Below are 72,089 nucleotides of genomic sequence, written 5' to 3' on the forward strand. Positions count from 1 at the left end.
GTGGTTATCGGTTAGTTTACAATGGGCCTTTGACTATGAATTTTATAATTTCAGTGAATTACTCAGAGTGGAATAATTGTCCTGTGTAATAACTAGGGCTGAAAAAAGTATTGGTTATAGGCTAAGCTGCATCGTACGTAGAGCTCTGTGTTTACAAAATGCTTGTGTGCACGCTCGACTCGTTACAGTAGCGGTTGTTTGTACAGTCCGCTCCGTATGAATGAACTCATAATAAAATTTACATTTACAGCATTTCTTGTGTTTCAAATTAATTAAGTCGGAACAAACATTGTATTTAAAAAAGATATATTATTCTCATAATTAGGTCAAACACATTTTCCCCATGTTATGAATTCATTCGTCTTATCTGTTCTTTGTTGGATTTTTGTTTCGGTATTCTGATAAAACCTCACGTCATTTAAGCAGGTCTGCTATTGAGGAGTATCGAATGTCCACTCTCTCTGCTCCTTACAGACAGTAGAGATACCCGACAACGGGAAGCATTTTGTAAACGATGTATATAGGAATTATTTACTATCCTGATATCAATAACTTTCATTAGTCCTAGTAATAGCTTTCAATGTTGGCCTAAAAGCAGCAACTCGAGAGCCACTAGTGATACGCTGAGCACAATTTCAGGGACATTCACTTAGCTTGTGCCTCAGTGACCATAGGAGAGTATTCCTGTAGCTTTGTGGTGTCAGATGGTACATTATTTTCTCACCTTATCCGCTCTTGACTCTGAGTGCAATCGCAATGAAATATGGGAACTGTGAGCAGAAATATTCCAAAGGTAGCCGACTTGATCGCGCGTTCTTGCAAGGGAATTTGGGGCAGTGAGAAAAAATTATATGAGCTCCAAGCCTATTGGCCATTTATCTCAGTTTTTCACATTCCGTCGAAGGAACTTATGAGAATTTTGAAGGGGAGATGTTTAAAATAAACGAAATATAAAAGTAAGCACAACTCTGAATCCACCACAGCAGGATAGGGCAAAACTGGACCCCGGGGCCAGATACGTCATAGCGTGATGTGTTTTGTTTCTCCCTCCACCACGATCCAGTAGTGGATAATCAACAGAAGTAGATAGCTATAGTGGCGGAATTTCAGTGACCTTGTGCACCACTGCAGTACGATGGAAAGAAAAAAAAGCAAGGATATATATTGAATTGGGTGTGAATTATTTTGTTGCAAAGAAACACAAGAGTATGTACTGCGTAATATGCAACATTGTCTTCCATAAAGGTATATAACGATTGAATGCATTTTACTAAAAATATTAGTTTATAACAATGAAAGGTAAATGTATTATTATATGAATATTGTTAGTATTATTATGTTTTCTTACAACTTATTTACTTAAAATGACTTTTAAGGAACCCGGAGGTTCAATGCCTCCCTCACATAAGCCCCCCCCATCGGTCTCTATCCTGAGCAACATTAAATCCACTCTTTACAATCATACCCCACCTCTCTCAAATCCATTTTAATATTATTCTCCCATCTACGTCTCGGTTTCCCCAAAGGCCTTTTTCCCCTCCGGTCCCCCAACTAACACCCTATATGCATTTCTGGATTTCCCCATTCTTGCTTCATGTCCTGTCCACCTCAAACGTCTGGATTTAATGTTACTAATTATGCCGGGTAAAGAATACAATGCGTGGAGTTCAGCGTTGCGTGATTTTCTCCATTCCCCTGTAACTTAACCCCTCTTAGCCCCAAATATTTTTCTAAGCACCTTATTTTTAAACACCCTTAAGCTCTGTACCTCTCTCAAAGTGAAAGTCCAAGTTTCACAACCATACAGAACCGGTAATATAACAGTTTTATAAATTGTAACTTTCAGCTTTTTTATAGCAGACTGAATGTCAAATGCTTTTCAACCGAATAATAATAGGCATTTCCCATATTTATTCTGCGTTTAATTTCCTCCCAAATGTCATTTATATTTGTTACTGTTGCTCCAAGATATTTGAATTTTTCTTCCTCTTCGAAGGAAAAATTTCCAATTTTTATATTTCTATTTCGTACAATATTCCTGTATTATTATGTTTACTACTAAATATTATTACGATTATCATTGTAATTACTATTAATTATAACAAATTACCAAGTTTAATTTTGAGAAATTATTGTGCTTTGTATTGGGAATGAAGATAAAAGACACTACTTTATTTTGTCAATTCAGTTTGTATACAGTGTTCTATTGTACCTTCTTTTAAATTTCTTCTTTTTGCAATTAATTTAAAATTCATGCGATTTTAGCTATAAATAAATTGATTGCAACTATCTCGTTTTTCAAACATATTATTCTTAACTGTATCACTTTCAGAAAAATTAATTAAGACGAAGACGCTATTCAGCCTAACTAAAGAAACAAAAACTATGAGATGTCCTAGTTCGCAAATTCGCCAATTGCTGAGTAACTTGGGTTATTGTTGCATCTGCATGTTGAGTCGACTTATGTCTCTAACACCCTTTCTGCATTTGCCTCCCCTGCTTCCCTGAATTGCAGCATTGTAGATTTGTATGCTTTCTCTATTTTGGCTACTTATTGCATTTCGTATATCCACTACAAAGTGGTTAATACACTACTCAGGTGTATTCGACTCATTAAACATTTTCACACATGATGCAGTAATATTCATCAATCAGAATTCAGACACTTCTGATTTGGAACTCACTGATTTGTGTATATTTTGGTGTTACGTAGAGCAAAACTTAATAGAACATTAATACGATCGATAACAAGTTGGCAAGTCTCTCGGTAGATGATATTGCCTAGCACTTTCTCGTCGTATATAGCAGCCACTTTTTTTTCTTCCCTGATAGCTGTTACTTTTAATACCATTAACTTTAGATATGTGAATTCGTTTGCCAGCCACGTAACCAGTGTTGTGTAAGTAATTTTGCTTATTTTGTCTTCGCATATTTCATTATATGACCTACCTTTCTCTCTCTCTCTCTCTCTCCCTCTCTCTCTCTCTCTCTCTCTCTCTCTCACGCTCTTTTTCTTGTTTTAGTAGCTGTCGTTACAATTCGTTATCTTGTTTGCTGGTTACATTTTATGAATTCAACAAAAAGAAGTCTGAGAGAAATGGATGCAGATGTTCACATAGAAATTTACTACCCTGTGATTGTAGTGTTGTGAGGACTTACAGTGGAAGTTGTGTAAGTTATTTCATTCTCAATCTTCAACTGTTAGCAAATCATATGGACGAGATATTTCTTATGCACCGAGAGAATCTGTTGGAGGAATTTTGGTCAACAAGGTTCTACGCAATCTCACGAGGCAGTGGAAAACGTGTTACAGAGTAGAGTATTTATGATGAAATTAGAGTAGAGATGGGAATACCTTGAAAAATCTTCCTCAAAATCGTTTTTACTCGCCGAAAATTACAAAAGAAATATCCAGAATTTTAATCTGGGTAATCCAGGCTGAAAACTAACGCTACAAGGCGTTTTATCGTGTACTCAACATCCCATTTCTCAACATGCATTAGGACTTCCCTGAAACAGAATTTGGAGTTTGGCGTGGAAAGAGGTGTTCAGTTGTTTACATAATTGAAGGGTTCAGAGCCATAATGGGCCAAGCGCCATTTATTAAAAATGAAGAAAGCAAGGGTTAAAGTTAAGTGAATGCCATAGTTTAATGAAGATTGACATATCATTTAGTTTTAATGTGTATACTTTATATTACTTGCTATATGTTTCCTTTGAATTATGCTAATAACTTCATTCTAACCCCTGTTTTCTATAATTTTAATAAATGGCGCTTGGCCCATAATGGTTCCGAACTCTTTAATTGCTCTTTCATCAACAATCGTTTTGTCCACCATAATTTCACTAGGTAACTCCATAATTTAAATCTGTTGGGGATTGAACGTTGAAAATCGACATTATAGCCATTCTAAAAAGTGTACAGTGCATAATTTATTCAAAATCGTTTCTGAATACCATAAATTCCATTACGACCCGCCAGCGTTGAATCTAGCTTTTACATGTGGAAAACTCACTCGCAAAGAGTTGTTTCTAATGTTACTTTCCAACAGCATTTAAAAATAATTGAGAAATTAATTTCGCATCACTACTTTTGTGATGCCTATAAAGGCCGTCATTTATGGATGCTTATTTATGAATTTCCAGACAACACTCAATACGTTACTGAAAGATTAAGTAATAGGAGAGAACTATATACAATTTTTAAACCAACCTGAGTCCATCATTCGACTGGTCTGAAAGTGGGCAGAAGATAAGCACGTCACATTGAATAAACAGAAGTTGAATAAAATATGTTTAACGTTTTAAAGTTTGTTGATAAATTGGTATTACTCTACCGAGGCCAGTGGAGTCCCGCAGTCCGGAGCGCCACTTGTACTGCTCCTGCGTTCGTATTGTGTCATAGCGATAGTTCACATTACGCCCGCGGGTCCACTCGCTTCGGTCGAATGTACGTTTCAACACTGTAAAGAAGAAATATACGGAGGGCTAATTTTTACAAAGCACGCGACGTGACTGATTCTGCAAGAGGTGCAGAAAATAAAAATACAGAGCATGTCTAAACTAAGTTGACCTAACCACTATTCACTTAGACCAGCGGTCATCAAAACACTGCACGCTCGGGCTAGCGTTCCTTACCCGCGGACAAGACACAGTCCTAGCGTGGAATTGTCGCTGCTGGCGGGTATGCTGTCTCTCTATTCCTCGTGCACGACGGAGCAGAGTTCCTTACCCTCCATGCACTCTACCCATTTCAGCGAGTGCTGACGACTACTGATCTAGACTATACTAGGATTATTCCATAATAGTGATGATAACACCATAATAATAAAACAATTTGGAACCAGATCAACTCAAAAAGAAGAAAATTAAGCTACAAATTTAATTTCATATCCTGGAAAGTAGACCCTACACATAGCTCTCAAATTAGTAAAAGGTTATATCTCCATATCTCCACTTTTGCTATATATATAGCATATATATTTTTTATTTTAGTTGGTTATTTAACGACGATGTATAAACTACTGTTATTTAGGCGTCGATGAGATTGGTGATAGCGAGATGGTATTTCGCGAGATGAGACCGAGGATTAGCCATAGATTACCTGGCATTCACCTTACGGTTGGGGAAAACCTCGAAAAAATCCAACCTGGTAATCAGCCCAAGCGGGAATCGAACCCGCGCCCGAACGCAACTTCAGACCGGCAGGCAAGCGCCTTAACCATATGTGTGTGTGTCTATATATATATATATATATTGAGTTTCAGTTGTCTGCAAAAATATAAAATCTGATAATTCCATTTCTGTACCAAACATTTTAACTTCTTGTGCAATGTAGCAATCAGGTACAATATTACTTAGTTCTGTATCTATTTTTCAAGAACGTTGAGCCGTTCAGAGCAGAAGTGGTGTAAGTCAAAATTGGGTAATGAGGTTTAAAGTAAACATGCTGTAAAATACAGGGCAAGGTAGCAATTAATATGTCCTTCCTGCTATCCACTGACTACTAATAGTTTAAATAAATTGAATATTAATTGCTACTTTGCGCTGTATTTTACAGAATGTTTACTTTAACCCTCTTTACCCATTTTTGACTTACACCACTTCTGCTCTGAACGGCTCACATGATTCTATTTCAACTAGATAATCAAATCAGAAATATGTTGCCATTACGTAATCAAAACATTATTTGTAGTATCATAGCAACTGTGAATGAGAGCAGAAATTGACACCAGTCAGAAAAAAATCTACACTTTCCATTAAAAATATAAGAAACTTATTTTTTAGTCTATCAAGATCGCCAGGAAAGGAAGGCACACTAAATGTAACACTGATGAAATTAAATTACAAGGGATCAGAACTCATGTAAACTCATTTCCTCGGGTAGAATTACATTATTGCCGTACTCACACATGAAAAGAATATTTCGAAGCTGAGTTGACACTACAAAAATGAACGAGTCGTATACGGTGAAAGTTGGAAAGTCACTACCCATTCATACCTGACGCTTTGTTTTCACAATGAATTCAATATTTGTTATCACGAACAAATAAAGGATGGATGCGGTTTGTTTGAAGTATTAAAAATACAAATGTACACGATGAAGATAACGCAAACAATATGAAGAGCATGTACAGCAGAAGGTAGCCACAAAGGAATAGCGAGTTAGGGATAGAATTAAATACAAGATACCTGAAAATGGTACTGGGGTCATATGTTCTGATGTATTTTCTCTGCCAAAAGCGAACGTTCAGAATTCCTCTTATAAAAGGGAATTCAATATACTGTATGCAACATAACTCATTGTTCACTCAGTAACATTTCATATTGCGTAATTTTGAATGAAATAATTTCAGAAAGAAGTGGCGATGATATTGCTATTGCTTTGTATGTGATTCTGACTGACATTGTTAGTTTATATAAACAACTTGAAAATTAATTCTACGGTCTGACTCTTGCATACCACAAAATAAAAATTATTTTGTAACATGTTCTAAAGCGTTTTCTGGAAGCTTGCAAAAGAAGTGATGCTCTAAAACTTATGGAAATGTAATAAACATTTTATAAATCTGGTCATAGTTTAATACAAGAAAATAAGTTGATAGTGTACACAGCCCAATAGAAAGGACTTTAAGGGAAGTCTGTACTTCCAAGTCTTACAAGTTAAATTCCTCAAATTTGGGTACACTTTTCTCAGAAGTTATAAAAGAAACAAATGTAGAAAAAATAGGGCATATGTAAATTATCTTCATGTATAAAAAAGGTTAAATAAATTTAAAATTTTACTCAGCGTTTGGCAAAAAATATCATTGATAACATTTTTGCATTAAGAATGACTTCAAATTATTTTTATTTTTGCAGAAGGTAGAAATAAACTTACTTTTTTAACCGACTGTGTAAAATATCATATTGATATTGTATATTAATTTCAGCCTTCTGAATGCAATACCTTTGAGAAAAGTGTACCAATGTCACAAAAAATAAGAAAGTGCAGAATAACGATGTCAAAGTTTTCATACCTTGCAATGTTAATTAAATTCCCAATTTTGGGTGCACTTTTTTCAGAAATGATGAAAGATACAAATGTAGAAAAATTAGGGCATGTGTAACATACTTTTATGTATACAACCGGCTAAATAAACTTAAAATTCCACTGAGCGGTTGTGAAGAAAAACATTTTTAATTGGTAACATTTTTTGCATTAAGAATTACTATAGTATTTTTTGCTGAAGATAGAGCTAAAAGCTGGCAATTAGAAGAAATAAAACCACATTATCATTTTACACATATTAAACTACTGAAAAAAATAAAAATCATAATTTCATTTTTTGTCAAGATTCGGTGTACAGACTCCCATTAAGGAACGAACACAGAGTCTCCTTAGAAATCTGAAGGCAATAGGAGGAAGAACCAAAAGGAGCATTAAAATACATGAAACGGGAAGAGATCATTTGTTCAACTTTAGGGCAGCAGCAAATCATCTCAATTTTAATGTGGTTAGTTACACCGAGGTAAAAAAAAGAAAGGAATATTGTCCATGTGGATGAAAAAAAAATGTTATGGTTTATTTAACGACGCTCGCAACTGCAGAGGTTATATCAGCGCCGCCGGATGTGCCGGAATTTTGTCCCGCAGGAGTTCTTTTACATGCCAGTAAATCTACTGACATGAGCCTGTCGCATTTAAGCACACTTAAATGCCATCGACCTGGCCCGGGATCGAACCCGCAACCTTGGGCATAGAAGGCCAGCGCTATACCAACTTGCCAACCAGGTCGACTTGTGGATGAAACTTTACATTTTCATTTCAGGTGTAATTTCACAGAAAATGTTTCCACTGTTTCAGTTACACATTAGTCCAAACGCAGGGTAATGAATTATTATAAGCAAGGTGACACCATGGTGATAACATCTTCAGTGAGTCCTGAAGTTTTACCTTCTGTTCGAGTACTGTCTGAACAAAAATAAATTCCTAAAGATATAAAGAATGTCATTGCGAATATGCCTCATGTCAATTAGTATTTTCGCAAAACAGTTTTTTTGGAAGTATGATTGCTTGTTATATTAATCCCATCAACAGATTTTTAATGTAGGTAATTGTATTTTACATCATTAGAATAATTATTGTCATCAGAATAATTGCCAGTCTGATGCAGTATTTCTTTATATATTATCCGTACCCCTCCTTACGCAGCACTTGTTCAGTCTAGGATAATAGAGCTTGGTAACGGATCAAATTTCCAGATTCCCCTTTCCGTGCCTTCCCTGATAAGGTCATTTAAATCCGAAACGTAGGATAGTTTTCGTCTATGATACAGTGAAAAAGTTTGAAAACTCGCGTGAAGTTCAACATCGCGAGAATCTCAAATCGTAATTTGTCTACTTTAAATTGATTAAATAATAATATAATAATAATTATAATTATTATTGGGTAAATCACAATATAGCGAACGTAGAAGCTCCGCCCACGACCCCTTCCACTTTTCCCCTACTAGCTCATCAGACACTCTACGTGATAGGCGAGTGTTGTGTCGAATGAACATTTCATGTGGGTGGGGATAACTTCCCCTGCTGGCGTTCGCTATATTGCGATTTATTATTATTATTATTATTATTATTATTATTATTATTATTAGGCTAATACCTTACCATGCAGCCTATGGTCTCGTTAAGTTCCGAACTCACGACCTTTGAGGTTGGTCTGGATTAAATTGCCTGCAAATAAATCGTGTTATACCAAAAAAAATAATAAGTGCTGGAAATACCAAACTACTTTCGTTCAAGTTGAGTTTTATATTGCCATTTGTCCGTTCCATTCTTCCACGCAGTTTCCCGAACAAGCGATTATGTGTTTCACTCCCCTCTCTGATCGTATGATGTAATTGCCCTGCTGATACTTTAGCTGAAGGACCCCTCTAACTTTACCTCCGGGACTGCGGTCAAAGGAGGTTTCATCGTCTACGAAGAAGGGGACAATTTTGTCCAAAACAGAGACAGCGTAAGAGACCCGAAACCATTAAGTATTTCTGCACACCGTGCACTTCATCTTAGTTTATGGCTCTATTAGATTAACTACAGATAGGCTATATCTGCATAGACTTAGCAATATTTGAAGTTCTTGTTTTGTACTGGAAAATGCAGATAACGGAGATCACAAGATGAAGATCCCTAATATATAAGGATTGTCATTTAAATTTACGAGAATATAAATAGCTTAATGCTACCGCAACGGAATACTTCAATGTGCCTAACTTTGCCATCGAGCGATATGAACATTATCGGGAAAAAGCTGGGATTATAGGATCTGACAAGCGTCTTTAATTGAGAATATATTCTGAACAATAGAGAAATGACAAAAAAGAAACAAATAGCAAGTGGTGGATATGTTCTAGCAAACGTAAAGATTCGGAATTTAAGGAGCAGAGAATAGATTCATTGACAAGAGCGATTAGATTGAAAGTCACGGCGTAGCTCAGGCGTTAGTTGCCTTTTCCTACTGAACTGTGTGTCGGCTGAATTTTGATTGGTTTATTTTACGACTCTTTATCAACTGCGATGTTTATCTAGCGTCCAAGTCAAATAACTGTGATAATGCCAGCTAAATGAGTCTGGGGTCCAGCGCCGAAAGTTACGAAGCATAATATGCTTTTAATGGGTTGAGGGGAAAACCCGGAAAAATCTCAACCAAGTAGCTTGTCCCAACCAGGGTTTGAACCCGGTCCCTCTCGATTCACAGTCAGACATGCTAAACTTAATTCGGCAGTGGTGCACACTTGTGGGGAGATAAATTGGTTTGATATTTTCCTAATATTTTCTTCAAATATAACCTAACAGTAATGTCAGATAATTTCATGGTGAATTCTCGAACATTTCTCGAAAAATATTGTCACTATCTCCAATTCCATTGCCACCAAATTTAATATCCTATTGGTCGACACAGCTTCGTTTTATAACAAACTAAAAATAAAGTCAATCATATTTAAGCAGGGCGATTAAAAAGGAATAGTAAATATTTTTTGGGTGGTAATATGGACTACTTTGCGTAAAATAATTACATAAGGTAGACAGTATGTGTGTAATTTTAAATTGTTGTGGAGACAACTGTTAGAATAGTACAAGGGTTACAAGTGGCAAGAAGCAAAGACAAATTATTAATATTTAAATTAAATTTGTTCTTTATATACAAGATTCAGTGCAATTTGCACTCTGTTCACGACAGCAAGTGTGGCTGTTCCGAGGTCGTATTGTCCTTTTATGAGGGCGGTACAATTCACAGTGGGAGCTACTAGTTCGTCCCTTGTCTTTACTCGTTTTTGTGCACTTCGACATTCATCGGTCCCCACAGACAAAAATCGGCAGGAATAAAGTCTGGAGACATTGGTGGCCAATGTATGTGACCATCGCGGCCAATTCATCGTTCGAGGAACGTGAGATTTAGATGGTGTCACCTGGCGACTAAAATTTACAGGGGCTCAAATTTTCGCGCAATGAATCTGTAGAGGCTAACTGCAAACAGGTGTTTTTCACACCCATTATGAATACTGCTGTTCTCAGAATTCGACACATGTTTATATGAAATTTTTACCTCAAGTTCCATACTACCACCTCTAAAATAGTTAATATTCCTCTTTATTCACCCTCTGCAATTACCCGTTATTGTCATTTATAAGATTATTTGTACAGAATAGATTTCTACTGCCATGTTGTATTCGAATCAGAATTGTAATTTAACTAAAATTTGCGGCGACCTAGAAATATGATAAAAAATTTCGTGTATGTATATTATTCTATGTAACGGTCCTTCAAATATTTAACAGGGAAGGATGAAAGTTTTTGTGTACTTGATAACTTCATGTAGGCAAGAAATTGTGTAACCCTTGACTTGACATCTTAAAGCTTCATTGCTTATGTACGATCTAAGGAATACAACAAATGAAATGAAAATAAAAATGAGGCTGAAGAGATAGATTTAAATACCGTAGCATTAACCATTTCAGGTTCCAGTAGTTCTATATTGTGTGTAATATCTGTACCTCAAAGCGAATTGGATGGAAGTCACAAAAATACAACTTTTCAGGAAAGCAAAAAAGCCCCAAAGCAAGTATATGAAGAACAATGGTCCTTCCATCCTTTGACATCTGAATTTAAAGATAATACGGATTTTGTGTAGGCCTACTTCTGTCTTTTTCCAGCTGATAGAGGAAGAAATTCTGACCAAAATGATGTGCTTATCTCAAAATCAGTAAAATTGAACTTCCATCCTTTTCGCTCTGAGGTACAGACATACTGTACAAAGATGAACAAGAATCCTATATGGAGAAAATTGTCGTTACCGTACCGCTTAATTGTTGTAAGTTGTTCAAATTCTCTTTGTAGTTATTGTGTACAACCCTTGTGTAGTGTCTGAACTACTGAAATAGGCTAGTGTTAGTAGCATCTGTCGTTGACGGCTGTTACTTCATTAAACGTGTGAGGCAGAATATTAAGGTTGTTAGCTGAAGGGCTCTCAAAACTTGTCTTCTCGCAGATGGCAGCATTAGAAAACTTCGTTAGTCATGTGGAATTTTACTCTTAGCTATGGTAAAAGTTCAAGATGGGGAAAAATTACTCAGAGTATTGTACAACAACATAAATTTCAAATAGCTTAAAAGAGGTTTGTCGCGCGTTACAAAAATATATGACTATTTCTTACAAAATTCGTAGATTTAAATTTCAGTTCTACAATAAGATGCAGCTACTTTTTGTTAGAGTTAATACTAAAAGTGATTGTTGTCTCCGGTTGAAATCCAAGCTAGTGAAAGACGTTAGGATAAGTTCTTTCCGGTTACTGTAGTTTCCTCTGTCGTAATTCGACTATTTTTAGATTGACTTCCGGCCATATACAGAGCGGTTAAACAGAGTTCGGAGACATCAGAGAAGATTTCTTACTTAGGCAACTATAAAAACCCCAATTACAAAGAAATGGTTGAAACTGTGTTGGATAACTTCAGAACCTTCGCTACAATATGAGTGTTAAAGTTCATTTTCCACATTCGCACGTCAATTATTTTCTCTAGAACTTAGGCGCTTTTAGTGAGGAACATAATGAAATATTTCATCAGGACATCAAAGACATGGAAACTAGATACCAAGGAAAGTGGAGTGTGAGCATGATGGCTGATTACTGCTGGATGCTTAAGAGAGACAATTCTTCAGAAATGCCTACCAGGAAGTCAAGAAAACGGAAATTTCAAGTGGAGTGAGATGCACATATGGGTCGGTCTCGGTAGCGTAGTTGGTATAGCGCTGGAATTCTGTGCTCGAGGTTGCAGGTTCAGTCCCGGCCCAGGTCGATGGCATTTAAGTGTGTTTAAATGCGACAGGCTTATGTCAGTAGATTTACTGGCATGTAAAAGAATTTCTGTGGGACAAAATTCTGGCACATCGGCGATGCTGATAAAACCTCTGAAGTTGCGATAATATTGAAATAGCATTCTCAAGAACTGTAAATAAACCATAATTTATTTATTTATTTTTTTGCAAATATGGTCAAGATTAGCTTACATGAGTGTAAATATTATGTTACTAGTTTTGTTATTCAGTTCTAATTTTGTCACAAACTGTGATTACCACGTATTTAACAAACATGAACGCGATATATTTGCCTGTAAATATATTGTTTACATATATATATATATATATATATATATATATATATATTGTGTTTTGTGAAAAATTCTGATGTGATGGGCCTATTAGGAGGTCAGTTCTGAATTAAGCACATAAAACTGTAAAAAATCAGTTATCAAATCAAAATCATCGGAAAAAAGTATTAAAATACAGTACGGTGTAATTAATGATAATCTTTAAGTGATTAAAAATTAAGAGCTCTTTCTTCCAGACTCGGTAACTTTTTGATAGAACGTTTTCTCGTTTCATACGCAAAACCTTGGCTTTCGTATTCTTCGTAAATAAAGCTCCCAGAACATTATTCACTCTCGTTTACTATTTTTCTTTTAAATCTTACTGTTTATTAAGAGTAATAGTATATAGGCCTATTCCAAATTTATAAACCCTACTTTACATGTACAGTATATTAAGGTTATAGTTTAAACTAATCGTAACAACAAATAAATTCTTGTAGACTAATCATAACAACAAGTAAATACTTGTAGATTAATCATAACAAGTAAATTCTTGCAGACTAATCATAACAACAAATATACACTTATAGACTAGCCATAACAAAAGACACACACATGTATATATATATATATATATATATATATATATATATATATATATATATATATATACAGCAAATTGAAGGCTTGAATATGGGAGGTTTGTGAACTTGATGAAGCATTTGTAGCAAAAGTTCCTTTGAAAAAACAGTGCATATATATTGTTTTACAATGTACAACATGCGCAGTAAGGTATTATCTTTGCATATATAATACAGGACAGTCAAACAGTAAATATTCAACTGACTGAATATCTCCACACAAACACATCGAACCTTCTCCAGTCTTAATTTTGAATCGTCCAAAGTTAACTCCAAACTTGCCATGACCAGATAGAAATTGCTTACTAATAAAGCTTGGAGAGTATATTTTGCATTTCACTCGATCATACACTTGAGAAAATAATACATTTTTGATAATTGAACTTTTATCACTTGGAGTCCAATGTGAATTCCAAATAATTTTAAATGTAACATATGAGATGGGACACTTTGTGTATGAATAAGGTATACTGTATCTGCGGAAGCAACTTCTTTTGCCAGTTCATCTTCCCGTTCATTACCTACAATGCCTGTGTTAGTAATATTAGAAATAATTCCAAATTGATATTTATTTTAATTTATCACATAGAATTGATGATAAAATGTATCCAAAATTTATTTCAGTTATTAATAAGAGTCCATTGTAATTAAAGGAAATTTTTATGTGCATAGATTGATTTCACAAGATGTGCGTCTCAGAATGACAGTCACATACGCTGTAACCCCAGAGAGACAGACATTTTCAACCCTACCTTTTCACATTCCTACAGTAAACCTGAATACCAGAAAAAGCGTCTATGTAAAATCAGCTTTGGTATCCGAAGAAGAAATAAACATAAATTGAGTTGATAAAGCAAAAGCGATGCCGACGTAAACTCGACTTGATACAAAACAAAATGAAGTCTATGGAAAATTGAGTTCCATGGATGCATCCAATATTCCATGGGCAGTAGGAGTTAGAATGAAGATGTCATTCTGTCCATGATTTTCACCCTCTGTTGCTCACCCTCGCTGGCCATCAAGAGCAGCTCCTCCCTCTTCAATCCCCCGAGCGATGGGGTCCCTCACAAATCACTTCTTCAAAGAGCCGCAGTGTCTCCAGTAAGGTGGCCCTTCCCATCCAGGTCTGGGGACGGCAGTAAATTGGATCAAGGTTCCTCATTGCTCACTGGTACGGCTACTGCAGTGGCGTGTCCTTTCTACTCCACATATGACAACAATAAAAATTTCTTGGGAGACTTTACGCCGTGTGTGTGGGAAGCCTTGCATTTGGTGGAGTTCCAAACAAATTTCAGACGGATGGTACCAAAAGAAGGAAAATCTTGGAGGGAAAATTAATCATTACTTTATTTAATTAGTACCCTTCTCAGCTTAGAGGTTATTTGAAGACGTTACGATGGTAATGGAGCAATGGCGGTAAATAAATAACACAGGAAGTCTTAATATGCCATAGAACATTTCAACAGTTGTTTTGTTTCTCAGCACCGCCTCCGTTTGATGAGAAGTTATGAGATTAGCTACGTCTGGGACATTTTCGCAAACGGTGGAAAGAAAATTGTGTTAAAATAACTCCATAGGTGGGGAAGTGAAGATTAAATCGGATTAACGAATAAAAAAATTCACACGAAATAAACAGAATTAAAAATGTGTGAGAAAGAGAAGAATCCGGAGGAGGAGGAGGAGGAAACTGAAGAAAAAGGAAATATTTGAAACGATATAAGAACGGAAATTATGACTTAGGAATCGTGATGATCAAAATTGTATTATGCAATAATTTGGACTGCTACCTTTTCGGAAGAATTTCGGATACCAAACAACTATCTAATAATCCATATCAGTTGAAGACCTCCCTCAAAGAACGTTGCATATCATATGCAAAAGCCGTTGATATACAACGTTCTTTGAGGGAGGTCTTGAGTTGATAAATAAATAAATGGGGAAAAGACTGAGACGTATCAACGATTTGACCATCAAAATGAAATACTACTTGTCTATATTTTAATTGTCACAATCAGTCATTTCTGTAATTGAGATATGTGAATGGGAATAAAATGAGCTGAAAAACAATGAAGAATTTGTTTGAAAGGAAATAATAAATTTTTTAGGAGATTAAGCAATCAATGAAAACAGTAATAATGACATATTGAAATGGCACGAAAGATTAGTTATTATTATTATTATTATTATTATTATTATTATTATTATCTTTACTTTTTAACTTCGCTCTAGAATATGCCATTAGGAAAGTTCAGGATAACAGGCAGGGTTTGGAATTGAACGGGTTACATCAGCTTCTTGTCTATGAGGATGACGTGAATATGTTAGGAGAAAATACACAAACGATTAGGGAAAACACGGAAATTTTACTTGAAGCAAGTAGAGCGATCGGTTTGGAAGTAAATCCCGAAAAGACAGAGTATATGATTATGTCTCGTGACCAGAATATTGTACGAAATGGAAATATAAAAATTGGAGATTTATCCTTCGAAGAGGTGGAAAAATTCAAATATCTTGGAGCAGCAGTAACAAATATAAATGACACTCGGGAGGAAATTAAACGCAGAATAAATATGGGAAATGCGTGTTATTATTCGGTTGAGAAGCTCTTATCATCCAGTCTGCTGTCCAAAAATCTGAAAGTTAGAATTTATAAAACAGTTATATTACCGGTTGTTCTGTATGGTTGTGAAACTTGGACTCTCACTCTGAGAGAGGAACATAGGTTCAGGGTGTTTGAGAATAAGGTGCTAAGGAAAATATTTGGGGCTAAGCGGGATGAAGTTACAGGAGAATGGAGAAAGTTACACAACACAGAACTGCACGCATTGTATTCTTCACCTGACATAATTAGGAACATTAAATCCAGACGTTTGAGATGGGCAGGGCATGTAGCACGTATGGGCGAATCCAGAAATGCATATAGAGTGTTAGTTGGAAGACCGGAGGGAAAAAGACCTTTAGGGAGGCCGAGACTTAGATGGGAGGATAATATTAAAATGGATTTGAGGGAGGTGGGGTATGATGATAGAGACTGGATTAATCTTGCACAGGATAGGGACCGCTGGCGGGCTTATGTGAGGGCGGCAATGAACCTTCGGTTTCCTTAAAAGCCATTTGTAAGTAAGTATTATTGTTATTATTATTATTATTATTATTATTATTATCATATCATCATCATAATCATCAACTTTGTGAATTATGTTACTGGTGAACGATGTTTGCAGTGGAGGGGGAAAGGAAATGATCACGCTATATCATTATCTCCTGGCTTAGTTGCCTCACGATTGATGTCTTATTTGTGTCACTTCTGATTTTCAACCGGTGTTCGGACTGTTTATTTAATATATTCCATTCATTCATTCATTCATTCATTCATTCATTCATTCATTCATTCATTCATTCATTCATTCATTCATTCAGTGTTCTGCCCAAGGGCAGTTCCTCCACTGCAGACTCAGCATTCTCCAATCTTTCCTATTTTCTGCCTTCGTCTTTGTCTCCTCATATGATTCAAATATCTTAATGTCGTCTAGCATTTGATATCTACTTCTGCCACGAATTCTTCTCCCGTTCACCATTCCTTCCAGTACATCCTTCAATAGGCAGTTTGTTCTCAGCCGGTGACCCAACAGATTCCTTTTCCTCTTACTGGTCTGTTTATTATTATTATTATTATTATTATTATTATTATTATTATTATTATTATTATTATTATTATATTGCCTAATAAATTTCCATCTCCCGCCTTTCATTTTTCGTTGATTGGCTGTTCTGATGTTACATGCTATTGCCAATAATAACATAATAGGTTTAGTTCAGTAGTACGCCGATTTTCTACATTTTTCGTGATGAATTCAATTGATGAATGGACGTAGATATATTTATAATAAACAGTCCTTTAAATACTACATGTATAAAACAGCGTTCTAGCGGAATAAAGTTAACAGTGAACAAGCTTAATGTTTAAATAAAATACTTTTAATTTTTAGAGTTCTGTGTCCAGAGATTTATAATTGCATAATTATTATTAGTAAAGATATAGTCCAGGGAATTTAAAATCTTTCTGTTTTCATAACTGCACTTTAGAAAAATTAATTTCATTTCATCAATGGAGTTCATGCATCAATAAATGAATTTGTTTGACATCCTTATTTGAAAGTTAGATACACCTAAAGTTTGAAATTGTACCATTAACATAAATATAATATAATATCATATCAATTCTTCGTTCTCACACTTTTAACACTTCTAGATTTTATAATATAATTGAAATTTTGGAATATAATTTATGATATAATGTTATGAAGAACAACGTTAAATCTTTAAGCATGTGCGAAAGATGACGAAATGATTCAAATTTTTAAACCCGTGTCTACTAAAATGAAAATTACTATGGGCCGTATTCATAGACATTTTAGCGCGGGTTTCCGGTGGATGATCAGCGTTTTTCGTATTCATAAACCAGTGTTAGCGATAGGATATGATTTGAATTCTGTACAAGTAACCAGTCGATAGCCGGGGCTAGCTTAGTACTCTCGTAGCGCGTGCTGCGAAATGTCTATGAATAGCACCCTATATGACTCACCATTACGTTACACCGTCCACCGCTTTGGAATATCGGTTAGCATGTCTGACCGTGAAACAGGTGGGCCCAGGTGTAAATTCTGTTTCGAGAATAGTTATCTGGTATAGGTTTTACCTTAACCAATTGAAGCAGAATTGTAGGGTAACATTCATCGTTGGATCTCGGACTCATTTCGTCATAAAAATTAAACTTCCACTCTTTCATCACCATCTCCTTTTTTTCACATATTTCGGGCTTGCTCCGGTGTAGAGTTGGCTGCGGGACGTCATCGAACTTGGACTCCGTGGTATGTGATCATTAGTTGCTGGTGGTAGTGCTAGGTATCGTGGATTCTCCCCTGGTCTCATGGTAGCTTGTGGGATCGGGGTTGATGGACCGCGGTGATGCCTATGCTAAAGGTAAAAGCATTCTATAGGCTGTAAGGGAGTCGGTGGCGGCCCGGAGGGGAATTTGTAGCGTGGAAGGCCTTAGGGCATGTACATAATTTTCTTACATTTCGTACAATGGGATCATCCAAGCGGCCTACGTATGAGGCCAGTCCCTAGTCCGTGCCCCTCCCTCAAGGGGGAGCTAATAGATAGCTTTAGACAGATCCCTTTATTTATACGAATCGAAGCGAATTACGACAAAGTGGACCAATAAGATAACTTAAAAATCATCTTAGATTTGATGTCGTGACAGTATTAAACCTTCTGTATGAGTAGGAATGTTTGACATGACTCAATTGCTGGGAATGAGTAGAGGCAGGAAATATACTTAGAGCGGTGGCTTGATGCATTTTATATATTGGACCACAAAATAGTTAAGAAGAACTGTACCTTGAAATTAAAGATAATATAGCGATTAAAGTATAGTTTGTGAAAAAATAAAAAATAATACATTTTCAAAAAACGCATCCCTTATCCTCAGAGATGGAAGATATCGAGGAGAGCGATGTAGAATGTTGAACATCAACTCGTAACTGTTAAAATATGACGACATACCAAGAAGTCTGATGTTTAATTTGGCTTAACAAATGTTAAATTAACAGCTGGTTTATTTTTAACGTTTTGTTAAGATGTTTTCCATTTTTCCAACATAATTTTGTTTAAAATAACCAACACTTAACTTTAACTGTCGTTAATACTATTCTAACTACTCAACAGCAGTTGGTAATGATTTTGCATATATAAGACAACTTCTTATTGGCTGATATTATTATTTAAATTCTGTACTATGGAGTAAGTCATGAAACATGTTTAAAATCGTAACCTATTACAGTAGCCATGATTCATACAGTACAGAGAATTGATAAATGAAAGTTGCATTGACTGCTATTGAATAATAATAATGATTATGTATGGTTACATTTTATAATGCTAAATATGAATTTCTGTTTAGAAAAATCTCAGCATTATGACCACTAGGTGACAATAATTACACGAATGTGTGTGTAGTCAACTGTACAGAAAACCCCGAGGAGAATTCCGTATCATATAAAATTCTCTAATTTAGGTTCATGTATAAATTATATGTAATTTCGTCCTAAAAAAGCAATTGCTGCTGAAACATTTTATTATTTACTCACTGCGTATTTTGAAGCACTATTGACATCGGCTATAGTTGAAGAGCTAGTAACATAGAATCTAGAGTTAATAGTAGCTAGTGAATTGGAACAAGTGGCCTATTTCAACTAGGTAACATACAACTGAGTTTTATTTTAAGACATGAAAGTGATTATTATAACTACATACCGGTACCTAAGAAATATTAGTAAATTAATACATAATGTGCATTCAAACATAACAAAACTTAATTGGTATATTAGGTTTCATTTATTAGAATTATATTATAGCTAGCGATAAGATATGTTTGCACTGGCTTTAAAACAGAAGCGAAAGAGCTGGATTCTTGGAATTTATAATCGTTTTCTTTCCGATGGAAATTTAATTTTCCAGCAGGATAATCACACACCGCTATAAACGTTCAAAGACGGTTCACGGAAAAGTATGAAAAAGAGGATTGACAAATATCGAGACATCCCACCTCAAAATCCAGATCAGTTCTGGGATCAAGTTCTGGTTACCTGGAAAGATTTCACTAAGGACCAGAACTATTTCCGCGATCTGGTGGACTCAATGCCCCGAAAATGCCAGGCAGTGATAGACGCCGATGGCATGTGGACAATGTATTAGATCCACATGTGTATTTCTTTTATTTTTCTTTAATTTGTTTGTTTATCTTTGTTTTATTTCGGGAAGAAAATTGATCTCCCAAGAGTTTTTTTTAAATTCTCCTAGTGGAGCCAGAGTTGCGAAATAATAAGTTCCACTACACAAAATTATAAAAATGAAGAAAGGTAACATGTATAAAAATTAGTTACGTTAAAAAAAGTTATCGCCGAGAATCGAACACGGGCCCCTGATATGGCAGGCCAACTCGCTACTGACTGCTCCAACGGAGATATATGACGTAACCACCGCGACGAGGCACATATAGCTGCTCGGCTTGAACTCTACGGAGACAACTCGCATACGAACGTACTCGTGTAAATATTTTAATGTTCAGTACTAGTTAATGTTTCATTTGGATAGATTTACCGAAGCTTGGTGAAACCGGCCCTTACTCTAAACATTCCTTAAAGAGAAACATTACATGTTATTTTCACAACTTTTGTCTGAACAGCTGTGGTGTTATTCGCCATGTTTAACTATTTGTTAAATGAGTTAACGGCCTGAAATCCTACATTTAAAATTAACAAAGGGTTAAGAATCTGTTAAGCCAAACTGGTTTTGAACAAATGAAAAACTGTATTTAACAAACTGTTGACGGTTTAACAGTCGTTAAGTGTTCTAACAGTACTTGGACAAACCGGCCATGAGTCTTATAATTGTTTATGGTTAACATAATATGCTATGGTAAAGCTAGGGCTTCGTTAATGAAAACTAACTGAAATTTATATTTCCTGAAGTTTCATCATTTATATGTGTGTACGCTTCCCGTCAGTTCTAGAGGAGAATGTCTCTTGTGTTCGAATATTTTTCAAACTCATCTTTAAACACGTGTAAAATAATCAAGACCTCTCCAAATGTCTGAATGAATTGTAACATCTTGTCAGCGTACATATAATAGTGTACTAAACCGCTGCAAAAATGCCGTTGCAAATTGTAACGACGTGTCATGGAGAGGAAATTTCCATTTGGAAACTGTACTTACTTTTTAAGGAACAATGTTTCTTTTTACAGTGGAGGGCCCGAAGGTTTGCACGACAGCCTGAGACTTATTTTGCTTATCTTCAGAAAAAAAAAATGTTTAGAAATCTCTCCATCGTCCCTATATTTGGCTTCTCCAACAAAATATACAGAGTGAATCGTTCGTAATTTCATTAATATCAGCGGGTTATTGTTTGAGATATTTCAAACAAAGAGGATTAATACAATTTTGCTCGTTTTTGCTTCCTTTTCATGATATGAATTGTTTTGTATGAAACATTACATGACGTGTTTGGGAAAGCCATTGATTGAATTTCCTATATGCTCAATCAATTTAAAAGAGCAATGTATTGTGATAATAAACGTTTGGAGGAATTTTAGTTTTGTCTTTTAAATGTGCAGAAATTTGATCCGCACAAATGTAACATTGAAAAATTCCTTTGCAGAACGAAGCATTTCATAGCTTGTTTTGGAAAAACTCCTAAAATTATTGAAATTATTTACGGTTCACTCTGTATAATGAAAAAAAGGAGTTAAATTTGTATGTACATACATATAGCCAATCTGACATGATGAAAACGTGAAGAGCCTAGGAATGTATAATTGAGAGCTTCGTTGAAGATTGGAATATTTCATATTTAGGTGAGCTGAAAGATAGATTGAAATATAAAGGATTAAAAATCATTGCTCTTTTTCAGGAATATACATTCCTCAGAAGACATTATTTGAACTTAAATTCATTAGACTTATCCATATAAAAATAGTGATAATCGACAGGAGGGTCCACACCTGTGGAGTAACGGTTAGCGCGTCTAGCCGCGAAACCAGGTGACCCGGGTTCGATTCCCGGTAGGGGCAAGTTACCTGGTTGAGGTTTTTTCCGGGGTTTTCCCTCAACCCAATATGAGCAAATGCTGAGTAACTTTCGGTGTTGGACCCTGGACTCAATTCACCGGCATTATCACCTTCATCTCATTCAGACGCTAAATAACCTAAGATGTTGATAAAGCGTCGTAAAATAACCTACAAAAATAAAAAATAAAATCGACAGGAGGTGTGATTTTCAGTGCCGATGCCTATATTACGTCTGTAGTATGTCGTGTGTGTATAAACCTTAATGGTACGTTTCCATGACAGCCGATAGATACTCAAGATATTTATCCTTTACATCTTTATAAGTGTTATGTATGTTACAACTTCTCGCTAGTTTACAAGCAGAACACATTAAGTAAATAATATTGCTTCTGAGAAAAAAGGCGTATAAAATGTCATATAATGTATGTGTATAAACTTAGGTTTGAAAGATTAAATACACATAAAGGGATACAACTTGCTAAAACTAATATTTTGAGGATTCAGTTTTGTCAAGAGATTTCAAAACGCTTTTTCCTCAGAGGTAATATTTTTTACTTAATGTGTATTGCTTGTAAGCCGACGACTTGTTACTTCTTGACAATAGAATTGAGGTCAGTTGAACATGTAACTTACAGCAATGATGGAAGATAATAGGATTATATTAGGTCTAATAATTAAAAATATTATAGACATTACAAACATAAGAACCAATAAAATAAATCGATTAATATTTGTATCCCTATCCATATAATCATCACTATACAAAATGGCTAAAGAATAAAAAAAACAAAACCCTAGTCATTTGAAATAGATAAATCTAAGGACAAGTATCTGCGTAATGATTGATATACTTATAATATATATATATATATATATATATATATATATATATATATATATATATATATATATATAGTTTTTATATATTAGGAGAAATATGATATAAAATCATCGTGCTGATATCTTATACTGAACGCTCAGGGTAACGTGTCGGTTCGCTGTGAGCGTAGGATGACCAGGCGTGTATCTGAGATCATGAACGCAAGCATGTCTGATGCTCGTGCTCCAGGCCAGGGACCGAGCTGCAACTAATGAACTGAATTTTTATATGATATATTTTATTAATGCCATTCCTTTTTTTTTTTGCCTTCAGATATGGTAATAAATTTTAGTGTACTCTCTCCTGAAATGATCTTTATCTCGAGAAGACAAATTTGTAAACAATAAATATAATAAACATTTTATTTTTATACGAAAGGGTGAGTCTTGTAGCGAATTGTTTGTTGTGCTGAAGAAATACTCTCATTTCATGTATTCCAATTCTTATATTTTAGGCAAGAGTTTTCTAATACTTTCTGAATTACACATTAGAGTACATGATTGAGAGTTATATTTCTAGTTGTAATTGAATTCACTACCCGTCGTGGAATTCCTACGTGTTTCCCTGTCCTTTTCTGTTAACGCAAGCGCTTGGTATGATGAAAATAGTTTCAGAATCGTTCAAACCGAGGAAATGTTGCTCTGTAATGACTAATTTTTCAATGCAACGTAAAATATATATTCTGTCAAGGGGAGGACTTGCTTCTTTTTTCAGCCGAGAGATTGCAACCCCTCTGGTCTCTTCCGTCCCTTGCACTGAAATGCAATTTCATGTTCATCACTACCTCAGCCAATAGGGTGTATCGAATGGGGAGACACACAAAAAATGAATATTTTTGTAAATAAATTGGGGTCGTGAAATCTTCTTTCACAAGAAAGTGTCTTCTAGGCTTCTAATACATTCTTGAGTTACGGCACGAGATATCGTCTTCATTTCCAGCACATTCTTACCTTACAACACTGACAAATTTTGGAATCTGAGAATGGACCTCTTTCCCATTCTCGAGTGCCCATACCCGGAACACTCCTAAAGCCCTTGCAGCAATAAAATCTCATCTTTCTTGTGGTTCAATCTTCAAACATTGTACCGTATTACTACGACATTTTGAAATACATGAGCTATAAACTACTACTGAAATTCTTTATAGAATTGCTGGGTTCCCAAAGTAATGGTCCTGAATAAATTTTAAAACTCTATACAAAATGAATATGTGATTACTCTCCACATTTTGAGGTAAATACTTTCGATAAAGCTTTTATTTTGCAATGTTAGGATTATTTATTAACACGGTTTATTACCACTGTTGACTTTATTTGAACTTTCTGTCCACTCCGAACAAAAGTATTGAAGAGACCTTATAGGTGCAGTCTTAGAAAAAAGTTTTGACGCACAGATACTTTATAAGTAGGCTTAGTATTTCAGCTACCTAAAGACTTAAGTTACAGACACATTCGGTATATACAGGGTGTTTCAAAAATACGGGGCATAATTTCAAGTATGTATTTCCCACATGTAGACAATCAAAATAGTTCATTACAACATGTGTCCGGAAATGCTTCATTTCCGAGTTATGGCCTTCACAACATTGAAATTCACCGGAACGTTTTTCTTTCCGCAGGTCGTTGTCATTAGAGAAGATGTTCAAAATGTCCACCTCCTGCTTGAATACTGACCTCACATCGATGTATCATTGACCTGCGAACACGATCCCAAACTCCAGGAGTATTGGGTACGTCCTCAGAACATGCCACAATTCGATTCCGAAGGGATTCCAAATCAGGCACCGGAGACGAATAAACCAATGATTTTAAATGGCCCCACAAGTATAAATCGACGCTACCCTTCGTGTGCTGATAGAAGGAGTCATGTTCACAGCCTCCAGAATCTCCTCCTGTACTTCTGGAGTTGTAGATCTTGGTCGTCCCCTTCCCAAACTAGGAGTTAAATTTTCCATATTCGCACAGACGGTAATGGAGACGTACAAATGTCTTCCGATCTGGACATTGTCGCTGTGGGTACCCCTCCTGGTACAAACGACGAGCCAGCGCAGCATTGCCGTCCGCCTTACCGTACATGAAGCTTATCTCTGCCAGCTCTTGATTTGAATACATGTCGCACAGTCTAACGCCTACACAACACTGAATGTAACCTTCGCCTCGGAATGAACTGTCAGAGTGCCCTCTTAATGTCTCCTTTGACGGCAACGACCTGCGGAAAGAAAAACGTTCCGGTGAATTTCAATGTTGTGAAGGCCATAACTCGGAAATAAAGCATTTCCGGACACATGTTGTAATGAACTATTTTGATTGTTTACATGTGGGAAATACATACCTGAAAATATGCCCCGTATTTTTGAAACACCCTGTATAGTACGCCGAACAAAGGTAATGCAACGGATAAAAATATAAATAAACAGGTCGTCGTTTCGTGTTCATGGAGTATAGTCAACTCGCAATATAGTGGAACACTATTGAACAATTCCTGACCAGCAACCGAAATGAGGCGTGACCAATAGGGAGTTTCATATCAAGTACGTTACATATAAACGCATTCTAGAGTCGTGTTCTCCATTTCTGTCGTGATCGTTGCAGTGAATAATAATAATTTGAATTCATAAGTTACAGAACTTGAACGTTCTGCTGATATCATTTGAAATGGTTTTATATCTCGAGAAACTTTTTTCAGTATCATATGACATTATTGGTGCATGAGAATAATACAAGACATTCCTAATGTCTGATATTTATTCGTATTTCATCAGGCCATTGTTACTCACCACTGTAAACCCACTACTTTCTTTTGCATTTTTTCTACATAGCTATTCCCTAAACTTTCGATTATTTAATTCAGTAATTGGGATGTTGACACTGACTATCATGGTACGCAAACACGGTAACGTCGAGTTAATATCTTGATAATTTTCAAATTTTTATGGTACTGATTCTTTTGGATTATGTTCAACACATATTCTGTACCTTATGTATTGCAATGTCTTTCAGTGCACCGTTTCTTTTTACGTTTATATTTATCTTGGATGTTCAAAATGGATTTAGAAAGGGAAGATCCTGTGCCAACTGTATATTCACATTAATTCAATTATTTGAAAAACATATAGAATTCAATATCCCAACATATTTACAGATTATGAAAAAGCTTTTGATATGGTAAATAGAAGAAAATTATGGGATATAATGAGAAATAAAGGTATTCCACAACATTTGATCACGTCTATTAAAAGTTTATATTTAGACAATAAAATTGTAATTGAAATGGGTTTTAAATCAAAAGAGCAAAAAAAGGTAGTAATAAATCGTGGTGTCAGACAAGGGTGTCCTCTATCACCTTCTTTATTTAATTTATATATAGACGAAGTCATTTTAAAATGGCAGTAAAATTTTAGCATTTAAAGGACATGATTCCTTAAGAGCAAAAGTAGTAATTGATAATACAATTTTAGAGCAAGTGAATAGTTTTAAATATTTACTAGGTTTTAACTTATCCTATATTAAAAGTGAAGATATTAATGATAAAATAAATAAATTTAATCTGATGTGTGGCACTATTAAAAGAACCCTTAAAAATACGAGGAAAGAAACAAAAATGAAATTTTATAAAGTAATGGCTGTTCCTATATTAATGTATGGATCGGAATGTTGGACGATCACTAAGAGACAAGAACAAAGATTGGAAGCAATAGAGATGAGATTTCTAAGAAATATAGCAGAATAAACTCTACTAGATAAAAAACTAAATGAAGATATAAGAAAATAATTAAATATTTTCAAACTCACTGATCGAATAGTTAAATATAAGAACGCCTGGAAACAACATATTGATAGAATGCGAGAAGAAAGATTTCCAAAACTGTTGCTAAATTATAGACCTTATGGAAAGAGAAATATCGGACGCCTACACAGAAGATGATCTGAACAATTTTAACAATTCTAGCTTTCATGAAACCGGAACGAGCCTATGGCTTAATCCTGTATGGTGATGATGATTTATCTTACATAATTGATATGTAATGTTGTCTATATTAACAGTGAAAGTATCAGATTATTACTCCTCAACTATGTCCTGCAACATTACATACTTGAGCGTCTTACCTAAGACAGTGTACCTTTGCAACGAACCTACAAACAACTGCAAATATGTAGTTATTTAAATAATAAGCCTAGTAACAGAACAATACTGAAGATAAGAATACTCACTATGACTGCGTCCCGACTTCCACTTGCTACAGTGAGAGGGTAGAGAGAGGATTCGTAACTATTTTGTATACGAACGTATCTATACCTGCGCTGTGACGTCACATATACTTCGAATCAGGCAACTTCATTCCAGTTTATGGGTAGCTGAATTACTAAGCCTATTTATAAGTTTCAGAAAGGAGGCAGTGTGCGTGATCAGAGGACGAGGGACCTGGTTCATAAGTATCTGTGTGACAAAGCTTTTCTCTACGACTGTACATGGATGTAACGAAGTTTTGAAAAATCTTTATATTTCGGCAAAAGTTCTGTGTCTGTCTGTCTGTCTGTCTCTCTGTCTGTCTTTCTGCCTCTTCGTTACAAATGAGCCTTGCCGAGAAATGCAGTTAAGTAAAATTAAAATATTCAGAATTATTTTTAATACTGTTTTCTGTTATTCGTTTCATTTTACCCGTTTTCTAACATTTCTAAAAGGAAAGTATAATTATACATAATAAAAGCTTCAGTAGACAATCTACATCCTCTTGACGTAATGAACAATGCAATGCAGCATATTTGTCCTCTGGCTGGTGCCCCTTAAGGGTCCGTAGTAGGGTATATTTTTGTTTAGCCTTACAGGTTCCCTGTTGACGTCTGGTGTGGTAACTTCCCACAAAACCACGAATATAGCCGAATGTTTCCACAGATAAATCAAATATTTATTTGCCGCGTCCATCAGTTCCAAAACACATCGAGTAAGAAAACTATTTGAAATTAAATGGTACTCGTACTTCCAAAAGAACAAAAATCATGAACTTAGAAAAAAAAAGAGATAAACTGTAATATATGATAGTAATGAACATTTTCCCAAAGAATGGGATTTATTAACATTTGAGAAACGTGTAGCACTCCATTTACCTGCGAACTTGTAAAAAGGGATGCTTTATCTACTGAAAATTTTCCTTACACAGGATGAAAGTGAAGTAATACTGCAGATTGAGAGGGCGATGTGGTAAACTTAGACTAAATTAATAGAAAACCTCTATTACGTTTTGTGATGAAATGTACGGTTAATTAGAAAATTAAGTTGGAATTTTCAGCACTGGTGAAATCGGTAAGGCTCTCATTGTGTATTGTGTGTGTGTGTATTTTGTGTATTGTGATTTTCAATGAGAGACACCATAATATCCATAACAGTGTTCTTATTGAAACGGTATCTCTTCCTAAATAATTGTTGGTCATTATACATCTCTAAAGGGTTTTCCATATCTCTGATATATCTTTTGTTTTGCAGAAACACATTTTCAATTTAATTCATTCATCTTGCGTTTTGCCCGGGCAGGTCTTTCACTGCAAACCCAGCATTCTCCAGTCTTTCCTATTTTCTGCCTTTCTCTTTGTCTCTTCATTCATTTTCATTATAGAACTCGAAAAATTCAATAAAATCATAATCATCATCCATTGTATACCGAATCAGCTGATTAGGTTACAATGCATATGAGGAAACACTTGAGAAAGCTACAAGCTAACTTATTTGAATAAGTGTTCACTTCAGTGGGATTTATGAATTTGAAATTAGTATAAGCAACTGCTTAAGTGTTTCCTAACGATAAGTGTTGACTATGAATTCGACCCTAAGTCGCCCGTCTCCCATATGCTTATATTGGCGTTTCTATGCTGGAGTGACTTTAAAATATGTGTAGCCTATATTATCAGAATGGCAATCGTGTGGTTGAAAAATTTTAAAAAGCTTCATCTCCCACATTTAATTTCACGGACTTGATATTATATTTCTGCGGTTGGTAATGAAGTCTGCTATCTTTTAAGCATCGCTCAGCGAGATGCAGCAGCCACTCCCTTCCCTAGAAAACTGCACAATGAAATCGAGCTAAAGACTGGATACATCATTTGATACTTTGATTATATAATCTCGAGACGCTGTAACTTCACCATTCTCTGCGAACAAAGGATATCTGGCGTATAAAACTAAATCGTTACTTCTCGTCGTAGCTGGCATATTAATTACTCAATGATGTTACTACCGGTTCTGTTCGTTTAGCGACGAGAGAGAAAGTTTAAAGACAGCTCATTGCAAGAGAAGGGAATGCTTGAAGAGAGAAACGTATAAAAAGGCGATGTATCCAAGACTCATTCTTTTCTGAGAGAAGGAATACCAGGAATCCCAAGGAAACCAATTCAAAACTAAGAAAGGCGTTATGTCCCAGCAGGGAGTTTGACAAAGCAAACAACCACAAGGTTATTAATAACAATTACAGCTGCGTTCTTCATCAGAACTTGTAGTTTCTGCAGTAAAATCCATTCTTCATGAAGCAGGTGTGTTGAAAACCTTGTCACATGTTTCCTCGCAAACTCGGCAAATAGCCAGTGGCGGATTTCTTACCGTGAAGACTTATGTTTGTATTCGAAACTTGAAGGAAAGGTCTTTTACAATATAATCTGCATATTTCATTTGTTTATTAATAAGGGGCAATTTCGGAGCTCCGCTTTCGCTGTTTACAAATGCGATACCGGTTTCCGTCATGCGACTCTCAAGACAGTCGAAATAGAATCTTTCGCACAGCAACTCATATTACCACCACTAATTGCTGTCAAATTAAATATATGGTTTTATTTATAAATGTTGTACATCAAGTTTCAACTCGTTTAGAACTTCCCGGGTCAAAACATATTCCTTCCTCCAACGCTTTATTTCAGTTTCTAAATTTTCTAACATGATTATGCAGTGTAGCACGGGAGTTTTCACCCATTAAAAATTCCCTGTATACATTTTTTTGCACTTATCGAGCAGTATGAGTGCATTATAAACACTAATATTTGCTGTTATGTAGTAAAGCAGGAAATATCTATTCCGATCACACGATCACCACAAAAGATATTCTTGCTCGTACATACTAACTGCCAGATAAAGCAAGAAACTTAACTCCGTTCCATAGGATATGAGTGAGTGCAATTCTCTTGTGTTTGTCCTGTGCTATATTTTTTTGTTAAATTCAACCTTCATCTTACACACAGTAATATAGCGTTAGGCGTATAAACTTAATCAGCCGTGGCGAAAATGTGACTCGCAATGATAGCTATGCATTTCTCTTGCTTCCTACCTCCCACAACCCCCACCCTCTCACTCACTGGAGTCAAACTCCGTTCCATTTGTATTTGTCTCTGTCCTGCGAGTGGCGTATGGTCGCAATGTCTCTCTCGAAAACATGTACCTCTACGAAAACGAAAGTTTTAAGTAGGATGGGTGGACGCATTTTTTTGCTGCCAATATGATGACAATATTAAATGTATGATTTGTTCACAAGTATTACGAGTAAAACGGTTGTATAACATAAAACGACATTATACTACATGTCACCGACGAAACATTAAAAGCTTAAGTATTATTATTATTATTATTATTATTATTATTATTATTATTATTATTACTATTATAATCTCTGTACGTCGATCCTTTTTCAGCAGATGTACGAATAATGCGGTTAGATCTTCAAGTTAAACTCACAGATTACAATCTGATGTTAAATGAAAGCTAGATGTATGGACCTGACAAATGTTGAACTTTTCAAATCTTTGCCAAAAAATAAATATCCGAAACTTCGTTCTTTCGCTTGCTCTGTTGAAGCCATATTCGCTACAACTTACGTTTGTGAAAAATTATTTTCAACAATGAAAATAATAAATACCAAATTTAGATCACGACTGACAGATAAATGCCTTCATGATCAACTACGACTGGCAGTAAGTGACATAATTCTTGATTTTGAAACTCTGTCGCAGAGACATTCTGAAGACAGTTAATTTTATGTTGTGATAATGTGTCCTATGTTTTCTTAGTGATTTCTTTCTTCATTACACTTACTAAACATTAGTTTGTAGCCTTGTACTGTATAAAATTATATTTAAGTGCTTGACGTAAGGAAAATGAAAATCCTTTACTAAGTCAGACAGTTGTTTCACTTCCCCGTCGGGTGTCCGCCTCCCTCCATAGGTGCTATGCACGTTGCAGGTTACACAGTGGCTCGGCGTACGATCACATTTTCGCCACGGCTGAAGTAAATTCTTAACTGCTGAAGCAAGGTCGCTCAGCGGCAATGAAAAAAGAGAAGGAAAAAATTATACAATATAAAAAAATTCTAGAGGCTTATCTAATGAATCTACGTTGAAACCTAAGGCTATTTAAAGAACTATATGTGCGGAGAACCTATTCACAAATTATGAGAACGAAAAAAAAAAGAAAATTATTATGCAAGGGACTTTGTGAGTTACCCCCCCCCCCAAAAAAAAAGTAAATTTTCCCATAACTTGTGAATCATGAGAGCTACAATGACAGATTTTTGTGAGTTCCTTAGTTATATCAGTAGGCTATACACCTATGGTACAAATGTGAAAAATCTAGCTTTTATAGTTTACAATTTTGTAATTTCACTCATGGGAACCCTTAATTCAAAAAGAGAGACAGTGTTAGTTTGAGTTGAGATGGTTTAGATTGGACGTTGTTGGTGAAATATCATAAAATGCGACTAAGCCAAATTTTAGTCTAGCTTACTCAGATGGTAATTGAAGGTAGATCCCAAGTTTGAATCGCACACCTAGAATGGCAAATATGCGTTTACAATTTCTCACGGACAAAATAAGCAGTAGACGGAATGTAATGTTTTATTATTTATTTATTTGTTATTTATTATTTATTTATTTGTTTATTTATTTGTTTGTTTGTTTATTTATTTGTTTATTTATTTATTTGTTTATTTATTTATTTATTCACTTATTTACTTATTTACTTACTCACTCACTCACTCAGTCCATTCATTCATTCATTCATTCATTCATTCATTCATTCATTCAACCTGGTAGAGATAAGGCCATGACTCCTTCTCTTCCCCTCTACCAAGTGGTTTAAGATAAGTTAAAGTACGTTATGTAACACAAACTGCAGTTCGAAATTTTCAGATCCTCCCATTTCGTCATAAGAACATATAAATGTTTCATAACTACGTATCGGTTCCATTACAAAGAAAAATCAGGAATGGGGAATCTATGCGTCAGGATATTTTAGCAATATAACTTTTCCATAACTTTCCTGAACTGCGACCAAGAATAATAGCTCATGGTGACGGGTTGAACAGCTTTGTTCCTTTTTCTTTGTTTTTACTGATGGAGCCGACACGTATCTCCGAAACATTGCTTCTTTCTGCGTGTATGACACGGTACAAACATTCCAAAATTTCGCACCACTTTGGCCACCGTCAGAGAAATCATATTTAGAAAATATGGTGTTTACATTTAACAAGATAAACAAGAGTAAGGAATCTTTTATCAGAGTTGAAATCGTTACCAACGTCGGAGACAGAAATGATATATGAATGGGCATTGAAGGGGAACGGAGTACAACCTCATATATTAACAGGGAAGACATAAACTGGACCAAAAATGTTTCATCATTCAAAGTTTAGAAAGTAATGCGACCTTAAAAACAAACCATTTTAGTAAAATCTGAGATAAACCAACGCTATTCTAAATAAGCAAAATTATCTGTATCACTGCATAACATGAGTGATTATTATGAAAGTATACCGCGAAATTTGTTTAGACAGAAAAGTTCGTACAAGATCGTTATCGAAGGAAAAACAGATTTATACACTTTCAAAGCTCTCAAGACAAGGCATCATTTTGTTCGTTTGTTGTGCCAAGAAGAGTTCCTGAAGCAAGGAAAGAAAATATTACCCGGCAGTTGAACTCTATAAGCACCGTACAAGTACAAAATTACACGATGACATTAAAATGTGTATTATTTTGTTTAGAAACGTCATACAGCTTTTAATGTGTTATTATGAACCCCTCAAATTGGATGTGTCCCCTGAAGTTTCTTTTCAACTTGAGTCGACAGAGAGAAAGTATCTTGGATGAATGGTAGATTCAAAATTACAGCAGAAACTAGAAACTAGGTACTTTAAGAAAATCTGGTGTAGAATTTCGTTTTTGTTTGCTTTATTTTGCGCCATATTGCACGATTAGGCCTATACAGTGAAGAAAGTCTGATATAATTCTTAATTCTAATCGTTTTCTGGTTTATCTGACAAAATTTAACTGGACCTACTTGCGGTATGAAGACACGGAATAATCAGTTAATATGCATAAGTGAACCTATAACTAAACATAAATATGGAAGTTATAGAATAGATTTAGAAGAGGCATGCCAGAAATGACACACTCAATGTGCAGTTATGTGCGCGGATCGCCGGTCTGTGCGGACTGCCTCATTCAAGCGTTGCTCTTACCAGTTCTTCGCTGAAGGGGGGTACAGTAATCTATTCTAGTATTGGATTAAATAGTCATTTGGACATTATAAGCACATTTAGTAGAAAGAAAAAGAAAACATAGTTATTATCAGTGTCTATATTTGATAATTGTAATACAAGAAACATAAGATTTACTCAGTTATACTTCACAAAGTAATGGTTAGTAGAGCATAATTTATTAACATGATTTTTATATAGTATTTGAAGGAAAAAATATTGCAGTAATTTCGAAACAACAAAAAACGAACAAAGTATTTCATTTTATGTAGTAGGTACTAATTATTTTAAAGTAATAGACCCTACTTTTTCATTGTTCGTCAAGCATTATTATTTATTGGGACCATTGGTACACAAATGTTGAAGAAAATATTATACTCCCAATTAATTACATGCAGTAGGACATTGTGAAGTTTTTACACTGAAATCATTTCCTTGCTGTGTGTCAATATAAATTAACATTAGTATTAATAAATGACATAAATTAAGCTTAGAATTTAAATTCACACAGTTTATTTGGAAATTTTAAAGCAAGTATCGACAAGTTGGGAGCGTTACTAAAATGAATTGAAAGTGTAGTTCACAAGCTGTGAAGCGACGAAATTCTCTTTATGTTAAATTAAAAATTTTTATTAATGTAAGTATATTAACACAACATGGTGATGTGAGATGGAAAATTTGCCATTACATATTTTTCCAGAATATCATATTTTGAGAACTTTACTAATCTGATTTAAACTGTCACAAAGCTACTACCTCAACATGGGCTGATGAAACCCTTCCATTTTAAAATAATTATTGTTGGCTGAGGATATGTGATTCGTAATTTATATTTTTCGTTATATCTGTGAACTCCTCACTTTATTTTTCATAACGCATTCACAGTCACAGCTCAATCAGCACCCATACTGAAACTGTGTTACTGAAACAAAAGCTTATCTGGTATATTGCAGGTACTGTACAGCCCTGACGCGCTCTCCTCCAAGCTGATTCACTCCCTCCAGGTAGGGAATAGGAACTGCACATCGCACAGAGACAACTGCACAATGTGCGGGGTTTTGGCATGCCTGATTTAGAAGATTAAAGTAAAACGAAAAATTGATTTAAAAAGTGTTTATGGTAGAAAATTGTCAAAAGGAACAGATAAATAAGTTTTAATGGTTAGCGCGATTGATTTAAATACGCACTAAATCATACGTAAGTGCAAGTTTGAACCAATAAATTACTGAGATTTGCGATAGATCAGGTAGTTTAGGAAATTGTATATTTATTATGTATAACTACTGCTTATAGATAATTTTTATATTATTAAGTTTGTACTTTTGTGAACTTATATCAATAAATCTAACTGGACCTACTCGAAATCGAATTCAGACTCCCTTTAATGAGAATGATCACTTTTCTTCTTTATGATAATATAAATCCATCACATCAAGTCGCCGACAACAGTGCATTTCAAGTCGAATAGTTTCATTCACGCTTTCATTGTTCTGTCCTTATAGTGCTGTGTTGGACGGAAGTGTACACTAAAACTTGCAAAAAGAATGAATTGCAGAAGTCATCTCGTTTCTATTTTCCAAGGAAGAACGTAAATGATTAATTTATTAAATTACAATCGGACCATACCGCATTGAGTAATAAATGTAATAAATTCATCTTCAGTAATATAGTGACGTTATTACAGAAACCAATTATATAATTTTCATGCCAATTACTCAAACAACAGGTGTACGTCTGGAAACAAGTTTCGCATAGTACATCACGGTTAGAAAATTGACGGCCAAGAGATAGCGCCCAGCGTTAGATTAGCGCATCACATTTCAGCAATAAAATCTCGCGACTTGCACACTATTAGAGTCTAGTGTTTGGTCACATCGAACTACAAGTTTAGTGAACACATACCTACGGTATCCACTGCTTTATGGAATGAATATGCGGCAAGGACGCAACTAATACTGGGCATGTATAAACTTGTACAATCAGTTCACGAAATAAATTAGCGTATTCATCTGCAAAACAGTTCTAGGAAATTATTATTCTTTATGTTATAAGAAAAACATACATGATTGTTTATAATTGTGAAAGGAAATAAGTCTATAAAGTAAATTATACTGGTAATAAACAAAATATTGCAAAACTTTTAAAACAATAAGGGACTATAACTTGTGTTCAAACATAAAAGAAAATACGTTTTACGACTTTAGCAGCCCTTTTCAAATCCATTAGGTATACAACGATCTATGTAATTTAAAAGATTGAAAACGAAAATGTTCATCTTTCGGACAAGCATTGTTTTTATTTCGGGAAACTTCTTTCAATTTAACAAGTCACTGGTGCGTCCATAAAATGTGATACATCGATTTGTGTATTGGGATGATCCTCGTCCACCAAAGCATGTAAACCTTTACTAATTTAATCGAGTAGGCCTAAGGTGACGTAGGGTGGGTTGTATGTTCATGATGTGGTTGTATGTTTCAATTTCATATACAGGTCGGCAAAGAACAGTTGCAGACTAATAATAGACACAACCATGATACCATCGGTACCATTTTTCAACTCTGACTATAACGAACGTGCCGTTTGCGTGAGCTATCATCTATACCCAATAGCACAGCTACCCTGTTTTTGTCACTCGATGACCAAACACTGGCTTGGCTTTACACATAATATTACAGATGTATTTTATTGGCTTACCATATAATAAGTGCTGGAGCTGTTGATCATTCTCTGTAATGAATATTTCACATATTCTGATAAGATTTCTAGGCATACGATGGATTTCTATATAAACAGAATTTAACCCTACCACATGGGCCGTTTTTTTTTCGATTTGGTGCGATTGTAGTTTTACAAGGCATAAGTTTTAACAATATCATCGTTTTCCAAACTGATGTCCTGGTTTCACCTATCTGTTCAGCTATCTTTCTTAATGATTTCGTATGACACTGTTCTAACTTATAGCCTATGTAGTCATCGTGGTTTTCTTCAGTTAGAACGGAATTTATGCAGCTTATTTTATTTATATATTTTTTAAACTTTTTCACTAAATTGTGGATTGTTGAATCTTGTAGTTCTTTAACTCCAAGCACAACACATTTTGTACTGTTTCTTGGTAGCTTTTGTACCATAAATGAATATTCCTGTTCCAATGTGTACAGCATTGTCACGAACTACTCCGAACTACGCTGAATAAGATTCGCCTGTATTCTGATGTTCAAACTTGACGTCTCTTTAGTCTATATTATCTGTCCATATTACGCAACTTTCCCACGCTCGATCGAGGGGGAAATGTACACACGATTTCCTCTGAAGTCACGTGCGATCTATAACAGTAAGGGCGATGGCATTTACCTGAGCGGAACCTGTTTTCTAGCGAACGCTCTGTACTTGCATTTAACAGTAGTTTTGTATTTAAATACGATGTTTAAGATATTCTACCCTAGCTTTGCTACTTAAACAGAGCAAATTAATTATTTAAGAAATTCTCAGTATTTATAAATAATTGGAGAGTTTCAAACCAACGGAACTGTGTGTAATCATTGTCAATCTCGTTGATTAAAAGTTAGATTTTACCACTTTAAATTTATATCAACCTAGAAGTGAGACAAATGGTACTGCCTTGCAGTTACCATAGATGTTGCATCAGTCAGGGTACCACTTACAGAGACAGTTTGTTTCCTGTCTTCTCAGTGTTACTCTTAAAATCTTCTGTAGTTCTCGATTATTTTTTCTTCTCCGAATATTGCCCTGAACCATATCATCGAGAATATTGTATTTTACACACATTATATGTTTCTTGGCCTCCGGCGTAACCTATGAATAAGGAGGTGGTCTCGGACATAGGTTCAAAGCCCGTTTGGTCTGATTACATGGTGGGAATTTTCCCAAGATTTTCCCTAACATGTCAGATAAATCCATGGTAAATACTCTCATCTCGCGCCTTTAAACAACCGATAAGATTATCCTAGGTTTCTTGTCATTTTTTTTATTACATGATATAGTGATCTTTATAATCCATTAGTAAAATTATATAAATAATTTGATATCATCTTTGTTAGAAATGAAATGTATATATGATTTAGGAAAAGAGGAAACTAAAAAAAAAAAATAAGTCCATCACATCGAAGGAGTTTAGGTGAAAGGCCTTAGGGGAGACTGTTGTACCTTTAGCATAGTGTACCTCTGAACATTTTTTGTTTTTTAATTTTTGCTACTACCTAGAGGACTCAAACTGAAGTAGATTGTAGGGAAAGCCGCTAAGTAGCTCTGGTCGCAGTTTCGGTTTGATTTATTGTAAAGTGTGAATTCTGTGAACGAATGAATATTTTTAGTACCAAAAGTAAACATTTCGTTCATTGCTATATGTTATCTAACATAAAACCAGATTGTATTTGTTACCATCCATTAAGTACAGTGTGTTCCGTATCATCTGGTGAGTAATAACACATTTTAATTTCCATGATTTATTCGAATCTCTAGTTTTGGTAGCCACATTTGTTTAAACGTGCACCCTTTTGTACCTTTGAACACAGAACATCTTGTACCATGGAACATTTTTCAAGGTACATAATAGTATTGGTTTTTGTCTTTCTTTTATTTAAGATCATGCAACGAAGTAAGTCTGGAATTAAGAGGTCCCCCAATTGATCCGGATACCTTGAAGAAAGCTGTTGAAGCAGTTATTGCTTCTCCAGGAAATAAAATCTAAATCAGAGCAGCCTTCTCTGGTTTATGATTGCAAATACATTTTAAATATGATTGTCAATTCTTACAACTATATTCCCACCTATAATACATGTGTTTCAACTTGCAAGAGGGTTTGTTCTAAGGTATATGAACCTGTTGTACCTTTGAACATATTACATTTTATTTTTTCCATCCTTAATAGGCGCGTAGAACAGGAAAATATATACACGAAGTTGTAAAGGAATATTCAATAATTATTTAAAGTATTTTTTAATTTGAAAAATATCATTTCCCAAAATTAAAAAAATAAATAAAATGTGAAAAGTGTTTAAAGGTACAACAGTCTCCCCTAACTCTAATTATTTTTAATGTGACTTTTTGCTGTAATTAGTGTAATTGGTCAAAGTTGAATTAAAAAACCTGAAGATGTGTTTTTGACAATTATGTTTACATTCTTTCATATAAAGTAACTAATAATAATGTACCGTAATGTTATTATTGTTATTTCTGATTTTTTTAAGTGGGGATAAGCCCTTGTACCTGAAAACCGTCGATATGTAGTAACTGCAGCTATGTAACAGATTTGTTCTTCATATTTTTCATTTATGCAGTAATCTATCTCACAGAGTTATTGTAAATTATGTTCCATAATGCAGAAGTAATCATTTGTGAAAATGTATTGTGTTATTAAACAATAGGTTTGAATATCAACGGAAAATGTTCTACAGAATAAATGGATTTATAACAAAGTAAAATTTGAAATGGTATATCATGTACGCATTCATACCGTGGGCATAATTCACATATCGCCGTCATATTCAATGTAAAGCTTACAGATAGATTTCAACGATGTGAATGGCACTTCTAACTACTAGTTTTTTGCATTAGGTATGAATGAGAACGAATTAATTAATAAACTACTGTATGAACTGATGTAATGTAATATTTTAAACTTGGACTGCAGTCAGAGTATGGTGTATACTTGATTGCCTCCGAAGCGGAGAGAAATATATGTTGCGAACCATCGTAACTCGGTCTATTTCCTTGAAGATTGTAGTCAGTTCGAAAAATCTAGCATCGTATTATATTTAATTTATTTATATGCTAATTCACTTATTCAGTCTTTCATTAGTAATTTGTTTATTCGATTATTAACCCTAGCAACACCAAATTATTTTAAATAACACGCAGTACCAACGGGGAGATATTTTGTGACTACTACAAAAATGTTTAATTTTGAATTTTGTTCTAAAATAAAAGAGAAAAAAGCAAATGTCATTGTATATTTTCAACGATTACTGAATAAAAAGGGGATATTTTTTTGTCCACATTGACTTATTTTCGTATTTTAGTAAAATTATCAACAGTAATCTCACTAGAGGTTTTGATTTATCTAGAGAAAATCAAAACTCGAGTGGGATTTAATTGACTATTACACGATTAGAAGAAAGTATATAAAGATTAGAAGTAACAAAGTACTCCAATACAATAAAATATTAATTGGCTTACGAAAATACAACTGTCTTCAAATGTATTATTGTACCATCTCAACATTACGCTACATGGCAGTAGTGTTTTATGATTATGTTTTCTTGTTATCATTTGTGCCAACTATGGAATCTTCATTGAACTCTTTGGACGGTTACTAGTCAAGAAGGCTTTGTTGATTCAGTTTAATTTTTATTAAAACATTTGCATTCCACTTCAATCATCCGGATCCCAGTAATCAACGTGACTTGACAGATGATTTTCAATAAATCTTAGTATTAAGCAATCTCTGATACGTGACTATCCATAATATGATATAGCAGAAGCTATAACAAACATAACCTAAATCCTAATATAAACAAGTTTTAGAAAAGTTTTAATTAGGGATGATGAAATAAACAAGAAACGTTTTAATTAACGATGATGAAATAAAAAAATAAACATGAATAATTTTAAAAGAAACAATTATTGAAAGTACAATTTTCAAATTTGAATGTTTTAGTAGTTGGTGCTTCAGTTGATGTTATATTGGACGTGTGCGTAAAAGAAGTGAACTCGTTGATGTGTATCCCTCAACTTATTCAGGATTTCCGAATGGTGCTCTTCATAATGACCAGTGATCTTTATTTATTCTTGTTCTTGAATGCCAATGCGAGTCATATTTGAAAGTGCTGTGCATCGACTGGAGTGGTTTGTAATTTTCTGTTTTTTTTGACGTCCAGACCAGTGCAGTTTGAAATGTTGGGAAACAAAGAAACAAATGCTAGGGTAGTGATAAAAATATACAAATGCTAGGGACGCGATAAAATTGTGCGATAAGCAGCCATGATTGATTGAAAGACGTCCTTTCGTACCGTTTTATTGGTCAAAAGTAGTGTGACATAGTAAAAGTGTAATAATCAGTGAAAACGATGAAACAATAACACAATAAGATAGAAGGATAATAATAATAATTGACAATAACATTTTCATATTTTTAATATATCAAATATTACACATTTAAAATACAAATTTCGGAGGAGGTGGGCAGAAAGTATCCCCCGCTGTTATTCCTAGGGTTAATTAATTTGTTAATTAAATTATATTTAATTAATGTACTCCGTTGTTACTTAACTGGCAACATAGTTATGAAGTAATACATAGTCATAATGAATCTATGTAATTTAAATTTTCAGTATTTCGCAGCATTCATACATGCTCCTCCACAGTTGTATAAGTTGAATTTGAACTGACCACGTGTCTAAGTTTCAATTCTATTGACAGACGCGAAATCCAGAGTGTGTCTAGAAATTAAAAAAAATGTGAAATATGCACTTGAGGGGATGGTTGACAATTCCGACACTTATTATTCGTAATGAAATACATGAGAGCTTATGTGAGGCCGGCAATGAACCTCCGGGTTCCTTAAAAGCCAGTAAGTAAGTAATGAAATGCATAATTCGCGAATTTTTTATTGCCGAAAGCTGACACAAAGAATCAGCGTTAAGTGGGTTGTTACTTGCCCATGTCACATTTCGAACCGCGGCATATGAAGCGAAACCTATTTGCAAGGGTACACTGGTTATGTTCGTTACCGGAGAAAGTTGCATTATATGATTTCTCAGGCTTGTATCCTTTTCATAGTGTTTCTCGTGTAATACTATCTTATGTAGTTGCCTTAATCCATGCTGATCACATAACCAGGAAGTCTGTATACTTATAAATATAGTTTTTCCCAACTTTAAAACGAATTTCAAGTAACCAAAGCAATTCCTCGGACTCTTGAACTCGAAATGCCATGTATCATATCTTCTACCCACACTAGATTACTGTGCAGTTGATGCAGTGTCATTAAATAACCTCCAAAATTACTGCAGTGCAAAGAAAATGTAACACAGAGTGTGTGCATTGTTGTGTGTGGCATTTACAATCATTAACATATGAAGTACACATCAAATCAGTCACCGCACAAGCGAAACTTGGTTTGCGTCACACTGTCAACATAATTTTACTAAATTAGTTTGTAGCAGAAAGTGAGGCCGATTAACATTGGTGAACACGAGAGAATTAGAACGAAATAACCAAAGAGGACTAACAGCAGTTTAAATCCGACGCACATATGCGCCAGCACATCCATTCCAACGTTATTAGAGATTTACCTGCAATTGCTGCATTTAGGTTGCCATGAGTTGACATGTAGTTGCATTTACCACTGCGATGGTTGACTGGCCTGTTTCATAGGAGGTACGGATTCCAGTCTGTTAGATCTGGAATTTTTCAATTTAAGTCCCCTTAATGAGACATGTGGCGGAAAGTGTCATCGTTGGGGGTTTTCCCGTGATTCTCCTGTTTCCCCATATTAAGGCATTAGTATCCTTCCAGCCAATCTCCATTCTACTGCCATTCAATAGCATTCCCTGAAAGCCGCCTGCAGAAGCAAAGAAGGGACTAGTAAAGGGACGAGTGTGTTTTCCTGCTCGAAATCTGGATATTTGGCAAACTTTATTGTAGTCGGCAGGTGTGGGTTGGCAATGCTGCTATCTGGAAGGCAAGCATAATTAGTCATCTAGGATTTTGCGAAGAGACGTCGTGGCCACATACATACATACGAGCTATTCCATCTCAAATCGAACGAAATATAGAGAAAATTAACCTTACAATTTCTAAATGCAATGCAACTTTTTTTTGTACGTAGAGAACTGTGATACAATGCTTTGTGCAAAGTTTGAGGCATCAGAACTTCATAGTGTTTAAATTAAAAATATTTAAATTTACCATATTTTCATAAAATTTGCAAATTTAAACTGTTGTAGCTCCGAAACCCTTTCACCCAATGATCGAAATCATGGTTTATTTTGATGCTGAGAAATTAAAGTTTATATTGAAATATAAAAGGATTTTCTTACTTTTTATGGAAATGGAGAAACTGAGATTTTTCCTCATTAAGACGCCTTTGCCAAGGAAAAAAATATTTTAAAAAGATATAGTTAGATTCCGCATTGAAAGTACAAATAAACACACATTTTTTACTGATGGTACGTTGATAAGAAGGTATTGAAAATATCAAATAAAGAAAATAAATAGTACGCGCGTGAACTAACCAGCTGACTGTGAGGCGGGAGCTAGCCGAGGTAAGCAAGGCCAGGAGACATAAACACGTGATGTATAGTCTAGTAGTCATGGCTGTGCTAGCTTTATCACAGGTTTTCACAAACACAGTAGTAAAATGACGCCTAACGCTCGCTTATCTTCAGCTCTCGGCCAGTGCGTGCGGTACTGCGCCGTTCAAGTCTAGGCGTGTGAAAATAATCTATTTAACACCCTCGAAACTTATTGCCATACCACTAACCAAATAATGCCGAATTCCTCTTAATAATGCAAGGTTTTTCTCAATATTTTTTTACATTTTTACAAATTGACAGAAAGCCTAAAAGTAAGTGAAATCAGATTATCTGTCTCTCTGTATACAATAAAAATAAGGATTACTTCTTAACATAACCTACCAAATGTCAGCTTCAAAATGAGCTCTCGTTCAATGTTCTGCAGTAAATGGTTCCAGAGTTCTGAGCGCTGAAAGAGGGTTGTTTTTATAAAATACGCTGAATTTGTCGCTCAATAATACGAAAACCGTTTGACTTTCGATAGTATATTTTTGAAAATGCACTCTCCTCAGCACCTTGTATAAATAGGGAAAAAATTAGAGTATAAAAAATGCTAGGTTTTTTACTGATCGATTTCATATGGAATAGCACATACAAACATACATACATACATACATACATACATACATACATACATACATACATACATACATACACACATACATACATACATACATACATACATACCCGGAACCACGCTCGAGATTCGGTTCGATCTCCGCTTGATCTTGTTATCTGGTTAGGTTTCTTCCTAGATTTTCCTCAGTCACAAGGTGAATCTCGGGCATACTCTGGTGAATTCTCGGCCTCATCTCGCCAAATTCCATCTCGCTGTCAGCAATTTCATCGATTCTGAATAATCTAGTAGTTGGTACAGCATCGTTAAATAATGAAGTAAAAATAAGTAGGCCTACACAATATTACACAATGAATCATGCACTGAGTAAAAAAACGTGTCGAACTAGCACTACAATCGCAACTCAACTGCATATGAAAACTATCGTAACTCGCGGAGGCCGACCTTGGGTATGCTGGGAACAAAGTTCGACCCTTTTCAGTTGTTTTCCATCAACTTAACTGTCGGATACCTGGTAATGTGAAATACAATGGACGCAGGTTAGCTGAGGTCAGTCAGCGAGTTACTCATAAAGTGCATGGCATGGAAAATTATTAATGTAGGTATTGTTTAATATTTATTTAGAAATACAGAGATTATGGAATAGTGACATCACTGTGATGGAGAATGAGTTGTTATACCAAGCAACTTGAACAGTACCTGTCACACAGCTGTTTTGTCTACCACAAATCATTGAGACTTTGTTCTAAATGGACCTCCGAACTATGGTCTTTTTTGAAAGCAACTTGTGCTGCAATCGTTTTCAGATGGGAAGTGGTTTTTGTAATTTCGCATTACTTGTCTTTTCTAACTACCGGTAACACTTTCACTACTACTACTACTACTACTACTACTACTACTACTACTACTACTACTACTACTACTACTACTAGTACTACTACTACTACTACTACTACTAGAAGTGGTAGTGGTGGTGGTGGTAGTAGATCTACTACTGATACTACTGCTACTACTACTAGTAGTAATTGACACAGTCAAAATGAAAACTGACCAAGTGCAAAAAGTAAAGTTTTGAGAAAAATAAAAAAAACCCTGTATATTATTCAGTTTTATGTGAATAATGACCTGAAAATGTTACAAGTACAACATATTGGCACACAGTTTACTATAATAAAGTTGAATTAATTCTCATTTTCTCACATTTAGATATATGGGTCAGTTTGTTAGCTTCCTCAGAACTTTGTTTTTTTGCACTTGGTCAGTTTTCATTTTGACTGTATCAATTTGTACTTTTACTAGTACCAGTACCATTACAGCCTCTACTACTATTATTACTACCAGTACTACTACTACTACTACTACTACTACTACTACTACTACTACTACTACTACTACTACTACTACTACTACTACTACTACTTTACTATCATTACTATCACCACCACCAAAATAGGTTAATAATAAAGCAATACATTTCGTAAATATCTTGAAACGATTACTAAGTAAAAACCAAAGGAGACAAACTGAAGATTTACTCATCTGTAGCTCTGTTACTGAAAACAACAATGTACTTCTGAAGCTTTTCAAACGAAAAGGACCTTAGACGTTGAGAGAAACAAGATTTATACTGCGAAACTCTCCGCTCTACTTCGCATGACGTATTCGGAGAAAATATGTGAAATACGAGACCAGTTCTATATCTATATTATCAAGCAAACAACACTTGGTAGGATCTAAACGTGCATCTCGTGTACGACACATCACAGGAAACCCTACATTCTTTTCATTGACGCTTTTCACTTTCACGCATGCGCGCGCGCGCGCACACACACACACACATACATAGAGTGCTAGGAAACTTACTTGTTTATACAGGGAATGAATCTCGCTCAAATTTGCAGTAGAACAATATGTTGTTACTCAAACGTCTTCCATACTGCCGATGTGGCCCTGTTACATGCAGTAAGGGTTTTTACCAGCCAGTGCCACCGTTTCTGGCGTCTGAAATAAGTAATGGGAACGTTGAGAGCGAGTATCTTATCTTTGCCACAAAATGTGGGCGAGAAAACCGACAACTGTGATTGGCAGATCGCTGACGTCACATCTGTTCAGGAAGTGGTACCACTCTCAGCCGAAGTGGCAACAGATGCCAATGACCGCAGAAACGCGAAGTGCGAGTGTCTTGCTTTTGATGCAGTGGGCAGATTGCTGACGTGACATGTTGGGTGGTAATATTCTCAGCTTCACTGGCAACATGTGCTCACTGACTGGCTTTTTACTCAAGGACACGCGCCAAAAACGCTGGCACTGGCTATAACATGAACATGATGCACTCCAAAGTGGCAGTTGGCCGCCCGTTTTGTATACCTACTCTGCTCGCTCCTTGATTAACGAGATCGGTACGAAGTTCCTAGCTCTGATGATGAGTCACTTCAGTTGGTTGTTAACCGTACTGCTCGTGACATAGTGGGCACATCTAAAACAGATGTCAATTGAAATCCCAAACCGGCATACAAAGACGCCGACGGTTGTTGATTTCTTGCATTCCGCCCACGAACAATTGTTGAGCCCACAAGACCGCCCCTTCTCTTTCCGAAGAGGACGTCTTAAGATTTGGGAGGAACTCTGTTACACGTCGCGAAATCGCTGACTGTAATCCCCGTACACTCACAAATGTTTATATATGGTCTCAAAAAGCAATAACCGTATGAGAAGTCTCTAGACTCCATACCGCGTCTCTAGCTCACTCCAGTCTGAGTCAGGGGCGTACCGTTTGTCTTCAGCAAGACATCGTGAAGTGAGAGGCGTAAAGTGTTCATTATTCGCACCCAACAAGAAATAAAGTAGGTGTAAACTCTGTCATGACCAGTTAATATAGCGTACCTTTAAACGATATTATACAGTAATTAAAATAGAGAAAATCGTTTTAACGTCGAACGATTGTGTACATCACTTGACAAAAATTGTAACAAAAATTACAACATTGTCCCTTACGGCATTTGGGTCGATTTTATAGAATAAACCATCCAGCATCTGGGTTATAGTCTCTTACATAGACAATAATTCCCACTTCCAACATAACACTAACGTATTAATTAATAAAAAAATAACTTTTCTTGATGCTTCTGTATTTCAGTGATTTCTATGATTTTGTAGAATATGTGTATATAAAAGGGGTATGCTAAAATCAGATTCTGTAGATCTATGAATTCAGTATCAGATGGACTTGAAAGTCCCGCGCCATGGCCTCGTTGTCTAAGGCATCCTGCCTAGAACTCGCGTTAGGGAATGCGCGCTTGTTCGGATCTTCATCAGAGAAGAAATTTTCTCATGGAATTTCGGTCAATGTATGGGGTCGGTGCCCATCCAGCATCGTGATGCACTTAGGGGGCTAGGATATTTTAAAATTTATATGTCTCACATATTCCTGTATTCTTAAATAGGAAAACATTACTAATGATTACATGAACTGTTACTTTATTTACATCTATAAAAAACTGAATTAAATATATCTGTTTAACCGCAAAATTGACGTATAAAGTCTTCATTTTTAGATTATTGATTGTATTTTTTTCTATTTTTAATTCAGAAAAACAAATTTCTATTTCTATTTGGGTGCATATTCACTGATTATATTTAGTTACATCATTTACATATTTCAAATAATATGAGGACTACTTTGAAAATAAATGTCCCTTTTCACGTGGCGCGCTAAATTACGTCAGTAAAGAAGCCATTTTTTTTTTCGGAAAATGTAATGTGACACAGTACGCAACAAGCTGAGTCGAGTGAAGGACATGTCGCCTTTAGTTGCTTTATAGTGACCGTTCAAAATGTGGGCTGCGGTTGAAAATCTTGCCAGCTGTAAGATAGATATGTAACGAGATTCTGCTACCAAGAAGCCTTTACAACAGGTGAAATACGTCGTGAACTTACGCAGACTACGTAGAGACAAAAATGGAACCATAGTCACGTACCAAAAACGAAGTACTGGCAAACATTCTCTCGCATCAAACTCATGATGGCCACTGTCTTTTGGGACAGGAAAGAAGTACTGCTTGTCGACTTCATTGAATGAGTTACCGCAATCAAAGCAGACAGAAGTGTTTTGTCAGACATAAAATAAATTAAAGAGGACCATTCAGAAGTCAAGAATGGTTCAAATCACAGGCGGTGGAATTCTATGACGAGAGTATTCCAAAATTTGTGAAACGCTGCGACAAATGTCTCTTTTTGGCTGTAGACAATGTTGCAAAATAGTCTAATGTTGTAGTTTCAAATTGTAATAAGTCTGCAATTAAAGGAATGCTTTTTAATGACCTAACCATAATTTCCGGATAGTCTTCGTATAACATTGTAATATACTGTAAACCCAAAACATGGATTTTTAGGTTATGGTTAGTTCACGTATAGGATTTTACGCTTGTTTTGAGATTGGTTCTCCCTATTTGCAGGCATGAATAGTTGCGTAGCATTATCCATATTCTAAGGATGTAAGTTAGACCTATAAAAGTGTATGCAAAGTGGAATATTCAACTCACCGTATCTCCAAATGGATATTTTGGACTTACTTCCTTCTGGCTTCTGTGGTAAGAACGGTAATGTTGTTACTATTTTGTAAAAGGTGTTGGTTAATAATTTAGCACCCTTCGTGGAATCTCGCTAGGAGTTTTTCTTTGAGTACATTATTTACACTGTGTGTGATACAATACTGTATTTAAAATATTTTGCGTAATTTCCTCAACATCCAGATGCTTCTTATTATTGCGGTTTGGATAGTTTTGATGAGTTGTACATAATTCCTGTTGCGTATGTACAAGCGTGTAAGCTTCTTCTATATTGAATTTTAAAGACCAAGTTCCAGACTAACACAAAAGAACAACAGTTATTACATAGAAATAGTTAAAAGCTCAAATAAACTGAATGCATTAATTTAAGAGAAAATTATCTCTACAGATGAAAAAACAGATACACATATTCAGGTGGTGAACGTGAAACTTTATCGCCTGATTAAGTACCGAAAAGTTAGCGAGTGGTACTCGTGCCTCGAGGTTCCATTTTGGCGTGTTTTGAATCCGACTGAGGTTGTTAACTTCATTGAATTTTATCCAATGTGTTCTTCAATGTAATCAGTATGTAAAATATTAGACCTATATATAAAGTTGTCCGTAATTTTCGCTTTCTGTTAATTCATGCATTTAAATTTTCATTATGATACGGTTTTGTAAATACACTATTTCATAGAAACTTTAAATCTCTTAGTTGAAATACTTGAATTAGGTGTCGATTAAGGGGTTAGGTACAGCTTACAGCAGTAAAATTTTGGAACTATTGAACATTTTTTTCCTCCATTACAGCATCTTGTACAATAATGAAAATTAGTATGTGTAAAACACTGTCCTTCTGCTATATGTAATAAAATATTTTTACGATTTAAAAATATATTTACATTCCTTTTTTCAAATTTCAGTTCACCGTGCAGTGATGAAGCGTTTCGCACATAACTAAAAACTATCCAACGCTCTATGATGAAATTTGTTGTGTGTATTTATGCATGTCATATCTACAATATGATTTAAGACCACTTCTCTACCTTCGATAGATTGTCTGATAAAAAATAAATTCATTTAAAGAATGGTCAAATATCTGTATTTTCTCTAACACAAAATAAAAAGAAATATTATTAAGGAATGTAGTTGAAAGATCGTGATATTGTAAACATGTGTTTCAGCAATAAAATAAAAGAGAGAGGACATGAAAAAGTTAACAAGTTTATGAGTTATGAGGGAAACGCTTCAACACTGCACAGTGAACTACAACCATTATGAATTTAAAAAAAAAAATATATATATATCTTTTTTAAATCGTAAAACTATTTTTTTTTTCATATAGGAGAAGGACAGTATTTTACACATACCAATTTTCATTATTGTACAAGATGCAGCAATGGAGGGAAATAATGCTGAATATTTCCAAAAATTTTACTACTGTAAGGTATATCTAACCCCTTAATCTGGTTTGGACGCCACTGATATGCTGCCTCCCCCAGTAAGTATGAGAAGCTGCACAGAATATAGAGTTTCAACTCTTTCTACCTTTCCCATAAAACATTTCTTTTTGACATCGTAAAATTTTGATGTCATACGGGAGAATGCGCCGAACGAACTGGACTAAGGGGACATGGTTTTGCGCTGTTTACGCGGACCGGTCTCTTGGTGGCGTAGAGGTTTCCGTTCCTAATGGCAGGATCAGCAGTTCACCCTGGCGAACCAGGTTTATAGTCGACTCCAGACTGTGACACCAGATACAGAGTAGTACTGTACCTAATTCCTACTCCAAAATCAGAACAAACGCACGTTATCTTCAGACCTTGCCACTCCTTTAAATCAAATCTATATTAAAATAAACCTGGTATGAAGTGATGTATATTTTTCAAAATACTTTGCACGCATTAACTTACAGTAAATGACCGTTGCTATACAAAATCGCTAACGGAAATTGAAACATCTGTAGTTGTACTATATACCTACTTGAACTTACTTTGATTTATTGGAAATAAATTCATTTGGACCCTTCTAAATTCTTTTTGTCAAAAGTGTCCAATTTTGGACATATAGCCCTTAGTTCAGATGAAAGTCTGACGACGCTTACTATGTGCAACAGGAGTATCGGCCGGAATTCGCTTTGGGGCAATTAACAACAATGGTTATAGACTTTCTACTGGTAGGTGTGGTTGACGTATCTGTCGTGATTGTTTCGAATAAATGGAAAAAAAAAAAAAAAAAAAAAACGAAAGCGAATAGTAAAAGATGGAAGCGTCCAAAACTACACATAATGATATAATTTGCTTCTCGAATGCAGAATAGCGAACATTTGCTGCTATCCATTGTAGATTGGTTGCAATACAGAGTGTCCCGTTTATCTTGTGCACCTATTATAACTTTTTTGTTTGGATAGGTAATGGAATTTTTATTTTTGAGCGTTATGTTAAAACGAGGGGCTATATGAGTGTGGAGATTTGGTGCATGTACTGTAACTACATTATGGTACAAGATACACGTGATGTCATCAATTTTTCAAATAACACTACATACTTTAATCATGTTACGTTGATTACACATGTTAAGACGAATTAAAAAATGTATCACAATGTCACCTTCCAAATCAATAACAAAACGAAACAAAAACGTACTTTTAATGTGATAATGGTATGCTTTGAGAGTCACAGAAGATGTTTGAAATGATGACCATTCACATTAATGCACATGCGAAGGCGTTCCCCGAAAGACCGTATGACTGCCCTGCACGTTGCTGGCTGAATGGACACACAATCCTGTCGAATTCGTTGCTGCATGCCGTCTGATGTTGTCAGAATGTTCTGGTACACACTGTCCTTTACAGTTCCCCACAGGAAGAAGTCGAGTTGCGACAGGTCCGGATAACGTGCAGGCCACTGTATATGGATTGTGGCGTCGACAGTTGTGGTTTGTTTACATGTTAAGACAGCAAACAAACAACACACGACGTGTACGGACGTCAGGTGTAAGTTAATGCACAAGATGAATGGGGCACCGGAACAAACGGCACATTCTGATGTCATTCATTCTGCATTTTGTTGTTGTTATTGATTTGGAAGATGCCATTGTGATACATTTTTGAACTCATCCAGATAAGACTGACGTCCTATATATAGGACGCCGGACGTTTCACACAAATATGTTAATAACAATGACTATGACAGACTGAATATAAGAAAAAAAATTGGAGGCAATTTATAACACATAAGGATTATGGTTTCATGATTGCCGACTATGAAAATATTACACAGCAATGTTAAAAAAATAAAACGTTCCGTCCTATATATAGGACGTCAGTCTTATCTGGGTTAATGTGTGTAATCAATGTAACATGATTAAAGTACGTAGTGTTATTTGAAAAATTGATGACGTCACATGTCTCTTGTACCATAATGTAGTTACATGCACCAAATCTCTACACTCATGTTAGCCCTCGTTCTAACATAACTCTCAAAAACAAAAATTCCAATACCTATCCAAACAAAAAGTTATAATAGGTGCACAAGATAAATGGGACATTCTGTATAAGGAGAGATATGTATAGACATCTGCTGTAAAAGATTGGCATACGCGGTTTCGTTCCGACCGAACATCTCTACAGGAAAATCCATGAACAGGGCAAGCAGTTAATTTACCTTTGTAGTTTATTCCTGAATATCAGCCAGGGAAATGTCAATAAAATTCTCCACCAAAACTTGCATCAAAAAATTAGCGCCCAGTGGGTGCTACATTCTTTAACACTGAGCAGAAAGCCGAACGTGTGAGGATCTACCAATAGAACCTCAGACGATATGAGGAGAAAGGAGATCAGTTCTTGCATCGCATTGTGAAAGATGACTTCCTCGTCTATCATGGAATGCAAACACATTGGATCTCCTCGTTCATAAAAGCTGAAGTTACAAGTGCTGGGAATGTCATGTTATTGTTTTTTCCTTCGATTATCGACATCCATTGCTAGTGAAATTTCTGGAGTGTGAACAAATGATCAATGGACGAAGCGAACCAAAATGGTGTTAAAGTTGATTCACTTCCTGACCTTGGAGATTTTTTGAAGCGGGCATTCGTCACCTGATGTTATAGTTAAAGTATGTTAACAACCATGGCAAGTATTAAGCAGTAGGTTTAATATCATCCTTTTTATTTGCGATGTTCGGATTTCATTTTGACAACTAATAATTGTGCACATAATTTACTGCCGTTCTTTCATTGCAGATAATGCAAACAATTACATATCAACTTAAGTGTATTTCATTTTCCCTGCTTTCTATTTACAATTTGGTTTCACTTAGCACGATTCTGGGTAGCGAGCACATTTTTCCTCCGCGAGAAGCAGTGAGCGAGCAAAGGAGGGGAGGTTATGTTGTGTAGAAATAATAGGAGAAACTGCTGCGATAACAAGTATCATAGACGTACCACAGTCTAGTATACAGGGTGTTTAAAAACTACGGGGCATAATTTCAGGTATGTATTTCCCACATGTAGACAATCAAAATAGTTCATTACAACATGTGTCCGGAAATGCTTCATTTCCGAGTTATGGCCTTCACAACATTGATATTCACCGGAACGTTTTTCTTTCCGCAGGTCGTTGTCATTACAGAAGATATTCAAAATGTCCACCTCCTGCTTGAATACAGACCTCACATCGATGTCTCATTGACCTGCGAACACGATCCCAAACTCCAAGAGTATTGCGTATGTCCTCAGAACATGCCACAATTCGATTCCGAAGGGATTCCAAATCAGGCACCGGAGACGAATAAACCAATGATTTGAAATGGCCCCACAAGTAGAAATCGAGAGGGTTCAGATCAGGTGAGCGTGGAGGCCAAGCAATTGGGCCACCTCTGCCTATCCATCGATCAGGAAACCTTCGATCCAAGTACTGATTGTAACCTTCGCCTCGGAATGAACTGTCAGAGTGCCCTCTTAATATCTCCTTTGATGGCAACGACCTGCGGAAAGAAAAACGTTCAGGTGAATTTCAATGTTGTGAAGGCCATAACTCGGAAATAAAACATTTCCGGACACATGTTGTAATGAACTATTTTGATTGTCTACATGTGGGAAATACATACCTGAAATTATGCCCCGTATTTTTGAAACACTCTGTATACAGTCACGAAGCTCAATATGTAGTAAATATGCGTTCATAGATAGTTGCTAGCCACTAGGATCGCTAATATATCCTCATTACAGACAATGCGAAATAGTACCGGCACAGTCTATTGTTCCTAGCACCCTCACAACTCAAGCTTCGTGATTGTATATACTAGACTGGCCATACGATGCCCGAACGTGATTCGTTCTCTTCGTGCGGGCAAGTATCTGAAGCCTCGTAGGGCACTGTAATGATGGAGCCTGACTTAGATTCTATTCGTCGTACACTTTCCTGCGCGCGCGCACACACACACACACACACACACACACACACACACACACACACACAAACACTTCGAAAAACTTTGATTTCTGTAGAGGAGTTCGTAGTAGTGTCGTGTATTATAGGTCGCGCCAGGGATTTTGGCAGATGGACTTTCTTAATGTTAACTGGAGAGCGAGTCCTCACCGCTGCAAGATCGGCTGTTATCTCTGTCGCAGTGGAATGGGTAGGACATAATAGTAAACATGCACGCCCGAGTATTTGTGCACTCTGGACAGTCACCTCCAAAAACTAAACAAATATTACAGTAGTCTATATGTGTCTTTGGTATTCCCAAGAAACTTGTTCGATTAATTAAAATGTGTCTCATTGAAACTTACAGCAGAGTCCGTATAGGCCAGTTTCTATCTGATGCTTTTCCAATTCACTGCGGGCTAAAGCAAGGAGATGCACTATCACCTTTACTTTTTAACTTCGCTCTAGAATATGCCATTAGGAAAGTTCAGGATAACAGAGAGGGTTTGGAATTGAACGGGTTACATCAGCTTCTTGTCTATGCGGATGACGTGAATATGTTAGGAAAAACTCCACAAACGATTAGGGAGAACACAGGAATTTTACTTGAAGCAAATAAAGCGATAGGTTTGGTAGTAAATCCCGAAAAGACAACGTATATGATTATGTCTCGTGACCAGAATATTGTACGAAATGAAAATATCTGTTATATATATATATTGTGTGTGTATGTGTGTACGGAAATATGTTAATCCTTAGTCAATAGATAAGACTGAGTTTTATGAAATACGAACATTAAGGGATGGAAAATGGGAGGCAGTAATGATCAAAATAATTGTACCGATTTATTTTTTTTAACCAGCAGACGTGCAGCCTTTAAATTTAAAACAAAGATTCACTCATAAAATTGGGTTAGACTATTCATCTCATCTCTCAGAATTGTTTCTAAAATGTATAAGGAAAGTAAAAAAATTCAATTTCATGTAGGCTACTCCCTTGAAATAACTTCCGTTTTTTTTTTACTTCCGAGTAGTGAGGAGAGAGAAAAAAGTCGACGATTTAAAAAATTTACTAAACTATATTTAACTAGAGACATAAAATTTAAAATGAAGGTTACTCTCTACAATATTGGTTAAACATTCTTAGATTTTTTAAATACCATATCCTAAGGTACTGATGAAAAGGCAGAAGGGAGTGAGAAATCTCATGTCATCCGATCTCGATGAAAGTCGATATCTGGGGATCTTTGCGATCACAAAATACGAATAAGATATTATTTAGTCCGACTTTGTCCTTAAAGTGGTGGAGTGGGACAAAAATGGGTGAAAAATTAAGTTAGATATCTTAGGGATTTTCGAGACGAAAATTACGAATAATACAATTTTTGCGAATTCAATATGGCAGTTTCAGTACTATGAATTACCATATTTTAAAAAATTAAACATCGGATATCGCACAGGTAACACATGTACAGTATTTAAGGGGGTATGTAACACCTTTTGATAGTAGGCCTATACATTTAGTAAAATCCAAAGTGTAATTTCTACATATTCTGAATGAATGTTGTGCTGGAATTTAATATAGTCATCAGCCAATACCTCTTGATTAATAAACAACTTTTTAGAATCCATAAAATACTGTATTTATTGTGAATGGTAATTATATTCTTCAATTGGTGCAATTTGTGCAGGGAAAATTGGTTTCTCCGATATTTTGTACGATTTCGAATATTTTAAAATGCTTTCTTCTCTGTCCTATTCACAATGTGCGTGTGAAGAAATTATTGCCCTTGTAATATCCATTACAATCTTATTTATTATACTCTTGTATAAATCTAACTTCCGCAGCATGCAATTTTACCCAATTAACCAAATTATAATTTGATTCTTAAGAAGAATCGTAATTTTATTAACTTGAATTATCGCACCACCAGTAGACGATCCCTAGATTATTACTGGACAGATCTTGTATATTGATCTGGTAAGGGTAGGATTATATATATATATATATATATATATATATATATATATATATATATATATGCGCAATGCAATGCTTTTTCCTTTTAATTAAGAATTAATTTAATTTATAAAATGTAGGAGACGTATTGTAAAATCATTGCGAACGGAAGTCATTTACATTTATTAAAGGTATTCTTTGAGTAGGACTGTACCGTGGTGTGTTTCATAATAAGGATAATTGATATGAGCTGCTGTTATGAAAATATGAACGACTCAGAATGTTATCGCATCTCATTCTCGCAGCTTACACAAACAATATTGGCTCTCCTACTGGAAATGTCATCGAGGTCATCTGCCAAAATCGGTGCCTCCGACTATACAGGCGCTATGTTTGGTTCAAGTTTGTCGAGTATGGTGAAGTTTGATATTCGCCCATGTTCGCTCTGCAGAAGGTCTGTCGTGTTTATTCCACCTTGTTATAAAAATATTCACTGTCCTTCACTTCCCCCCCTTCATGTTTTAACAGCTTAAGGGTTCACACCTGTGGAGTAACGGTTAGCGCGTCTGACCGCGAAACCAGGTGGCCCGGGTTCGAATCCCGGTCCGGGTAAGTTACCTGGTTGAGATTTTCTCCGTGGTTTTCCCTCAACCTAATAAAAGCAAATGTTGAGTAACTATCGGTGCTGGACCCCGGACTCATTTCACCGGTATTACCACCTTGTTTCCATTCAGCGTTAATACAGCGTCGTAAAACAACCCACTAAGAAAAAAGTTTATGGATTTTAGGGCAGATCTTGCGATTAGTTTTTCATATGAAATAAGACGAAGTTTGTGATGTCTTGATTGCCTCTCTCATGTTCGAACGTTGCAGAACACTAGTTAGTAGCTCTTCCAGTCTTCTCGGTTCCTCGCAGATGACAGCGTTTTTCCTCATCTCCACCCATTTCGTATACCGAGAACGAGATAATAATAATAATAATAATAATAATAATAATAATAATAATAATAATAATTTAATTCAGCTGGCAGAGTTAAGGCCGTAAGGCCTTCTCTTCCACTCAACCAGCAATACGATAATAGTAAAACTTTTTGCAGTAATGATATGTTTCCAGTTGCTAAGGAGAAAAATGTGCGTATAGTAGCCCTATTAGAGAAATGGTAAACGGATATTTTTAAGGAATAGGTGCCCATTTAAAAGTACCACTTTAAAATGAGTTAATCACTGTTTTGTCTTTTGAATGAGTTAATAGTTTAAGAATATAATCTACAAAGGCTATTACAGTCCGCAACACGATAAAGGAAGTGGACTGTTGGATTTAATTTTTTTATTTTAGTAGGTTATTTTACGATGCTTTATCAACATCTTAGGTTATTTAGCGTCTGAATGAGATGAAGGTAATAATGCCGGTGAAATGAGTTCGGAGTCCAGCACTGAAAGTTACCTAGCATTTGCTAATAATAATAATAATAATAATAATAATAATAATAATAATAATAATCCGTGGCCCTACAGCCCACGAAGGGCCAAGACCGACAAGGCGGTTGCTGGCCTCACGGCACCTGCCGAAGAAAAGGTGGACGATCATCCAACCAGAATGGAGGTATCGTATGGTTAGCACGATGAGCCCCCCAGCCGTTATAGCTGGTTTGCGTAACCGGATTTCGCTACCTATCATAGTTCCTCAAGTGAATCAAGATGCTGAGAAAATTTCTTCCCCCATGAGGACTCGAATCAGCGTGCATTCCGTAACGCGAGTCCCAGGCAAGATGTCTTAGAGCATGACGTCAAGGCGCGAGACATTTGCTCATATTGGGTTGAGGGAAAACCCCAGAAAAAACCTCAACCAGGTAACTTCCCCCGACCGGGAATCGAACCCAGGCCACCTGGTTTCGCGGCCAGACGTAACTGTTGGAAAATGAGTAAATTTATAAGTAGAAAGAATGTGTTTCCCTCATGTCACTGTTCTTTTTAAGATGGAAATTTATTGAAGTCTATCGCTGTATATTTTAGAGAATTTGTGGCTCAGTATTTCCCATACTTTAATAAGTACTGTGCCGCATGGTTGAGGAGCAAATAACCGATATTGAAATCCAGATTAAACGTTCGCTTACAGTATTGAATTGACATGATGGCAGGGTTGTACTGTGGCTTTGAAAATTGTGGTTAGTATTTTGTTTTAATTGAAAACTATTTTCTGCAACTGAATGATGTGGTGGTTATGAACGTCAGAAGCGGGATATTATAAAAATAAAAGGAAAATTGCAGTGTGATTTGACATAGTAACTGTGTTGAAAGTTATCAATAAAAAAAAATAGACCCTAATACCTTGGGGACACTGCGTAGACAATTTCCATTACATTTCATGAATTGTTTATTTTTCTCTAATAACTTTTTAAATATAAATATATCATGACTTAGTTAAAAGATGTGTCAATAAGAAAGCGATTACGATTCTGCTTCTTAAAAAAATTTGAGTATACAGACTAAAATAGAAATAATGGAACCACGATTACCTAAGATTTGAAGTAAATAAGTTATCGTGTTAAAATTGGTTTTAGGAAATTACAAATGAAATGTTATTAAACTTTGAATATACAGTTATAAAATCAGTCTTAAAAAAAACAAATGTTAAAGGTTACAAATATTCAACTTATCTTCATAAAACTTTAATTAAAATGACATGAAAAAATCTCACCTTATGGAGAATTTAATGCTGAATTCAGTTTCAGATGTACAACTCCTTAAAAAGCTGTATACGAAAATCTAAATACACTACTGTTTGAAAATAATAGTGAAATGGAAAATGGAGAGGAATCACAGAAAACAATCTTACTTTAACAGTTAATTTTGTACTTTATTAAGAAAAATAACATTGATAAAAGTGATAAATGTGATATAACCAAGTAATTATCATATACATAATGGAGGAAGAATTAAAATGTATTATGACTATAAAAAAATTAAATATCCAGGAGATTATGAATCACGAAATTGAAAATCCAGTAGGTTAGGAAAATTAACAAACTGAACTGAACATGACCTTAACCAACCTAAATTATTAATACTCAATGAAACTATCTGTCTTGAAGTGAATTATTAATAATAAATTAAGGAAAAGAAATAAACTTGACATCAGTCGCTAAAGACTGCTGATTGTATTATGGAAGATAAAGTCCATTTCAAGTAATCTGCTACTAAACAACCTTTTTCTACCATCTGTTGTTCGAGTTCCAATTTTTCAGAAAGAACGTAGTTAGCGTTTGCTGTCAAAAACAGAACATGTGAAAATTGCACTCTCCTGACGACAATTGGTCCTCCTGTAAAATTCACTCCAGGAAACTAATGTCCATTTTCCCGTGGAACATCATATATACAGGGTGAACCATAAGTAACGTCATTAATTTCATTGGGTTATTCTGTTATATATTTCAAACAAAAGAGTTTCATACAATGTTGCTCGTTTTTGCTTCCTTTTCGAGATAAAATGTATTTTGTATGAAATATTTCATAGTGTGTTCTGCGAAAGCCATTGAATTAATTCCAAATATGGTCACAAGGGAACTGTCCCAGGTCGTGTAGCTTGAATTTAATGAAAATGCATATTTAAGCTAATTTTCGTTCGTTAAGAAACGTGGTGATAGTCGTTCGTTTCACTTTTCCTCGTTTACGAAATATAATGACTTAATCGATAAGACTGTTTGAGAATAAGGTTCCTAGGAAAATATCTATGGTTAAGATGGATAAAGTTATAGAAGAATGGAGAAAGTTACACAAAGCGAACTGCACGCATTGTTTTCTTCACCTGACATAATTAGTAGGCCTAACATTAAATCCAGACGTTTCAGATCGGCAGGGCATGTAGCACGTATAGGCGAATCCCGAAATGCATATAGACTTTTTACTGGGAGACCGGAGGGAAAAAGACCTTTAGGGAGGCCAAGACGTAGATGGGAGGATAATATTAAAATGGATGTGAGGGATATGGATATGGATGTGAGGTGGGATATGATGGTAGAGATTGGATTAATCTTGCACAGGATAGGGTTCGATGATGGGCTTATGTGAGGGCGGCAATGAACCTACTGTTCCTTAAAATCCATAAGTAAATGACTTAATCGATGCTACTTAGGCCGGGAATACACGGACGCGCTGCGGCAGTAACGCGGCATTACATGTAATGCGCGGAGGAAATTGTGCACCCTCGAATAAGCGGTGCGCACGATACGAACCATCTGAGCAGCGCGCAAGCCTCGAACGCCTTTCTAGTTCCAGTCTGTCTAGCACGATGCACGGACATGGAAAACGAGGAAGCTTTGTTAACTGCTATTTGCGCTTTGGTAGTAATAGGATACATTTTCAACAGAAAGAAACGTAGACCTACGGACTGTACAAGAAGCTGCTAGGGAGTAATTTGTTAAGTGCAATAAACTTTCAAGAAATAAGCGGCCAGTATAAAAACCTTAGGACTACTCGGCTGATTTCCACCAATTCTGGAGACTTACTGATAAAAATCGGGCCGAACTAAAAAATCAGCCACCAACATGCGAGAACCAATCTGAAGTCAAGATAGGACAGTAGGCCTATTTATTGTACTGAACTCAATTAATCCTTTGAAGAATGTTATTGTGTAATTAACGAAGCATGTAAAACAGTATTGTTGGTTGATTGTCTGTATATGTCAATATTTCAGGTTCGCACTGACTTTACGATTCTTGGTGACAGGGGATGCGTTTACAAACCTTCAATGCTTTTTGCGAATTTCAAAACAGATTATCGGAGAAATAATTCCAGACTTTTGCCCAGCAATTGTCAGCGGATTAAAGAAAAATATCAAGATACGTTAAATCATAGTACCAACATAATGTGCTTCTTTAATGGGGATATTTTAATTGCAATACAAACAATGAAACATTGAGAGATATACAGTTAAAAAATTCGAAATATCTCAGAAAGAAAAATCAATAATATTTCGAAGTCGCATTGTAATAAAGAAACACAATGAAACTACAAACATTTTCATTTTCGAGTAATCAAAATTTGATTGCCGAATAAAAAGAAACTATGGTTTATTTAACGACGCTCGCAACTGCAGAGATTATATCAGTATCGCAGGTGTGCCGGAATTCTGTCCCGCAAGAGTTATTTTACATGCCAGTAAATCTACTGACATGAGTCTGTCACATTTAAACACATTTAAATGTCATCGACCTGGGCCGGGATCGAACCCGCAACCTAGAGCATAGAATGGCAGCGCTATACCAACTATGCTACTCAGGCCGACTTTGCCAAATGATGTTTTTTTAATTTAAGTGTAGTCAAAACGAGTATTTTAAATCAGCCAAAGAAAATGATTTTAAAATAAAACATAGGAATGCAAAATATATATAACAAAAACTACAAAAATTGTTATTCAATTCATTAAAAATAATAAGAAAAAACAGAAGACATTAAACGTGCTGGTTTTGACTATCGGAGTAGCCTATGTGATTAACATTCTGGGGACGGAGTTTTGACTGGATGGTGTTGGGAAGAGCTAAGAGAGTTTGATTCAAATCCGAAAGTGACAGGGTGTAGTGCAGTAAGAATGGGATTGGAGATTTTGTCATTAAAGTCGGCTTGAGAAGACTTGAGTCGAAGGACGTTGCGGTGGTTCGGGAGCTGAAGCATAGTAAGTTGAGGGAGTAATTGATTGAGTAGGTTGTCTAGGATAACCCATTTGGGAATAAGACATCAAATGAAGGTGCAGATGAATGAAAACTTTCGTGTCCATAGTAAGTTGGTATTTCAAAGAAGTTTCGTTTTGCTTTCACCTGAATGTCATAAATAGCTTGCTGAATTCCTTTCCTAGTCGTCGCATTATATGCTATTATTTTCGATAAAATAAAGTACAAAATGATTTGACTTCACACTGTTCAACAGTGATCTTTAACCTCCCAGAAACCATCGGCGTGGTTCAGGCGGTAGCGCGTTTGCCTGCTGATCCGGAATTCCGCTCAATCATGGGTTCGATTCCCGCTTGGGCTGTTTACCTAATTGTGTTTTTATGAGGTTTTCCTCAACCGTAAGACGAATGTCAAGTAATCAATGGCGAATCCTCGGCCTCATCTCAATTGCCAATTTGCTATCACAAATTTCATCGCCACTAAATAGAACCTAACCTAGTAGTTGATAGAACGTCGTAAAATAACCAATAAAAAAATTGACGTAACAGCAGCGGTTTGCATCATTCCAACAGCGTCTGTCAGTAATTCTGTAGTATCATCCTCCTTTTTCGCTCATTTTGGAGCCCGTCTCATCTTGCGTATTCCCTGGCACGTTCCGTTGTTTTTATTATAATGGTCAATATCACCAGGTTTCCACAAGACAGGACATAATTTATGAGGTCCAGTCTACCTCAGACCACTCCATGCTTGGGGTGTGCGCGCTTCACGAGACAAACGGCAACGAACCCGTCCACACTGCGGCAACGAATCCCTTTGTGTTCGCGAGAAAAACATACAAGAAACGGGTCGCTGCGCGGCATTTGAGGTGTGCGCGTTCTTGCCGCAGCGCGTGCTTGAAATCGCGTACAAACGAGCGAACGAAGCTTCGAATTCTGTTCGACCCTTTTTGCATTACTGCCGCAGCGCGCCCGTGTATTCCCGGCCTTATGCCGCTTCTTGCGCGCACTCGGATCATAGTTACGCGACACCGTATCACAGCTTTTACATTAATGCTCTAGTATATTTCATTTTTCTCTTAAATCACATTAATAGCGTACTCTTGCTGAAATACAAATTACATTTTAATTTAAAATATCTATTAACTTTGTGACTCACCTCATATGATAGTGGGATTCGCAATGAAGTGGTCGGAACCATTGAAGAGTACAAACATTTTATACAGGCTCATTTTTCACACTCTTCTCTAACACACACGCTGTTTTCAACATGCAACATTTTTATCAAAGTTTCTCATATGTTTCTCCGTCACATATCCACACCTCTGCCATGCGTATTTAGCATGTCCTTGGGGTAGATCAATGAAACTGTTGATACATAACAGAATGCAATGACATTATGAAGCCCCTATCGTACAATGTGTCTGGAAGGTTTTCACAGATAATTTCATGTCTGAAATCCTCTTCTAGCCTTCGAATTACAATTTCATATTGCCTAAAAAAAATGCACATCCAAGAGTGGCACAAATCTTATAGTTTTTGGAGGGATAATTTTAATTTTAATTATCTTAGCATGTAAATAATTGTTTGTTAGTGTATGGCTTCGAAATGGGAAAATCGTTCGTTTCAGGAGACGAAATTGTGATTTGTATAAACGCTAATAAAATCTATAAATTCCAACCGATTGTGCTAATTCTTTCAGAAAGTGTTAAATACGTGTGTCTACACCAGTATCTACGACAGGTTTCAATTTTCGACGCAAAGAAAAGAATTTGTGACAATTTTTTGCGAGAATTTTAAGTATGAAAACATGAATAAAAATTACAAATCCCAAGAGATTCTTCTAATTTCTTAAAAAGATGTTAAATTCATGTGTCTTGACACATATCTATCAAAAGTTTCATGGTCCCTTGCAGAGAAACATAAGTTTGTTAGTGTATGACTTCCAGATGGGAAAATCGTCCGTTTCAGGAGAGGAAATTGCGATTTGTATAAACGCTAATAAAATCTATAAATTCCAATTCTTCCTTCAAAAGTAAATATGGTGCCATCTGTCTGACCACTGCAGGAATCCAGAAATAATAGTGTGCCTCTTTTAACATCTGGGAGAAATACACTTCTTAACCATCTTCTCAAGTGATTTGTTTGTCAGTTTACCGGAACTACTTGCATCGACCACGACATTAAATGGCTGATCATTGTCTGCACGTTGTCCAAATTCCCTTTCAGTGCTTGAAAGCATAGTATGTACAGTCGTGTGCCTAGACTTCCAGCTGCATATCTATGGATTTGGATGGTGTACGAATGAGTGAAAGATGCCATGGATTGCACTACTACTTTATTAATGTGAGTTAAGAGAAAACCAAATATAGACTAGAGCATTAATGCGAGAGCTGTTATACTGTGTCGCGGAACTATGAGGATCCGAGTGCGCGCAAGAAGTGGTGTAAATAGCAACGACTTTCAAGTTAATATATTTCGTAAACAAGGAAGAAGCGAAGCGAACGAATATCACCAGATTTTTTAACGAACGAACATTAGCTTAAATATGCGATTTCATTAAATTCAAGCTAGACGATGTGGGGCGGTTTTCTTGTCAATCAATTTAAGAGAGCAGTTATTTTTATAATAAATGATTGAAAGAATTTTAGTTTTGTCCTATAAATGAGCAGAAATTTGAGCAAAGAAAATGTAACTTTTCTTTCTGCAAAGGAATTTTACAATGTCACATTTGTTCGGATCAATGTTACATTTTTGTTCTTACGAGTATCTAATTTATACAATTTCAATTACTGTCTGAAACAGATTTTCCGCAATTACTTGATTCACAGACCTAGAAATGAATGCTACCTTCCGTTTATCATGTTTCTTTTCATCATTATTCCTCTTCACATACTGACTTTGGTTGATTTAGGTTAGTTATTTTGCGTCTCGTAATTTTATCATCTTCCACCTCGGAATAGAACCCATAATTCCAAAATCCTCTCCATTCGCCCATTCATTAAAATCTTTCCGTATCACAGCTGCTGAATAAAGAAATCCAGTTGAAAACGTTGCTAAGTAACAGAATGCAGTCTCCTTTGTCGACGTTACTTGAGACACTCTTCCTCTCATTGCTCCCGCTAGCAGCAAGAGGAGTATGAAATATTCTTCCATTTCGAGGAAGCGTTCTAAATGTGTGAAAATACGCGTTTGTTTCAAGTTTTTGCATTAAGGTTATGCCACGACTCGTTTATTTAAAATTATTGTCCTGCGAGATGAAACACACTGGGGAAGCATCTCGGTCTCAGTGTAAGCCAAGTCGTTACGTAGTGCTAACTTTTTCAATATAATTAAACAAACGCGACCTAAGTACATACGTCACTGACTTTCTACATCTCTTATCCAGCAGTCTTCTCTACGAATTCCGCCTCCATCAACAGACTTTATTCTTAGACTTGCATTGTACTAAGGAAACATGAATAAATCGGTGTCACGAAGGTGAAAATATATTATATTCTCTCGCAACTTTTACGCAATTAGAAACAGTTCAGTTGCTTTATCGTATAGCGAATTAGCGAATGGTATTATTGTTTACAGTATATTCCATTTAATTGTCATTTACAGTATATAAAAATAATCCCGAAAGTGAGATAGGGCCTATGTCACTTAAATCGGTAACATATATATATACATACATACATACATACATACATACATACATACATACATACATACATACATACATACATACATACATATATCAGAATAAATGTAACATTACAAAATTAATTTGCAGATCGATAAGTTTCATTTGTTCGGATCAAATTTCTGTACATTCATAGGACAAAACTAAAATTCTTCCAGTCATTTATCAACAGTAATCTCACTAGAGGTTTTGATTTATCTAGAGAAAATCAAAACTCGAGTGGGATTTAATTGACTATTACACGATTAGAAGGAAGTATATAAAGATTAGAAGTAACAAAGTACTCCAATACAATTAAATATTAATTGGCTCACGAAAATACAACTGTCTTCAAATGTATTATTGTACCATCTCAACATTGCGCTAGATGGCAGTAGTGTTTTATGATTATGTTTTCTTGTTATCAGTTGTGCCAACTATGGAAACTTCATTGAACTCTGTGGACGGTTACTAGTCAAGAAGGCTTTGTTTATTTTCATTTTTATTAAAACATTTGCATTCCACTTCAGTCATCCGGATCCCAGTAATCAACGTGACTTGACAGATGATTTTCAATAAATCTTAGTATTAAACAATCTCTGATACGTGACTATCCATAATATCATATAGCAGAAGCTATAACAAACATAACTTAAATAATATAAACAAGTGTTAGAAAAGTTTTAATTAGGGATGATGAAATAAACGAGAAACGTTTTAATTAGCGATGATGAAATAAAAAATAAACATGAATAATTTTAAAATAAACAATTATTGAAAGTACAATTTTCAAATTTGAATGTTTAAGTGGTTGGTGGTTCAGTTGATGTAATATTGGACGTGTGCGTAAAAGAAGTGAACTTGTTGATGTACATGGTGTATTGCTCAACTTATTCAGGATTTCAGAATGCTGCTCTTCATTTATTTGTAAATAGGATTTCAAGGAAGATGCATGGCTATGACCAGTGATCTTTATTAATTCTTGTTCTTGAATGCCAGTGCGAGTCATATTGAAAGTGCTGTGCATCGACTGGAGTGGTTTGTAATTTTCGGTTTTTTTTTTTTTTTTTTTTTTTTTTTTTTTTTTTTTTTTTTTTTTTTTTTGACGTCCAGACCAGTGCAGTTTGAAATGTTGGCAAACAAAGAAAAAAATGCTAGGGTAGTGATAAAAATAAACAAATGCTAGGGACGCGATAAAATTGTGCGATAAGCAGCCATGATTGGTTGAAAGACGTCCTTTCGTACCGTTTTATTGGTCAAAAGTAGTGTGACGTAGTAAAAGTGTAATAGTCATCATAATACACTGCTCTCTTAAGTTGATTCAGCATATTGGAAATTAAATCTATGTTTTTTCCGAAACACGTTATGAAAAGTTTTATGTAAAATATTTTTTATCTCGAAAATGAAACAAAAGCGAGCAGAGTTGTATTAAACTATTTGTTTGAAATATCTCAAACAACTTCCTGAAGTCCACACCTGTAGAGTAACGGTTAGTGCGTCTGGCCGTGAAACCAGGTGGTCCGGGTTCGATTCCCGGTCGGGGCAAATTATCTGGTTGAGGTTTGTTCCGGGATTTTCCCTCAACCCACATGAGGAAATCCTTGATAACTTTTGGTGCTGGACCCGGACTCATTTCACCGGCATTATCACGTTCATCTCATTCAGACGCTAAGGAACCTAGGATGTTGATAAAACGTCGTAAAATAACTTACTAAAATAAAATAAAAACTTCTTGAAATTAGTGACATTACTTACGGTTTATCCTGTATTTAATTATTTTTGCACAAATGTAAGTAAAATTACAACAGGCGTATTTTAATAATTTCTGATACAGTTCTTCTGTTTAGAGAAATGGGACATTAAAAATTGCTATAAGGTAGAAATATATTGTTTATATTGAGGTTCCCTAGTGAGAATCTTACATACTTTCATCACACTGTCTTATGCATCTTCAAGATCAATACATAATAAATGTGGTATTTGATTTCGTGCAAATTTTTTCTAAAAATATTTAACACACACAATATGACCAACAGTTGACACTTTAATGCTGAAATCTATTCCTTCTTAATTTTCAGTTACAAAATAAATAATCAATATATGTGAAATTCGATTTCCTGCAACTCTTTTCTGAATATTTTTAACACTAAAAATATGACCAACCGTTGACTTACATTTCCTCAAACATGTTGTTCTTCATTTCTTAATTTTAAAATATTGTGTAATACACAGAAAAAATTATTTTGGTGAATAGTGAATGGCTCATTTATGTACATTTTTTAAATGACTGTTCAAAATAGAGTACCAACTCTAACACGATTCTCAGCAGAATGAAGGAAAGGAAATGCAAAACTCTTATAACATACAGAATGATTGAGTAAAAACAGCAAAGTAAAAGAAAATAGGGTATACTCTACACCTATAGAATATTTTGAGATAAGAAACTTGGGATCCGCTAAGTCAAATTAAGGAAATATGAGCTTAAACATGTCTAACGTAATGGGTTACTTTTTTCAACATTATATACATGTTGACGCATATGTCCAATGTGCTGCAGTGCATATATTTGTACAGATTACTGTGCACGTAACTGCGGAATCCCGGCCAAACAAGTCACTCAGCTGAGTGCGCTCCTAATATAATGGCAGTTGACATTGGATGCGTCAACATGTATGCCTAACTGGGAGTCAGGCCAAAAGGGAAACAACGAAGGGGAGGGGTTCGGTCCGGTGCTGTGGATAGAATTCGGCATAGCTCAGTGGTTAGAGCGCTTGGTACGTAGAACCAAGGACCCGGGTTCGATCCCCGGCGCCGGAGCGAATTTTTCTCCTCAAATTTTAATAGGTGTACGGGACTGTTTTCATTATCAGAACAGTACCTGCCTTATGAGTATGACTGAGTAAATAAAGCATATGGGACGACAGGTAGGTCGCTACCATCACTGCCCCCTCCCACTATCGTCCTGATTTCCAACTTGAAACCGCACTGTTTTCGTCTATCGGGTCTAAAGTCTCTAAGCCTGGTAATGATACAGCGAAGCTCGGGACAGAGCATGCGGGAGATGCGCATGCGCGGACATGTGACAGCAACCTATCGTTGCATCGAAATCACGGTTTCCTGCATTGTCAGAGTCATTTCCACGTCAATCTTATACATATAAATTCATATATTTCATATATATTTTTCGCGGGCCCAGTTTTATTTTGCCCATCCTATAGTATTTACATTTAAATTTGCGCTTATTTACTTTTACTATCTATATGTATTATTTACATCAGGTAAACCATCACGTTGTTCTTGTTGACATTCGTCGACAAGGTGGTTCTACCTATCGTACTTACATTAAGAAAGCAAGATGAAAATAAACGGCATACCCTTTCATACCATTTGAAAAGTTAATCACAATTCATACATTAGTTATATACAACAGAAGTAATTTAATACAGTTATATGTTCACATAACTGTATTAAATTACTTCTATTGTATATAACTATCTCATTCATGAACACTGTTGTATCTAACCTAACCTATGTAATTTAATCATACATTAGGTTGTTAACTTGGGTTTGTAAATTATATTATAAACATAATTTTAAAAAGTAAATAATAAGTGTAAATAAATGCAGTTAACAAATGCAGACGTATGGAAAAAAAAGCGATAGCGATAGACATGTTCAAGTTCACATCTCCTTAATCTGACTTTGCAGACTCAAAGTTTCCGATCTCAAAATGTTATGTAGATCATAACCTATTCCCTGTTAAATGTTGGCACGCTTTTCCTGAGTCACTCTCTATAAAGAGAAAATGTATTTATTTATTTAATCTGACAGATGGCCTTCTCTTCCATCCCACCAGATAGCACATATAAATACAAAAAAGTAATACAGACGCTGGTGAAAATACTTCAAATTAAATTAAAGCCCTATAGAGGGACAGCAGGGTCAAAAGAACACTATAGAGCTTTCATCGAGCTGATACAAGAAAAAAAGAAGAAAAACAGAGATAGTAATTATGATAGTGATAACTGATAATAATAATAATAATAATAATAAATACATTACATATTAATTGTCAATTTTACAACAGCATAGTTACAATATTTATTATATGTCATGGGTTAAGCCGAAGTTGCGCAACCTGACAGGTGTTCAAAAAGCAGTTCCATGAACTAGAAAATATGGAACATTTTCATGAAAAATATATAATTAAATAGACTTATTATGGTTAATATCGTAAATATTATTATTTCGGAAATTGGTATTAAAATTTTTTCACGAACATTATTCCAATCTGTAATGTGAAAAGAAATCTCCAACTAATGGTCACAGCTTTGTGAGGTTGTATATACGTTAGTAATCATTTTGTGTGGTTCTTTTTTATCATGTGTACGGTTTTCTATGAATCCTGCTTCAATCCATTAATTCTTTCCCTATCCCTTTCGTTTTTCTCTTTTTCTCTTCACTGCTTTATTTTGTATCTCTTCCTGAAGAGTGTGCGCTTTTCTCCCCCTTCCCCCACCCCCTCTTTCGGAACAATCAACTGTTTTCCTGTTTTCAGACACTATTTGCCTCTGTCCGGCTGCTTCTTTCCTTTCTCTCTTGTATTGATCAGGGATCAGTTTGTTGAGGAAGAAATGGGGAGGGCTCCAGTAATGGAGAAGATGAGTGGGAGGTGGAAACTGGGGGGGGGGGGTTGGACGGTACAATTGAGAGTTTCAGTTTTTATTGGCGTAAATGGTGGAAATGTAAGATCGTATACCAGAGTATATCGGATCGAAAAGGGAGGAGGGTGGCATGCGAGCGTGGAGGGAGTAATCGGAATCACTCACACCCGACCCCACTCCAGGTATAAAAAATGGTTCAATCCCTGGAGAGTAACCCTTAACCCTTCTGAGTCGTAGTTGTTTCAATTTTTCATAAAATTCATCAAGACACTTTGGTTTATCTCCATTCAGCATTTTTATTAAAATAATATCTAGCGATCTTACTAATAAAACCCTTATGCAGACGTTTAACTGCCTTATACTTATGCAGTGAATTGATCGTTTATAAATCGTGGATAAATTTCTGACTAATGATCACTATATACGTCGTGAATAACAACATAATAGTTATAGAACTACGTCATAGTTTCGTCATTATTTTATTACGAAAGGTAACAGAATTAATAATTGATTAAATGGCGATCTTACTTGTGTTAATTGTGTAAGCATGTGCGGCTTACAGCCGTTTCGGTGTTTCTTCACACCATCCTCAGAGCCTACTAGATCGCGGCGTCATCTCGAACTTTGCTGCCTGTTGTGTGGGTGCGTTCGATTGTTGAAAAGTGTTGAAATGTGGTGTCAAATAGTGTGTGTGTTCTGAAATTGATCTGTGTGTTGAGAATTTGATCAGGTTGTGTTTTAGTGTGTCTGTATATTTCATATTGTTCTAGCGTGTTGAGTTTTTGGTTTTTGGGTTGTATGTGTAGGATTTCCATGTCTGTATTTATGTTATTGTATGTGTCGTTAGTATTAGTTATGTGTTCGGCATATGTAGATGTATTGTGTCCTCTGGTTATTGCTTTAATGTGTTCTTTGTATCGAGTTTGGAATGATCTGCCTGTCTGTCCAATGTAGAAACTGTCGCAACTATTGCATGTGAGTTTGTATACGCCTGTGTGGTTGTATTTATTTGTTTGTGTTTTTTGTGTGTTGAGATGTCTTTGTAGTGTGTTTTCTGTTCTGTATGCTATGTTGTATTTCTGTTTTCTGAATGAGGATGCGATCTTGTATGTGTTTTTGTTTTCGTATGTTAGCGTGATGTAGTTCTTGTTGTTTTGTGTGTTTTTGTGTTTGTTGATTTTTTGTTTTGTCTTCCTTATGATGTTGTCTATTATGATTGGGTTGTAACCATTTTCTTGTGCTATGTGTTTGATTGTGTTCACTTCTTCATTGTAGTGTTGTTGGCTCATGGGTATGTTGAGTAATCTGTGTACCATTGTCCTGAATGCAGCATGTTTGTGTTGTGTGGGGTGATTAGATGTGTTGTGTATGTGTGTGGTGGTGATGGTGGTTGGTTTTCTGTATATTTTGAAGGTGTGTTTGTTGTCAACTTTTGTTATGGTGATGACTAGGAAATTTATGGAGTTATTGTTTTCGAGTTCCAATTAACACGAGTAAGATCGCCATTTAATCAATTATTTATATTCAAGTGTTAAAGTAGTGTACGAAAGATTCAACATGGAGTAACAGAATAACTGAGATTCTTTATTGCTTCCGATAGTGTGCGCTATTGAACCGCGCTAATTATCGATAGTACAACTAGGTATAATCGATTACCACGCTATATTTTAATCAAAGAGTACAGGTACAGCAATATTATTCTAATTATTCTGTGCTCTTTGATTTGTTCTGTGGTTACAAGGCAACCGTCGTCATAAAATGACAATCGATACGAACAGCTGTTCCAGAGGCGACAATTTCTTTCTCTGTATACAGCACTTTAACAGTAGGTTTCGTGTGTATAACTACAGCAAAGCAATTCCCATTTATCGTTACACACTGCTTATGCATGGTTTACTAGTAATGTTTTCTTTACCAACACTGTATAAGTCTCTTATAAAATTATACATGCTTTATTAGTAAGAACGTAAATGTTTAGATGGGTGTTTTATATGAAGGAATTTCTACCATTTAGTCTGAAAAAGAATCTTGGTCAATAGACTTTAATGCCCCATTTCGATTATTGTGTTTCTTTTTAACCACTATTAGCTGAGAAACTAAAATGTGTTCATAATGTGTGAATACGATTCATCTCCAGTTCTCCTAAATTTGACTATGTAACACTTTCCTTCCAATTAGTTTCGTGGATGTGTCTGAAGGAACGAATAACAGTACATTGACTGGGTTTGTTCCAGCAAGGAATTCAGAATGCATTACGAACTAATACCAAATATCTTTCGATGCAAGCGCTAGTTGAGTACGTTCTCAGAACTAGTTCGGGATTTTACGATTTTGGAACGTTTCTTGAAGTGCTCTTTCACCGCCTTCGGAGTTTCTTCTCGTATTAAAGTTATATTCATCTTCCAAACTCAATTGGTCATAAAATACATCGCTATCACCTTCCAAATCACTCATGATCAACTTTTTTTTTTAATTTTTACCTGCCCAGTTTCGAAGCATTTCAACTTCAACCTGAGATTAAGCCATCTACGAATGTGTCAGCAGTTCAGAATTCCCAGTTCCTGCTATTAATCGAGAACCAATTTCACTCGTTCCGAACGAATTTCTAAGCACGTTGGAATAGGAAACTGGGAATTCAGAATCGGTTCAATATCAGTTCAAGTCTAGTTGGAACGCACATTGAGATAGTGCGCATGAGCAGTGCTGGAACAAACCTTCAGTCTATTCTATTTAAAGTCATGCGTACTTCTACTCCGAATTATACAGGGACATCATTTTATTTTTACTTCAATTTTTATTGTACCTGAGTTTTTAATGTACTTCACTCCCACTCCCTCTACTAGTAAACTTCCAATCGTTCTGCACACAGATCCGAGGCCGTGTATGCAGTACTGAGTTAGTGAGTATAGTACGTTCCAGAAATATGTTCGCGTTTTCCAGTGACGAAAGAGCTTTCAATATTGAATCATATTTTCTCACAGGTATTGTCGTCC

The sequence above is a fragment of the Periplaneta americana genome, chromosome 10 (genome assembly GCF_040183065.1).
Source record: "Periplaneta americana isolate PAMFEO1 chromosome 10, P.americana_PAMFEO1_priV1, whole genome shotgun sequence".
Classification (NCBI taxonomy): Eukaryota; Metazoa; Arthropoda; class Insecta; order Blattodea; family Blattidae; genus Periplaneta; species Periplaneta americana.